The sequence below is a fragment of the Protopterus annectens genome, chromosome 3.part1 (genome assembly GCF_019279795.1).
Source record: "Protopterus annectens isolate FY-2018-M chromosome 3.part1, PAN1.0, whole genome shotgun sequence".
Classification (NCBI taxonomy): domain Eukaryota; kingdom Metazoa; phylum Chordata; order Ceratodontiformes; family Protopteridae; genus Protopterus; species Protopterus annectens.
This window is the reverse complement of record NC_056732.1, coordinates 1,619,943,130-1,620,015,218: the sequence shown is the minus strand read 5'-3', so window position 1 is coordinate 1,620,015,218 and position 72,089 is coordinate 1,619,943,130.

Sequence of the window (72,089 nt, the reverse complement as noted above, 5' to 3'; positions counted from 1 at the left end):
ACTGCAACGTTTGCAGGCTGAGCAGAATGAGAAAATACTATGCCTGGAGGCAGAGGAAAAGGAGAGGCAGCATTTGAAGGAGATGCTGACTCTTTGCCAGAGGCATGGAAATAATGGGGAAGGGAGTAACTGGACCCCAGAAGCACAACAGGTCGGTAAATTTTTTCCGCTGTTTAAAGAGGGGGATAATTTTGATATTTTCATTCATATGTTTGAGAGGGTATGCAAACAGTATAGTGTTGACCAAAGGCTCTGGGTATGGTTCCTGACCTCCTTACTCCATGGTAAAGCTGAAACTATGTTGTCAAAAATGTCTGACATTGACTGTTTCGATTATACTGCTGTTAAGAAATGTCTTTTAGAATTGTTTAAGCTAACACCTGAAACGTATAGGAAAAAGTTTAATTTGCATAGACACAAGGCAGATGAAAGTGTGTGTGAATATGTTGCTGAACTGGGCACTTATTTCCATAGTTGGGTGAGTGAATGGCAGGTCACCACTTTTGAAGGGTTGGAAGACCTTTTGATGAGGAAACAAGCCCTTAGCACTTTGCCTGAGGACATGAGGATCTGGTTAGCTGATAGACAATGTGCTACTACAGATGAGTTGGGGAGGAAGGGAGACCTATACCTAGCAAGCAGGTCAGACTTGCACAGGAAAGTGATCCCCAGTACTGCTCATGGGTCTAAAGTAACCCATGGTGGGCAGCATAGACTGCCCCAACAAATCTGCCAGTAGCAGGGGAAGCCACTAGTCCAGGTACATGTCCAGGAGGTAGGATTAAATATTTTAAATGCAACCAGTGGGGGCATGTGGCATACAGGTGTCCATGAAGGCAAGGTGAGGAACAAAAGGTGAGGGAGCCAGTAAGCGGGAAAGACAAAATGCCAATAGTAGGTTGCTTTGAGACAACAGGGGTACCGAACTACCATCCTGCAGATGTCCTGATAGGGAAGGATTTGGATGAGGCAGTACCATGTGCTTATGCAGTTACACGTGGGCAGGCTAGGAGACAAGCATGTGGGTCTGGTAGCTTGGGGGAGACCCAGACAGACTGCATACTTGCAGCAGGACTGGTGAGGTGGTTACTTCAGGGAGGGAGCTACTCTGTAGCAGTGAGACTGAAGGTGAGCCACAGCTGCTTGGGGGTACTGATGGTCCCTTGGACAGAGTGACTGCAAAGGTAGAGGTAAGTAGTAGTACCCAGGCTGACAGTGAGGCACCACTGTCAGAGGATGCCAGACTTCCTGTGGCAGGGGAGCTGGGAAGGGTTACAAGGAGAGAGTTGAGACAGGCTCAGCTCTCAGACTCTACATTGTAAGGCCTGAGACAGGTAATTAGGGAGGTACCTGATTCTCAAGGAAAGGAGGAATCTGTATACTGGGACAAAGGGTTGCTATCTGACCAGAGAGTGGACCCCTGTGGGAGGGCTAGAAGGTGAGAGAGTACAGCAGTTGGTAGTGCCTGGAGCCTACCATCTGGCACTTCTAGTCATAGCCCATGATATTCCCTTTGCAAGTCATATGGGCATAAAACATACAAAGAGGCATATTATGCAGAACTTCTATCGGTCTGGAATTTCCAGAGATGTAACAGGGTACTGCAGGACCTGTGACCAGTGCCAAAAGGTAGGCAAGGCAGGAACTGGTATTACTTCTTTATTACCTACCACCTTGTCTATGTCAATTCCTACAATTCTATTTTGTCTCAAAATCAGTTTATAAACTCCATTAAGTCTCTTTATTCTTACTTCCTCTATTAATTCATCTAAGAGCTCTAGGGGGGAACCCCTTTGAAGAAACATAGTTTTAAGGTTGATACATTCACCTATAAATTCTTGGTCAGCAGTCACCATACGAGCAGCTTGCACTAGCTGTCCTTTCACAACTGAGCGTTTTTGGTATCTAAAATGTGTGCTAGTATGGTGCAAAAAGGTATTGGAATCAGTAGATTTATGAAATATTTTTGCTTCCAAACTATTATTTGTGTAATTTTCGCTTTTAAGTTTATTGGGTGTGACATCCTTTTGGAATATATGGATACACTCCTTGTTGTTGTCTAGTAATTCCCCAATGCATCTGTAGTGCTGCATACTTGGGTAGTCATTCACCTTTCTGCTGATTGCAATATTAAGGGTATACCTTGTGTTTACTTTCCCTCCCAACGCATGTTCCATGCTACGGACCTTATTATACTACCAGCTGTCCTGTGAATACATATCAGACAAATAATCCTGGTGTCTCGTGTGTCAGTCCATGTCCATGTACTGCACGATTCCAAAGGGAAGTCATGCCATATGAACAACACCACAATCACACATGTGCATACATGGACACCCACACAAACACACACGCACACACACACACACACATCCTACATGCATCAACTCCCCTGCACTCCACGAAATTGCACTTACAAACAAAATAACCCCCCCAACACACACACACACACACACACACACACACACACACACACACACACACACACACACACACACACACACACACACACACACACACACACACACACCTACAGGTGAGGTTGCACAACAACAGTGCACACAGTTCTCCCATTACCCATCTGTCAACATGCATACCACATGGTACTCAACAGCATGCCGTATAGCTATAGGCAATCCATGATAACAACAGTATACATGTGTGTGATGCATGAGTTGTGTTAGCAGGTGATGCTCCTTCCCATGGAAAACACTGCACCCATGTACACAGTATTGCTGTGCACCTGTTCTGTACCCTGCCATGTACTGTGCACCAATCGACACAGGTGTACAAACCATTGCTAAATGTGTATTACTGTGTCAGTTATGTCTGCTCTAATGCTCACAGCACCTATGTGTTTGTGAGAAACATATCTGGGATGATATGTGGACAGTTGTCTTTTGTGAATGCCTGATATCTGGTTTACAGATCTCAACATCAGCGATGCATGTATGATCAGTACAATACTATTACACTAACAACCATCAAACCTTACTGTGGCTATGAGGAGTGTACACACCCATATTGATATGATGCACTCTTCTTTGATATGGCATGGGACCACATCACTGCATATATTAACATTACATTAGCCTGATATGTCACATGTGTCCTGTACATTCACATGCAGTGTCTAAGAAATGTGTTAGGTGTGCAGATGCTGACCATGATGCATACACTCCGTGGGTGCATATGTGTGCACGCCCTTATCATGACAGTTTGTTGCACCTATTGTTATGTGTACTGCAGCAGTCACTATTCCTGACATGGGTATACTAGCATGGGTCATCTGCATTTGCCAATATATGGTCAGTCTGCCCTACACATATCCCCCAACTCTGTATGATTGCAATGTCTAATCACGTACGCATCCCTTGGTGTTCACACATTGCCATCACTATCGCTGTGGAGTTAGGGTTGCATCTACCACAGTTCCTGAACCTGACTGTGTGCAGATACAGCCATTCTTAGCATCCTTAGGATCCCTACTGCAGTGGACTGGTGTGTTATGATGACACACCATCCCCACCTTCAGCCTTTTTGCAGATGCTTGACAACTATGGCCTACACATGTGTGTCAGTTTGCAGTGTCCCAAACACTGAACACCACATGTAACAGCCTAGTCCCAGCTAATGACTGGCAAACATACAGATGTACACTGGTACCGGCAGAGTACAGATGGGGATGTGGGCCTGAGGTGGGGTGAGGCATTGGTTGTACAGCACCTCTATCTTACATAATACTGTCTGTAGGTTTCCACCGTGGTCATGGTACACCAGTACACATTGCAATGCATGACTGTTAGGGACCTCTTCTGTTATGCATACACTACCTGTAGAGAGGCCTAGCTGATGTTTCCTGTGGTACAACTGTCACATATGTTTAGCCTAACCCATAGGCCATGCAGTGTCCAGACAATTGCTGACACAGGTACTGCACAGCCAGTACTTGGTGGACATTCCTGCTACCCCCTCAGTGTTGTGGCATGTTTGTGGCCAGCCTGCATGACCAGTTTGCTACATGTGACAGCATTTGTCTTGGGTGGCTATCTGTTATGTCCTACATCATTCCTGTCAAATACATACTTGCCACATACATGACTGTCTGCACCTTTTGCCATGGCATATGCAATGGTGAGGTATGGCTACATGTGTAGTTCATGGGTTCTACCTGTTGGTTATGGGGCCCATGCCATGTTATGTATGATGTGTGCAAGCCACACATGCCTCTGTTGCAGGTAAGTGTGCATATTTGATGGCCAGATGTTTCCCTTAGTAATGTGGCTTTGTGGGTAGATGTGAAGTTAGGGTTTTCTTATAAAAGAGGCAAGAATATTCAACATTTTTTGGTGAGCAGTAAATTTTCTTTGCCTTCTATGAATTTAGAATGGGGTATATTGTCTAGTGGAACTATTAAGTGTGGTAAATGTAAAGCATGTAATTTTATAGTTAGAAGTTTTTCTCATATAAATAATGTTATTTTTAATACATGTAATTATTTTACTTGTAATTCTGAATGTGTTATTTATGCACTTAAATGCCCATGCAATAAATTGTATATTGGTGAAACTAAAAGGGCATTTAAAATTAGATTAATGGAACATGCTAGAGATATTATTAACAAAAAAGAAGAAAGTTCTGTGGCCATGCATTTAAAAAAAAAATCATGATAGTAAAAATGAGGGGCTTCAAGGCACAGTTTTAGAAAAAATGAGTGTGTCTTGTTTTGATGCTCTTAATGTTAAACAACTTCTATTATTTAAAGAGGCTATTTATATTTTAAAATTTGGTACTTTGTACCCTCAGGGTTTAAATGAAGACTTGAACTGGAGGGCATTAATTTAGTTGCTTCAAGATTTTATTATTTGATTGCATTTAATTAATTGTTTAATTAGCTATTCCCTAGTATATATAATGTGTATGTTTTTTAAGTTTTTTACTCCTTGAAGGCTACGGCCGAGATGTCAGAGGAATAAAGTGTGTTCTTAGAAGATTTGTGGATCACTTTGTGGTTGCTTTTCCTTTTCTGTCTGGTGTTTGTTGTTATATTATGTATATCTGACTTGGCTTAGTAGCAAATCACTTTGGCTATGGTGTACAGTGTCCTGGGTTCGAGCCTTGCAGAGGCTGTTTATTTTGTTGCTGGGCAGAACAAGGGCCATTGGATGCAGAGTGATAAAGGCACTTTTAAGCAGTTGTAAGTGGGTTTGCATGGGTTTGCGCAGAGGTAAGCACTGCTAACTTCCAGTTGCAGTTTCTTATACTCATTTAGCTTCTCAACTGCTCAACCTGTGCCGGCATTGCTTAGCCTCATGCAAACAGACTTAAACCCGCTTACTGCTGCTTAAAAGTGCTTACTCCCACTTACCTCCATGCTGATTTCTTTAAAAGAAATGAAAAAGGGTTGATAGGAAAGTCGTGAAAAAGGGGCACAAAGAGGGAAAGACAGTAGTTAAAATAGCTAGGGATGTGCAGGAAGGATGTAGGGAAGGTCCATAGCTGCCCATTTCGTCTACAGCAACAGCTGTGCATGTACACTGACTTTGGAGATAGATTTGGACACTCATACCCCTGAGAGCGGGGTGAGGACAGCAATAATATGTTGTAAAGCCAATTAGACTAGATTACATGTGTCCAGTGGACATGTGTGTGAAATTGACAGCTATGTATGGGGCGAGATTTTTTTTTTTTTGGGAACAGATTGCCATTTTTTTTCAGGTGAGAGTGGGATGCTGGGGAAGGATAGTAGTTATATTTGTGGAGGTAGGTTGGGTAGATTAACAGACAAGATAAACAAGATGCATACAGGGGTGGTGTATGACACATGTGGGGGGTAATCATCTTGATGGGGAGGGGTGTTGGGAAATTGGAATCCCATAAGCCTCTTAGTGGAAACAGTGGGATTGAGGTCCTCACCCATGGGCAGTCACCACTGCAACTTCACAGCCCTGAAGATGGCTGTGTCGAGGGCTGAGTAGAAGGGTCAGACTGACCCTCCAGTTGTTACACATGGCCCTCAAGCTGGCATGCAGATCTCCGACCTCCCTGCAGAGCTTTCTATGCACCACAACCCGGACCTGGCAATGGGTGACAGGTTCCTGTCCATGCCTGCTCCCGGGGGAGGCGAGCTCCATCCCCTGAGGTAGTGCAGGACCAATGGACGAGGAGGTCATGGGTTTGCCCCCAGATGTGCTGGTGCCCGGTGCCATGGCCAGCTGAGGTGGGACAGGTGAGTCTGCCGGGACTGGCCTTCCCAAACATGCTATGGTGTTTAAATTTTATCAGCATATGTGGGTTTGTAATAGTCAACACATTCCAAGGTTAGGTATAACAGCATGCATAGATATTCCCATTAACCCAAACACCAGATATGGAACAGTTGCATAGCAAACAGAACACATGCATATATGGGACCACAGTAATCATTACAACAGTATGCAGGTACATTGATGGCAGCATGCCACCAATGTGGGTGTATTTCAACATAGCACATGCATAGAAACAAATATAAATAATTATCAAACAATAGGACATATGTCCCAACAGTAGAGTATATTCAGCAAATACCAATTGAGTTGCATATTTAGTTTATTTTTGCAGATATGGTGTGGGGGGGAGAACAATGTCACTTAACAACTAGTATATTCCTATAGTTTGCATTACTTTCCTAGTAAGTGCTGTGATCTGTACCTTACAGGTATTAGTACACTACCCTATTGCCTTAGTTTGGACAGTGGTATGGCTGTCCACAACTATATACATGAACTGAGCTTTACCTGCAATATACACCTCTTACCTGGTATACCTGTAGAGGTATTGTTTGTTAACATTACCTAACTGTTTCTGCACATACTCCCAGATTCCAGGTTGATATTATGCACATACCTGTCCATCTCTTTTTGCACACACTCTGTGCATGTCTTCACCACATGCATGTGAACCGGGACATATTTCGACTATTGCCCTCTTAAACTTTTAATGACATGTACAATGACAGGTATGTTTTATTTGACATTTTCCAAATATGCACAGGTCTGACAGTCAGTTATATGACATGAAATGCTGCCTACATGTCAGAAAGTAGCACACTGATATGTCAGGGGGACAGGGTAACAGCCAGCAGATGTGGGCCAAATAACTGGACATTCTGGACATTTCTGTATACTTGTGGGGTATGATTCTGCATACAGCTTACTACCACTCACAGGATTCGAACCATGGCTGTGTCTGCTAAAAATAAAACACTGACCTCGTAATTACAACACTCTTATACAGGATTTCCTAGACAGTTGTATTATGTAGTGTGGGTGACAGTGATGAGTAATACCTTATTATTCTGAGCAACCGCAACATTAACAATGCCATACAATACAAGAGTAAACAGTACCAGTACAGGATATCAGTCTTTTGTTTATAGGCACAGTGTTCATTTCTGACAGACCTGTGGGAGCAATGTCTGTTAACACTACCTGCATGTTTCCACACAAATTACCAGTTTCCACATTAGTATTATACACATAAGTCTCACACTGTTACTGTACACACTCTGGTCACAGCTTGACAACATGGGGGTGGAGATGGGACATACTTAGCTGCTTACTCTCATAACATTATGGGGGGTTGCTAGAGTGACAGATTTGTTGTTATAGATGTCTGCCAATCAGTTGTATGTTTTGTTTGCTGCCTAAATGTCTGGGATCATCCCACTGATTTGCCAGGGGGACAGGGTGACAGGCAGCAGCTATGGGCCGATTTACTGGACATTCTGGACATTTCTGTCAACTTGTGGGGTATGATTCTGCATACAGCCTACTACCACTCCCAGGATTCAAACCATGGCTGTGTGTGCAAAAAATACAACAGTTCACGTTGCAGTTGAGTGTGCTATTTGGATTTTGTTGTCTGCCTTTTCAGTGTTTTCTAAGTCTCTCTCAGTTGTACTATTTGACCTTGTGGGATTACAACAAGTCATATACAGACATTCCTACACATTTTATTTATGTAGCACAGTGTGGGTAACAGTGCTTACTACAACAGTACTAATAAATGATTGTAACTCTACATTACCATATGATACCAGACTGAACACATGCAGTCCAGCAGTTAGACCTTTATTGTCAGGCTACTATGCTTTTATATACATATAACCTATATGAGACTCTTCCTGCCCTATTCTCTGGTGTATGCAGTACATGCCTTAAATAATACAGGTTTTATACAGGCAATTAACTTACTACTACTTTTAGATTTATTTCCTATGACAGTACATGCAAGAGTATTACTAACCTGCCTCGCATTGCAGCCGCTGCAGTCTACAGCCATGGCCTTCCTGGTTCACAGCCTGCTCACTGGCCACTGTGATAGACATAAGAGGAATATTTAGCCATACATATCCATAATATACATGAGCTGGCAATTATTAAACAGGTAGTAGACTGATACTTACACACGGCTGGGACATCCCCTGTCCTCCTAGCCTCTTGGATCCACTGATCAAAGAGATCCCCCTTTCTCCACTTCAGGTCGGCATAGTGATGCCTGACCTGCTCACCAGTTTGGGGAATGCAGTGGCACTGGTGAGGTCATGGGCGAGATGGTCCCAGGCTTCTGCTTTGTATTGTGATCTTTCACAAGGAGTCATGCCATGACTCTGAACTCCTGGATGCCCCAGCGCTGCGCCCAAAAGTGCACACCCTCTCCCATTCCAGACATAGTGCCTACAAGGGGAAGATACAACTAGTTATGAGATGTATTCCCACCTGCTGGGTTTAAATAGGGCCAGTTTCCCTGCACTTTGAGTGATTGGACAGTTTTAAAAATGCTAAGCTATGGGCAAACCTGCTTACCTAAGGCTGGCATTGCTTAAAGGGGTATACCAATGGGCAGACTGAGTTAGTTGGCCTACACATTGCTTACACCTACTAAGCTGGTCTAGGCAATGCTTAACGTTGCTTAATATTTAATTTGCATTATATTTGCATTTTGGCATTGATTTATTATTCATTACATGTTATATATGTGTTTGGTATCCATGATTCATGTGTACGTACACTGTATGGGGTCCTTGTGCTTATTAGGGGATTTCAACACTCTATTACAATGACACCTCACATCTGGGCTTAATGCAGTATTCCAGTTCACATATTTATGTCCTGTCATAGGTTATACAGTATAAAACTGTATATAGATTCCTTTCACATGTTCAGTTTGTATTTCCTATAGTGAGGATCTGTTTGGTGATACCTCAGTCTTATACTGCTGTAATGGCTTAGTGGTCAACTACTATGACTATAGTATACATGGTCCTGGTTTCAAGACCTTCAAAGGTTGTTTATTTTGTTCCTGGCCAGAACAGCGGCTGATGCATACAGATTGAGTAAGGCACCTTTAAGCAATTGTAAATGGGTTTGCGCAGGTTTGTGTGGAGGTAATCATTGCTAACCTCTGGTTAAATGTGCTTATAGAGTGTTAGCTTCAATAGTGCTTATCCTGTGTGCGCATTGCTTACCCCCACACAAGCGAGCTTAAACTCACTTATTACTGCTTAAATATGCTTACTCCTGCTTCCTACTGTGTACTCCCGCTTACCACTGCACTAATTTAGACAGTAATGTCTAATGGTTCTTGGGAAGGTGGTGGATTTGGGAACTGTATGGCGTTATCATTCATTACACATTTTACCTTCCATTTGTATCCCTGATTCCTGTGTACATATACTGTATGGGCACTTGAGATTATCTGTGGACTTTACAACATTATGACAATGACACCTCACATCTGCATTTCATGCAGTACTCCAGTTCACAAATCTATGATATGTCGTAGGTTATGCAACAAAATAAATTGATCATAAAGTGATTTGACATGGAAGATGGATTGTATTGGAGTGGGACACGAAAAAGGAATGACTGCTCATAAGGTGAATGCTCTGCCCACTACACTATTGCTGTACTGCTTCATTTGCATATATCTTGCTTTTTATCCTCTTGTGCCATTTAAGCTGCATTAACTGTAGCTAAGCAATGGGCAAACCCGTGCACCTAAGGTTAAATTTAATCTGTTTTATAAAAACAAAACACTTCTTTATATTTAATGTTATAACTATTGATCTTGTAAACTTGGGGGGATGTTGCTGGGGGTATGCAAAAACCTATAAGCAGTCTCGCTCTTTCTTATTCATACACTGCTGTTCTTCATTGTAGGAGTATGTATATTCTGAGAGCTCTGCTCTCAGACACGCCCCCTGCACTCGTACATGCTCTGTGTCTGTTTAGGAGCTTAGGCAACACGCCTTCATTGATATGCATGGCGCGCTGCCATCATGCTCCTAAATGGCCGCATCCGTGCAGGACTAAGCTAGCCCTGCATGGAAGGATAGTGAATCCAGGGGACAATCTTTTGCGTATATGCCTTGGCTGTTTTTTTTTTCTTTTTTTCTCTTATCTTAATCACAGACACACACACACACACACACACACACACACACACACACACACACACACACACACACACACACACACACACACACACACACACACCTGCACCCCCCCTACTTAATTATTCTACCTCCAAGACCACACAACAGTGAAGAAAAGGGAATTTTCCCTTATCCACACTATAGTACGGCCTCGACAACATGTACTCTTATGGGAAAGTGCTTTTCGATGAAAAGCACTTTCACGTAAGTATGCCCGGCCGTTTTGTTTTCGGACTTTTGCTCGAACCCATATTATATATATATATATATATATATATATATATATATATATATATATATATATATTTAGACATATATATGTAGACATATAGGTATGAGTGTGTGTGTGTATATATATATATATATATATATATATATATATAGATATATATATATATATAGATATATAGATAGATATATATCTGCAGGTATGTACACACACACACACACACACACATATATATATATATATATATATATATATATTTTTATATATATATATATATATATATATATATATATATATATATATATATGTATATATATATATATAAATATATATATATATATTTATATCTATTTTGATAGAAATATATATACACATGTGCTACTGTAACCTGATAGTAACATTTTTGCACTGTAATGGGACTTTGTTACATTTTATTCACTGAAGAGCTTTCCCCCTGGGTCCCTGCTGAAAATAAGCCAAAAACTCAGTCATACTAACATGGTTAACACATGTAGAATAAATAAATACATAAATAAATATATACATCTACATGTTTAAATACATTTCTTGTACTGTTGAATAACTGTGCTGGATATGTTTGTGAAAACATCAGGGTTATGTATATCTGATTTAATTTTTTTGATACAGGATGGTGTGGCTTTGGTTGATAATTTTATTTTAGAATTACACAGAAATAGATTTTCATTAGAATTTGATGGCTTCAAAATGGGCACAAATATCTCTTTTCTGGATATTGCTTTGAATATTAAAGATGGTAATAGTTTGAAAACATCAGTTAGTAGAAAATTTGATGAAGGCACACAGTATGTATTTGGTGATAGTTGTCATCGTCCTCGTACATTAGAAGCTTTGCTTTGTGAAATACTGAGGATTTCTAGATTATGCAATAATGAGTATGCTTTTGAGAAAGAATTGGATATAACTATGGGGATGTTTAAACAAAGAGGGTATAGTAATGAATTGGTTCAAAGAAGTTATAAAAAGTTTTTTGATAATGGTTGTAGGAAAATAAGGAATACTACACATAGAATGTATACTACTGTGTCCAGTTTTGAAATTAATAAGCAATGTGATACTTTGTACTTTGTTACTACCTATGGATGTTTTAGTGCTGAAATGGTTAGATTGGTTAAATACTATTGGGAATATTTTGTTTCCCTTAGTAATGTGGCTTTGTGGGTAGATGTGAAGTTAGGGTTTTCTTATAAAAGAGGCAAGAATATTCAAAATTTTTTGGTGAGCAGTAAATTTTCTTTGCCTTCTATGAATTTAGAATGGGGTATATTGTCTAGTGGAACTATTAAGTGTGGTAAATGTAAAGCATGTAATTTTATAGTTAGAAGTTTTTCTCATATAAATAATGTTATTTTTAGTACATGTAATTATTTTACTTGTAATTCTGAATGTGTTATTTATGCACTTAAATGCCCATGCAATAAATTTTATATTGGTGAAACTAAAAGGGCATTTAAAGTTAGATTAATGGAACATGCTAGATAAATTATTTACAAAAAAGAAGAAAGTTCTGTGGCCATGCATTTTAAAAAAATTCATGATAGTAAAAATGAGGGGCTTCAACGCACAGTTTTAGAAAAAATGAGTGTGTCTTGTTTTGATGCTCTTAATGTTAAACAACTTCTATTATTTAAAGAGGCTATTTATATTTTAAAGTTTGGTACTTTGTACCCTCAGGGTTTAAATGAAGACTTGAACTGGAGGGCATTAATTTAATTGCTTCAAGAGTTTATCATTTGATTGCATTTAATTAATTGTTTAATTAGCTATTCACTAGTATATATAATGTGTATGTTTTTTAAGTTTTTTACTCCTTGAAGGCTACGGCCGAGACGTCAGAGGAATAAAGTGTGTTCTTAGAAGATTTGTGTATCACTTTGTGGTTGCTTTTCCTTTTCCATGTGGTGTCTGTTGTTATATTATGTATATCTGACTTGGCTTAGTAGCAAATCACTTTGGCTATGGTGTACAGTGTCCTGGGTTCGAGCCTTGCAGAGGCTGTTTATTTTGTTGCTGGGCAGAACAAGGGCCATTGGATGCAGAGTGATAAAGGCACTTTTAAGCAGTTGTAAGCGGGTTTGCACAGAGGTAAGCACTGCTAACTTCCAGTTGCAATTTCTTATACTCATTTAGCTTCTCAACTGCTTAACCTGTGTCGGCATTGCTTAGCCCCATGCAAACAGACTTAAACCCGCTTACTGCTGCTTAAATGTGCTTACTCCCAATTACCTCCATGCTAATTTCTTTAAAATAAATGAAAAAGGGTTGATAAGAAAGTAGTGAAAAAGGGGCACAAAGAGGGAAAGACAGTAGCTAAAATAGCTAGGGATGTGCAGGAAGGGTGTAGGGAAGGTCCATAGCTGCCCATTTTTTCTACAGCAACAGCTGTGCATGTACACTGACTTTGGAGATAGATTTGGACACTCATACCACTGAGAGCGGGGTGAGGACAGCAATAATATGTTGTAAAGCCTATTAGACCAGATTACATGTGTCCAGTGGACATGTGTGTGAAATTGACAGCTATGTATGGGGCGAGATTTTTTTTTTTTTGGGAACAGATTGCCATTTTTTTTTCAGGTGAGAGTGTGATGTTGGGGAAGGATAGTAGTTATATTTGGGGAGGTAGGTTGGGTAGATTAACAGACAAGATAATCACATGTGAGGGGTAATCACCTTGATGGGGAGGGGTGTTGTGAAATTGGAATCCCATGAGCCTCTTAGCGGAAACAGTGGGACTGAAGTCCTCACCCATGGGCAGACACCACTGCAACTTCACAGCCCTGAAGATGGCTGTGTCGAGGGCTGAGTAGGAGGGTCAGGCTGACCCTCTAGTTGTTACACATGGCCCTCAAGCTGGCGTAGCAGATCTCCGACCTCCCTGCAGAGCTTGCTATGCACCACAACCCGGACCTGGCAATGGGTGACAGGTTCCTGTCCACGCCTGCTCCTGGGTGAAGCGAGCTCTATCCCCTGAGGTGGTTCCACCCAAAGGTGGTGCAGGACCAATGGAAGAGGAGGTTGTGGGTTTGCCCCCAAACGTGCTGGTGCCCGGTGCCACAGCCAGCTGAGGTGGGACAGGTGGGTCCGCCGGGACTGGCCTTCCCAATCATGCTATGGTGTTTAAATTTTATCAGCATATGTGGGTTTGTAATAGTCAACACATTCCAAGGTTAGGTATAACAGCATGCATAGATATTCCCATTAACCCAAACACCAGATATGGAACAGTTGCATAGCAAACAGAACACATGCATATATGGGACCACAGTAATCATTACAACAGTATGCAAGTACATTGATGGCAGCATGCCACCAATGTGGGTGCATTTCAACATAGCACATGCATAGAAACAAATATAAATAATTATCAAACAATAGGACATATGTCCCAACAGTAGAATATATTCAGCACATACCAATTGAGTTGCGTATTTAGTTTATTTTTGCAGATATGGTGTGAGGGGGAGAACAATGTCACTTAACAACTAGTATATTTCTGTAGCATTACTTTCCTAGTCAGTGCTGTGATCTGTACCTTACAGGTATTAGTACACAACCCTATTGCCTTAGTTTGGACAGTGGTATGGCTGTCCACAACTATATACATGAACTGAACTTTACCTGCAATATACACTTCTTACCTGGTATACCTGTAGAGGTATTGTTTGTTAACATTACCTAACTGTTTCTGCACATACTCCCAGATTCCAGGTTGATATTATGCACATACCTGTCCATCTCTTTTGGCACACACTCTGGGCATGTCTTCACCACATGCAGGTGAACCGGGACATATTTCGACTATTGCCCTCTTAAACTTTTAATGACATGTACAATGACAGGTATGTTTTATTTGACATTTTCCAAATATGCACAGGTCTGACAGTCAGTTATATGACATGAAATGCTGCCTACATGTCAGAAAGTAGCACACTGATATGTCAGGGGGACAGAGTAACAGCCAGCAGATGTGGGCCAAATAACTGGATATTCTGGACATTTCTGTACACTTGTGGAGTATGTTTCTGCATACAGCTTACTACCACTCACAGGATTCGAACCATGGCTGTGTCTGCTAAAAATAAAACACTGACCGTCACAGTTGAGTGTGCTATATAGATATTGCTGTGTATTTCTTGTCTGAGTTCTGTCTATAATTCTCCTTTGGTTTTACATTTTGACCTTGTAATTACAACACTCTTATACAGGATTTCCTAGACAGTTGTATTATGTAGTGTGGGTGACAGTGATGAGTAATACCTTATTATTCTGACCAACTGCAACATTAACAATGCCATACAATACAAGAGTAAACAGTACCAGTACAGGATATCAATCTTTTATTTATAGGCACAGTGTTCGTATCTGACAGACTTGTGGGAGCAATGTTTGTTAGCACTACCTGAATGTTGCCACACAAATTACCAGTTTCCACATTAGTATTATACACATAAGTCTCACACTGTTACTGTACACACTCTGGTCACAGCTTGACAACATGGGGGTGGAGATGGGACATACTTAGCTGCTTACTCTTATAACATTATGGGGGGTTGCTAGAGTGACAGATTTGTTGTTATAGATGTCTGCCAATCAGTTGTATGTTTTGTTTGCTGCCTAAATGTCTGGAATCATCCCACTGATTTACCAGGGGGACAGGATGACAGGCAGCAGCTATGGGCCGATTTACTGGACATTCTGGACATTTCTGTCAACTTGTCGGGTATGATTCTGCATACAGCCTACTACCACTCCCAGGGTTCGAACCATGGCTGTGTGTGCAAAAAATACAACAGTTCACATTGCAGTTGAGTGTGCTATTTGGATTTTGTTGTCTGCCTTTTCAGTGTTTTCTAAGTCTCTCTCATTTGTACTATTTGACCTTGCGGGATTACAACAAGTCATATACAGACATTCCTACACATTTTATTTTTGTAGCACAGTGTGGGTAACAGCGCTTACTACAACAGTACTATTAAGTGATTGTAACTCTACATTACCATATGATACCAGACTGAACACATGCAGTCCAGCAGTTAGACCTTTATTGTCAGGCTATTATGCTTTTATATACATACAACCTATATGAGACTCTTCCTGCCCTATTCTCTGGTGTATGCAGTACATGCCTTAAACAATACAGGTTTTATACATGCAATTAACTTACTACTACTTTTAGATTTATTTCCTATGACAGTACATGCAAGAATATTACTAACCTGCCTCACATTGCAGCCGCTGCAGTCTACAGCCATGGCCTTCCTGGTTCACAGCCTGCTCACTGGCCACTGTGATAGACATAAGAGGAGTATTTAGCCATACATATCCATAATATACATGAGCTGGCAATTATTAAACGGGTAGTAGGCTGATACTTACACATGGCTGGGACATCCCCTGTCCTCCTAGCCTCTTGGATCCACTGATCCAAGAGATCCCCCTTTCTCCACTTCAGGTCGGCATAGTGATGCCTGACCTGCTCACCAGTTTGGGGAATGCAGTGGCACTGGTGAAGTCATGGGCGAGATGGTCCCAGGCTTCTGCTTTGTATTGTGATCTTTCACAAGGAGTCCTGCCATGACTCTGGACTCCTGGATGCCCCAGCGCTGTGCCCGAAAGTGCACACCCTCTCCCATTCCAGACATAGTGCCTACAAAGGGAAGATACAACCAGTTATGAGATGTATTCCCACCTGCTGGGTTTAAATAGGGCTAGTTTCCCACACTTTGCCATGATTAGACGGTTTTGAAAATGCTAAGCTATGGGCAAACCTGCTTACCTAAGGTTGGCTTTGCTTAAAGGGGTATACCAATGGGCAGACTGAGTTAGTTGGCCTACACATTGCTTACACCTACTAAGCAGGGATGTGCAATGCGTAGCATTGCTTAATATTTAATTTGCATTATATTTGCATTTTGGCATTGATTTATTATTCATTACATGTTATATATGTGTTTGGTATCCATGATTCATGTGTACATACACTGTATGGGGTCCTTGTGTTTATTAGGGGATTTCAACACTCTGTTACAATGTCACCTCACATCTGGGCTTAATGCAGTACTCCAGTTCACATATTTATGTCCTGACATAGGTTATACAGTATAAAACTGTATATAGATTCCTTTCGCATGTTCAGTTTGTATTTCCTATAGTGAGGATCTGTTTGGTGATACCTCAGTCTTATGTACTGCTGTAATGGCTTAGTGGTTAACTACTGTGACTATAGTATACAGGGTCCTGGGTTCAAGACCATCAAAGGTTGTTTATTTTGTTTCTGGCCAGAACAGCGGCTGATGCATACAGATTGAGTAAGGCACCTTTAAGCAATTGTAAATGGGTTTGCGCAGGTTTGTGTGGAGGTAATCATTGCTAACCTCTGGTTAAATGTGCTTATAGAGTGTTAGCTTCAATAGTGCTTATCCTGTGTGCGCATTGCTTACCCCCACACAAGCGAGCTTAAACTCACTTATTACTGCTTAAATATGCTTACTCCTGCTTCCTACTGTGTACTCCCGTTTACCACTGCACTAATTTAGACAGTAATGTCTAATGGTTCTTGGGAAGGTGGTGGATTTGGGAACTGTATGGCGTTATCATTTATTACACATTTTACCTTCCATTTGTATCCCTGATTCCTGTGTACATATACTGTATGAGCCACATGTGATTATCTGTGGACTTTAAAACATTATGACAATGACACCTCACATCTGCATTTCATGCAGTACTCCAGTTCACAAATCTATGATATGTCGTAGGTTATGCAACAAAATAAATTGATCATAAAGTGATTTGACATGGAAAATGGATTGTATTGGAGTGGGACATGAACAAGGAATGACTGCTCGTAAGGCGAATGCTCTGCCCACTACACTATTGCTGTACTGCTTCATTTGCATATATCTTGCTTTTTATCCTCTTGTGCCATTTAAGCTGCATTAACTGTAGCTAAGCAATGGGCAAGCCCGCGCACCTAAGGTTAAATTTAATCTGTTTTATAAAAAGAAAACACTTCTTTATATTTAATGTTAATAACTATTGATCTTGTAAACTTGGGATGATGTTGCTGGGGTTATGCGAAAACCTATAAGCAGTCTTGCTCTTTCTTATTCATACGCTGCTGTCCTTCATTGTAGGAGTATGTGTATTCTGAGAGCTCTGCTCTCAGACTCGTCCCCTGCACTCATACATGCTCTGTGTCTGTTTAGGATCTTAGGCAACACACCTTCATTGATATGCATGGCGCGCTGCCATCATGCTCCTAAACAGCCGCATCTGTGCAGGACTAAGCTAGTCCTGCATGGAAGGATAGTGAATCCAGGGGACAATCTTTTGCGTATATGCCTTGGCTGTTTTTTTTTCTTTTTTTCTCTTATCTTAATCACACACACACACACACACACACACACACACACACACACACACACACACACACAGCTGTACATTCTTGTTTGCAGCAATAAACAAAAGAAAAAGTTGACAGCACACCTCTCTTGTTTCCTAATTCTATGCCAGGAGACAAAAATCCTTTAAATGCTGATACAATAGCAGGTGAGTTGATCTTTGTAAGACCCTGAGCTCAGCTTGTTGTATACATGAGTGGTGCTATTTTTACTTTCACTTTACTGTTACCAGAACTCAAGACACAGAGCATCACTAATGTGTACATCAAGCATGTATTAGTAATGCTGCCACTTATCCCGTTTTGAGCAGGACAGTCACTGTTTACCCACTTATTTTCTAGCACCCTTATTATAAGTGAATAGGAGATAGCCTTGTTTTCAGATATTACTTAATCATCACAGTGAATATTCACTGCAGAAAAGATAGCAAATTTTGATGAAAAAAATGTGGCTAGATTACCCATGTGTGATCAAAATGTGTCATTCTAAACACAAATCATTCATCCTTTAATTCATAAAACATGAAATGAAAGAATTTTATTTTTTTATTTATTTTTATTTAACATTTGTTTACTGGGAAAGACCGACTAGAACACAGCCCATTTTCAGCATACTCCCAGGGAGAATGGTCCATCCTGGAGACTGGCTATAATAACTTTAAAAACTATAATGAATAATGTCTTTGGAATGAATGAACTCTGCTCTTATTCGCAGTTCTTCAGTATTTACTGGCTTTTATGTAAATAAAACCTCATCTGTTTGCATTGATTGATGAAATTAGCAGCTGTGTTTTAATAAAGTGTAATTACAACAGATAGGTGTTAGGCAACAGAATTATATCACTCATATGTCTGATTCTGACCCAAATGTATTATTTGTTCTTTAAAAAAAGCCACCAATCATATACGCTGATCATTCTTGCATGAAAGAATGAACAGTTCAGTTTCTTTTTCCTTTGTTATTTTTTAAAAGAAAAAAGTAAATAAATTCAGTCACAATAAAACATCCACTATGGCATACAGTCAGTAAAATAGCTGTAATGGGTGGACATGTCTGTTTGTAATACCTCTCAACTGTCCAGATTTTCTGTGATTTCCTGAATTAATATTAAAATTCTCTGTTACTTCCATTTTCCTGAATGCAGCACTTTTGTTCTGATTACTGTACAAGCACACTGGCAACTCCTTTTTAACCTGGATTTTTGCATACATATGTCAGTGGGGCCATACTTCCTCCCCTTCTATTCCATTGTTATGGTTCTTTTGTGCTCACTTGGAATGACCCATGTAGTCTGTGGCAATAGAGGGATGTATTTCTATTACACTTCCTTCTAACCTGAGACATATGCTGTAAGCATCCTACTACCACCTTCATTTTTGTTTCAACGTAGTATAACCCAAACATTGTGAGAAAAGCAGTTAATAAACTGAAGTTATCTCTGCTTTATCCTACCTTTGCAGTTATTGAGGATTGATGTCTGTACAACTAGGGCAGATCAGAACTTCATATTTCAGTGGAAGCCTTCTTTCCTGAATGTCTTTATCTTCAAAGAACCAACAGACTTTTTTTCTTCACAAATACACAATATGAGGAAATGATTTCAAAATGTCAATGCTTTTCTTGAATGAAGGGGATTATAGAAAATATTTAACCTCTCTGTAAAGTACTGGATGCAAGACAGCCATTTGTTTAAAGCAAGTTGCTACCTTTGTTAACAGTTTTCCAAACTTTCAAATTAAACTGTGTAACTGAGTAGTAAACAGTTAAATGTTTATAGCGGCTTGAGAAGTTTTGTGCAAGTACCTTGATTTTTTTCCTGCTGAATTAGCTAATTAAGATACAGAGGTTAAATGAGTAGCACAAGGGTAGTCATACACTACTGTTCTTCATTGCAGGGGTGTGTATATTCTGAGAGCTCTGCTCTCAGACACGCCCCCTGCACTCGTACATGCTCAATGTCCATTTAGGAGATTAGGCAGCACTCCTTCATTGATATGCATGGCACGCTGCCATCATGCTCCTAAACGTCCACATCCGTGCAGGACTAAGCTAGTCCTGCATGGAAGGACAGTGAATCCAGGGGACAATCTACCTAATAATCTGACTAAAAGACAAAATTAAGCACCTCCATCCCTATTATAGCTTTTAAAGTTATAATGGCCAGTCTCTGGGATTGATGGGTGTTAATCAATCACAGTTTACTTGCAGCATGTTACAGTAGTTTATGAGGCATACTGAAGGACACCAGTTTAATTTTATTTAAGTAAAATGGTTGGTAAAACATTAATTACTAATAAGATGCCACAGATGCAGTGTAAAACACAGGGATGGAGGTGCTTAATTTTGTCTTTTAGTCAGATTATTAGGAAGATAGATTGTACTATCTGTACAACTTTAGAGTTGCTGAATATTGAAATTAATGAAATTTGTATATCTCGGGTTAATTTTGTTTTGGTCAGATTTTGTCATGTATGTGTGTATGTATGCATGTATTTGTATGTTTGTATGTATGTGAGCCTGAATGAGTGTGTCTATGAATTATATTGAGTTGGGGGGCAGCTCCTAAATGCTTTATCCCATGCATGGCTCCCCTCAAATTATCTATGGTATGATCCCAGCTATTCTTATTGGGGTAATACATAATTATCAACCATGGGATGGATACGGCCAGTCTATAAACAAATGGAATAGGTTATTTTGTGCCCAAAAGGGAAACTGGCAAGGTTTAAAATGGCCCACAAGGGCAGCTAGCTGAGGGTGGGGGCACTGCCATACCTCTTAACTCTCCCCAGACTAATGAGCTGTGGATATAATGGGGAGGGACACTGGACACCATGGATTTTGTTTTCATATTAATCTCCAAAAAGGTGATATAACAACAGGCTTTGCATCAAGAAACATGTATTAGAGGTGTGTGAATAGTAGACACCATGTATTATTTCTACATAATACCCTAATCAAAATTTAACAGTTGTGGAAATCGCCGATTCTCTGGCATGCAAATTAGCAGATAATACATTTTCTTTTTCTTCTATGTGGCTAATGTTTGTCTGAATCCCGAAGAGGGGGCAATTGCACTGCAAGTGTCTTTTTGTTGCAACCTTATTGCTTACAGCCAGGCACTTTCTTCAATCCTGACCAAAATATTTATGTCTTTCCTAAGACAACTTTATGCCTACCATAACTCCTACACACTTCACCTCAGTTTTTAGTTACAAAAAACAACACTGACATGCACATATATTAGCAAGCATCAAAAAACACATTCATTGCACTAGGACACTTCCTGCGTCCATCATCCACCAGGGAAATCAAGACACAAACACTTCTGTGGCAGCCATGCACAAATCAAAACTTTGTGGCTCTCCTTTATTAGTTTTGTATGTGCCTGGTGTATGACATGTAACAAAAATGTCAAACACTATTCATCTTGCAAATGCATTAATTGCCAAAGTTTGTTATTTATGAAATAACTACATTATAAGGTAGAGCATTACATACCAGGCAAATGCATTGTACTGAAATGTTGGTACTGTAATGAACTTGACACTCACTATGTTTTATGTACTTTATTAAAGCCTAGCAAACAGTGCTATATGTTTGTCTTGCAGAAATGTTATGCAGTTGTGATTATTACTTAGTAATAAAATAAATGTAACATTTCTGCACCTGATGCCATCTCCCCTCTTGCTTAGAAACACTCAACAGTAACTTGCTTGGTGAGACAAACTTGCTTTGCATTTGTTTGCACACAAACACACCATAAACATGCTTATCTGTGCACATGCAGGGTTTGCATACCATACTGCCAGGGTTGTAAAAAGAAACTACAGATAACACTAGATGCAACACTGAGTAATAACATAAACAGATTTGGGACTGAAGACACACTTTGTACGCAAGCACTAGTTAACTGCCTTTTAGGGATATTTTAACCCTAGCCAATTTTCCAACAGTAAGAATCAAATCCTGTTCTTTGTATCTGTGAGGCAAACACTTTGGCCATTATGCCAACCCTTCTCCTTGACCAATTAAGAAAAGTGATTACTGTATTTAGCTGTATTCTCTTTTGATTTTTTTTTTTTTTTACATTTGATATGTTTGCATTGATACTGGGTTGATAAGTTTTAAAAGGGTTACAGACAAATGATTTTTGATGTTATGTTTTGAAATGGGGAAACTGTCATGAAATGTGGGGGAGAGCTTTAAATTCTGAATTGGTTCATAAAGAAGATGACATAATAAGATGGATGAAAAAATATACAAGATTTAAATATGAGGAAACTTAAGTATAGTATGAATATAAAGTAATATTTCAGATGCATTACTAAAGAGGGATAGAAAGATAAAAGAATAGGCGTGCAGAAGAATGTTATTAAAGGATAGAGGGGAGTACTTATTCTGAAGGAGTTAAATGTTAGTGGTAGCAAATAGGTGAGAGGGAAAAGCATGCGGAAAAGATTAATTTGGGTAGAAGTGGCAACTAAACTAATGAAGAGAAGAGCAAGCCCAGTTCTAATAAGGAGCCAAGTATGATAGAGGTGATGCAAATGACCACTGGATGAGGATGAGCATTTCTTTACAGAGAGACTGGTTGCACTCAGTGATGTACCATGTGACACTGTACTGTAATGCAGACAAGCACAAGAGCTTAGAAGTGAAAAGGACAAATGGATCATGGGAAGGAGTGGAAAAAAGAATGGGGCGACTACATAAGGGGTAGAAGTAACAACAGTATCGTAAAAGAAAGTGAATTCTGTTTAAAACCAGTGAAAGAGCTTAACAACTCCACACCAAGGTACGCGCACGCCGGACAACGTGCACGGCTCCAAAACCAGATAAGCATTCAAAAACCATGAGCCAGCACGTACGGTTCAGTCGAACCAACTTTATTAACAACAAGATTCCTTAAATAAAGGAATCTTAATGAACAAGCAGCATACCGGTTTCGGCCATATCATGGCCTTTATCAATGCAGTTATAAAAGAATAATAAGGAAACCCGACCCCTGGTGGACCAACCTTATATACTCCATGTTTAAAGGGGTACATAATCTTATATAATAAACAAATGCATTGGAGCAAAACAGCACATATACCACATCATATTACAATGTATTATTGTAATATGATGTGGTATATGTGCTGTTTTGCTCCAATGCATTTGTTTATTATATAAGATTATGTACCCCTTTAAACATGGAGTATATAAGGTTGGTCCACCAGGGGTCGGGTTTCCTTATTATTCTTTCATAACTGCATTGATAAAGGCCATGATATGGCCGAAACCGGTATGCTGCTTGTTCATTAAGATTCCTTTATTTAAGGAATCTTGTTGTTAATAAAGTTGGTTCGACTGAACCGTACGTGCTGGCTCATGGTTTTTGAATTTTTTAAAACCAGTGAAAGAACATTAAACAATAAAAATGCATGTTTATAATCTACTGGAAAAGCTTTTTGTCTTCAGTTATTTCTTGATCCATCTAAAAGTCTGTCTTTATGGTTTTTATTTGATGCTGCATAACATTAAATTAAATTTTCAGTTACAATCCTCTGTGAAATGCTACAGTGGTTGTATTTGTTTACTAAACTGAGTATTTCCTTCTTTGGATATTTTAATAACTGCCAGTTCCTTAACTTGTTGTGTTGCTTTCAATTTACTGAACTCCATTGTTTTCAGAGAAATCTGTATACACTTACAAAATTATTTATATTGTGGGGCATTGCCTTCAGTGGGACTTTGATAATTTATCACAATGTATATGTAAGCTGTGCCACAGAAAGACATTGTCAATTGGCATGGACAACCAAACATCTCCCTAGCATGCCTTGAAACAACTAGTGTTGTCTGTAAATGTGCTGTGTGCTGGACATGAATTATCAACCTCCTCTGCCACAGCCATACCACAGCAATATGCAACAGAATGCATACTGCTGTCTTTTCACGTGCTGTTAAGGTGATCTTTTCAAACCCCCCATCCCCTGTGTTCTACTTACCACCCCCACCCCGCTAGTTTACTTTCCAGACTGTGCCCCCCCCCCCCACACACACACACACTTCTGCAAATTCCTGGATCCACCACTGTATACTGTACTGCTAACCTAGGTTTGGAATGAGACAAGAAACACACTGCTGTAATACAGGTAGGGTTGCACTTTAACATTAACAGAAAAGGCAGAAAGTTACCAGGAAGTTACTTCCTTTGGGGATATATCAGAGTAAAAAAATCCATTGAATATTCAGACTTCTTACCTCAAGACTGACAGAGGTTTCATCAGAAAATTATTGACCAGATAATGTGCCCATGAAGGATAAAGGTGTCTTTGACATATTTGCCTAGAATTATTACGCTTGCAGAGAAGACACTTAGTGATAAAACTTAATGTAAAGGACTGATGGTGGTCAGTCTTGTTTTATTAGAAACTCTTTGAAAAGTACTGATGTTTGAAAGCATTGTTTTACAGCAACTCATGCACTTTTAAACTGTATTTTTGCTATATTGCTGATTTTTTAAAGGTGTCCTCGCTGATTTGTTGCACTTTTTGTCTGCTGTAACATATTTTAGATTTAGACCTGCTGAATCTGGTTCTGTTTGTTAAATTGAGCAGTAGACCAGAATATCTTTGTTGGAGGGGGCCCCCTCCACCCTTGTGGCAAGATAGTGCAATTAAGCTCATCTGAATGAAGGTTGCTGGCACGGGCTCAGGTTTGAGCTTTTTTATTGGTTAAATTGTTTAATTCAGTTTGCTCACTGTTTTAACACAGCTCCACAGAGTTGAGCGACCAGACACTGCTCTACTGTATTCTTCTGTGCAATCCAAGGAATCTGTTACATTCTGCTAACCATAAGTACAATTTTATACTGTATTTTGCACAATTAAATTGCATTTTTGCTATATTGCTGATTTTTTAAAACTGTTCTTGCTGATTTGTTGCCCTTTTTGTCTGCTGTAGCATAGACTAGATTCAGACATGCTAAATCTGGTTCTGTTTGTTAAATTCAGCACTAAACCAGGCTGATGCAGTGGTGCCATGGTTAGCATTGTTGCCTCACACCAAATGGTTCTCTAGTTTGATTCTTTGGTCGGGTGCCTTCTGTGTGGAGTCTGCATGTCTTCCCTGTGTTAGTGTAGGTTTCCCCTATGTCACAAAGATGTGTCTGGAATGTTTCTCCCTGGGCATCTGCTGAAATTAGCTTGTTCTAAGTTGGACTTTCCTGGTAAACAAATGCTAACATCCATGTGGCAGGAGACTGCAGTTAGGGCTCATCTGATTGAAGGTTGCTAGCACAGGGCTCAGTTTTGAGCTTTTTTATTGGTTAAATTGTTTAATTCAGTTTGCTCACTGTTGCTACATAAGCCCTGCATTTGCACGGGTTTGCACTTGTTTTAGCACAGTTCCACAGAGTTAGGTGACCAGCCACTGCTCTGCTGTATTCATCTATTTACGTACAGGGCACCTCCATGCACCATCACACACTACCACACAGTGGGGGTAACCATTGGCAGTTATAGATGCAAAAACTTCAGTGGATAAATTTTCCCTTAGTAGCTGCCTGTGATCCAGCCAAGAAGTCCTTAAATTGTACTTAGCTGCTCAGAGAGCACCTCAGCTATGCTTTTTCTGCTTAAACAGTCCCCAAATCCCCAAATCTACAATAGTCTCATACCATTTAGAAACCCCCACTAGTATAGACCCTTTATAGTGTACCAACTTATACCACACCTCCCCATTTTCTCTCCTCACTGTGAAAACAGGATTTAACCTAGCATTATGAATGGCCAGTTTCCTTCCATTTCTCCTACCCACCTGATTGACATGGGTATCCTGAAGCGTAATGTACACTGACAACCCTCTACTCTTAAATCATCCAAGTACAATTTCTGACAGATGCATCTAAACTAAGAATCTGGAATCCTTGTTCTCTCACACACAGAACAGTAACACTGAACAGGTCATCAGCTCATATAATAGACCTCCTACACAAACCATACACACAACACATAAACCATCATACGCGGAGGTACTCACCAGAAACCTACCTAAACACCAGAGACCCTCCAAACACAAACATGCTGCACTTAATACAGCACCTCCAGCAATTAATACACATAAAATCACAAGCACCAGTGTCTCAGAAAGTAAGCCACTAAGGAAAAGCGCATTAAACCAAAATATTTAGTCATAGGTGATTTCATTGTGAGACAATATGACAGACACCAAGGTTCTGCAAGGACGGCAACTGCAAAGGTCCAACCAGCTGAACAGCAAACTCAGAATCACCAGACTAGCACAGTTGGAGAAGGAAAAAAGACTTTTATTAAAAAAAGTCAAACACAGCCCACAGACTGGTTTCGTCCCTAAGTCTTTATCAATGTACATTGATCCTGTGTCTTTTTTTCTTCTCCAACTGTGCTGGTCTGGTGATTCTGAGTTAATTGTGAGACACACAGATATCCCACTCAACAGGCTGAACAAGGAGAAGGCTATGGTCAGCTGCCTATTTGGTAACAGGATGCATCAGATCAAACATGCACTCACGTCTCTCAACAAGTCCCATTATGACTCCGTCATAGTTCATGCTGGTGTGAATGACTTTAGATGTACCGCACTGGACTATATGAAGTGAAACATGATGAAGCTCTATGAATATGTGTCCCAAGCAGGTATGCCCCTAGCCTTGAGCACCATTCTACCCTCACCTAGGATTATACCACAATATAAACAGCCGCTCAGAGTTTAAATCAGAAACTACACTCTCTGGAAGCACTTATATCCCTGGAAGATGCTGATGTTTGTGTAGTCAGAGAAGCTTGGTTTAGGGCCACAGACAGTATTCTGGATTTGCAAGGCTACAATGCCTTTCACACTTTCAGACTGCTAAATGAATGTGTGAGAACCAAAGGAGGAGGAGTATCTGTCTTCATCAAAGATAAGTACACGTATAGACCGGTTAGACAGGAAAACTCCATGGAGTTACTCCAAGTTTAACTAACTGCAGGTAAGACCTCTCTTTAAGTCTTCATTAGCAATAGACCCCCTTCAATGAACCAAGATATCCACGCTGTTTATATGGACCTACCTGAGTCAATTAAATTACAACTAAACACTCTCATCATGGATAATTTTAACTATCCCTCCAATCACTGGGAAACATACAAATATCAACAGGCTCGCTCAAAGGTTCCTGGACTTTGTTAACACTAATACCCTGGAACAAATAGTATGCAACCCCACAAGGGACTCAAATATTCTCAACATGGTCCTCACCAACACTGGTGACCATTGCACCACCACAAGTATAGGACCTTCACTTGTTAAATCTGATCACAAATCAGTCACATTTGAAGTAGCTATAACATTGAACCCCCTTTTAGGTGAAATCAGGCTAAAAATTTTCACCAAAGCTAATTATACCCTCCTAAGGGATGGCATAAATAATTTCCAAGCTCCTGCTCCCACAGATGACATTGACAACTATACTAAGGTATACACAAATGCCCTGTACAAACACTTATACAAATGTATTGATACTGCTGTACCTGGTAGGATCAAAACAAGATCCTCAAGAACAAGCAGGCCTCCTTGGTGGACATCTAGCATGAATAAGTTATACAATAAGAGGAAGACGTTCCTATCTAAGAAAAATGCCCTCCTCTGCTTGAAAAAACAAATAAGACAACTTGTAAAATCTTCTAAGGACAACTTAAAAAAAAAAAATAGCAACCATATCTAAGGATAACCATAAAGCATTCTTCAGCTATATCAGTAACCTAAAAAGTAGGACCCAGACATGTGCTGAACTAGCTGCGGATGGCAATACTCACATTTTTCCTGTGAAAATAGCTAACCTATTAGCTGACAGGTTTGGCAAAAATTTCACCCCTTGTCCCCTCCAAACATTCCACAAAGCATTACCTCTGCATCTCTCCCACCTTGCATCTCCAAAGAGCAAGTCGTTAATGCTCTCTCCAGGGTCTAAATCACAGCCTTGTGGGATCAGATGGCATCCCAGGTTGCATTTTAAATGGTCTAACACATGAGTTGATAACTCCATTAGTTATTGTCTTCAACCACAGCCTGAGTACTGAATACCATATCAATCACAATACAGTGTTAGACCTATAGCATATGCTCAGGCTATAAACACATTTGCCGAATCCTCCTAGAACACAGTGTAAAAGATAGAACACTAAAGTAATAGCAGTCCACCTGATGATCGTCGCGAAACCACAAACATCAACTGGATGCCATCCAATAAAACACCCCAAACTTCAGTCTGAATGTTTATTAAACACTTTTGTCAAACCAGTAAAATACTTTTTTCAGAGTAATCATTACCCACAATAACAGAATACTGAAGTATCCATTACCTAGTCATTTGACACTTAACATACAAGATCATGTGACTAAAACTATGTACACAATACTGTTTTAAAGACCATTTTCACATATAAAAACATAACTATTTATAAACAAGTTTGTTTATGTAAATATCTGCAAAATAAAATAACAGTTTACCTGATATTCTCACCAAATATTCATAATTTTGTAACTCTCATATTTAACACACACCCCAGGCAATACTCTTACTCAATACTTGGGGCTAGTTACACTTAATTTAATTTGCCATAATACTTTCCTCAAAAAGCAGTGCATTTTCCCTCCAACTACCTCCTAATGTATTCACTTTCTTTAACACAAAAGAAAACATTTTTGAATCCCTACAATAAATAGAACGCATGAAAAGTGTGTTATTTCATCATAAATATATGTATACATTCTTATACCTTAAGCCTTTCTCAGTTTTGCCCACATAGGAAACTTCTCATTATTAGCATTTAGCTACATAAACCTTGTCCCTAGTCTTACGATCATTTATTGGATGGCATTTAGTTTGCATTTGTGTTTTTTACACTATAAAATATCCCGGCCTTCAGTACCCCAAGTGATACCTAATCCATTTTCACACATACATCTGATCCATACAGCTCATCCAAAAATCACCAGGAAAGCAGGCTGTAATCTATAAGGCCCGGTGAATCTTTATTCCTAGGTGATTCTATACTTAGAATATATTCATACAGGCTCCACACTTGCAAGACTGGACAAGAACACTCTGTAAACTGCTTCTCCAGTGCCCGGATCTATGATGGCTCATTGCCACAAAGGTCCCTTAAATCAGACAAATCTGACTATGACCGAGTGGTGTTTCATAAAGGAGTAAATGACCTGAGGTACTCCTTCCAGGGGTGCACACAGACAGACATAATGGAAATTACAATGTATGTGTTTGAGGCATGAAAGATACTGGTCTTGAGAATATCTTGCTTTCACAGAGAATGATGCCTAGATACCTAGAAAAGGTAATTGGCTTTAATAATTGTTTAAGTAATTGGTGTCATTCTACTGAAACTCTGTATATGCCAGCTTGGAATGAGATGGTAGATAAGAATTCCTGTTTCACCAGAAAGACAAGTACTGACTTTTCCATTCCTAGTTCACCAGGGGCAGCTTACTCGTCTCATACCATGGTTTTCACATGCTTGCAAAATCCTTTGCTGCCCTCATAATGCCTTTTTAGGCAGAGTACCTCTACCAAAAATTCCTACATAGCAAATTCAAACTCAAATTTGAACAAAATCATGGTGGAACTACTCATTGCTAGGAGCCTATATAGAAAGATACCTGAACTTGGGGCCCTCCTCATCTTGAAAACATTCAAATTTGTAGAACTGAGTCATGAATACAATGCAGTAACAGTACTCTCATTCTATACCAACATTTAGCACCTATCATTCCTTTAGGTCCTTGCATAATTGTGTAGCCAAATATCTTAGTGCTTGGGGACTTCAATTACTCAAACATTAATTGGCATATTTACACGTCTAAAGATAGATATGCTCCATTAATACCAACATACTGAAACAAATTGTAAAGCTACCCTCTGAGGACTCTAATGTCCTGGATCTAGTCATTACTAACCTAATGTCCACCTGTACTCAGTCCTGCATCTCTTCAGCATGGTTAATCTGAATACAAATCAGTCATATTCTGTCTCAGGCCTAGTGGTGTCACCACACCACTAACTGAGACCATATTTACAGACTTCTGCTGAGCAAACATAAAATTTGTAGAAGACCAATAAAACAATCACACCAATCCTCTCACAAACGGATTTGAGTTTTACCAGCATCTAAACAGCTGCATAGAAAGGTTAGTACCTCCCTGTATGAAATATAGTGGTAAATTCAGGGAAAAATCTTTGATGGAACTTTTGTATTAATAAAATGTATAACAGAAGAAGAAATATAATGAAAAAATGTAAGAAATTTCCACCACCCCATGTCTCAGAATCACACTAAATCATCCCAGCATGAATTTTAAGAACTCTTCTAGAAATTGTAAAGCAGAGTATGTGCTTAAGGTCACTACAGACACCAAAGTAAACTTGAAATCTTTCCTCAGTTATGTCAGAAAATTAAGGAACAATGTCCAGTAATACAATGAGATGATCAAAAATAATATCAAACATTTAAATCCCAAGGATATAATCAATATATTAGCAGACCAATTGAATGTTGACTTTACACCCACATTGCTTCCCCCAGTATCCTTGAAAATGTAGTTTCCCTGAAATAACCTTGGAACAAGCCTTAGAAACTCTTTAAAGGCTAAAATGAACGCTTACATGGGATCAGACAACATACCGAGATGTATTCTTAGTATCAAATATGCATTAACCAAGCTTCCTCTTAAATTGTTCCACCTTGAGTTAACCACAGGGTTTATGCCTGATGCCAGGAGAACAGCCACTGCGACTTTCCTATACAAGGGTTATCACTATGAAAATCTAAATAATGATAGGCCCATCAGCCTTACTGCTGACTCCCCTGTGCAAGGGTGACACCTGTACATATCTGGGTATTTATAAGTCCACCAACCTCACCTGCCTTATATGCAAAGCTATGGAACATATCATAGTAGAATTCATTTATGCAGGCATAAGCAACTTAACTGACTTAGTCATGGGATCATAGGAAGTTACTAGGCTAACAGCCCTAAAGTATTTTTAAGTCTAACAATTCATGTCCCAGTTGTACCAATTATCAATGCCCAAAGAATAGAATAGTTTTGGTACATACCTGTGTCTTAGGGGATCTACAAGCTCCTGCTATTCATAAAGGACACAGGCAACAAGCCAGGGATGAATTTGTGATTTTCCATCCATCGGTCCAAAATGCGTTTGAATAGTCTTAAGAAAGAGCTCTGCTTCACGTGAATAGGAAGTCTGTTCCAGAGAAGGAGTAATCACTGAGACACATACCTGTCCCTCCATCATGTTTTGCTTATGTCACAGGCAAAGTTTATATCTTTAGATTGCATAATTCTAGTGCTGTTTGTTTTGTGAATGTGTAGCAGACCCATCAGGACTGGATTGGAGAATGTCTTCTAGGATAGGCATAAATCACCCCTCAATAGTTTGTAGCAGACTGTACAGGGACAAGGCTTTCAGGAGATCTACATAGAACATCTTATTTACATCCTGTATTCTTTTAGTGAGGAACCTCTGAGGTTGCTCCAGCTGTTGTAAATGCCTGGTCAGCTACATGCTGAAGTGTACATTGTACTCGATTATTGGTCGAATGAGGGCTGAGTATAGTGGGACTATGATCTCCTTAGAAATGGATGCCATGCCTTTACTTATATGTTGTGCCTCACAGAAGTATTTTCTCACCACCATGGACACATGGTGATCAGAGTTCAGGTTACTATCAATCAGAGTTCCCAAGTCCCTTATCACTGGGTCTACTCTTTGGGAAATGTTATCAATGATGCAATTTGCAGGCATGGTTGTCTTCCCAAAGGGTATACTTACACATTATTTTGCATTACATTTTAGGCCATGGCTCTGTTAACAGTTATTTATCTGTGTCAAACCCTCCTAGAGGATATCAACATCTTTGGGGGATTTATTGATTGCACTTGGCTAGTAGTTATCAGCAGATTTGGTCAGCCAAAGACCCTTTACATTTGCCTTGACTTCAGAGGAGCATATTCTAAGCTGGAGACGTCCTAGTACCAAACCCTGTGGGACACCACCAGTAACATGCCTCTTGGTGGAGGTGGAGGTGGATTCCCCCACCCTAACTTCATGTGTTCTATCCATGAGCCATTTGGCTTTCCATTGGGTGACATAGGGCTTTATGCCTATATTTGTGAGTTTGTCTAGAAAACCCGAGTGGAATATTGTGTCAAATGCCTTTGACAGGTCAAGGTAAGAGGTATGCACCATTTTGTCTTCATCCTTGGCTCTAGTGACCTCCTCAAAGAAGTCCATCAGGTTTAATAGACATTACCTGCCCATGATGAAACTGAAGATGGGTCCAGGGTTTAAAGATTTTCCTATGCCTTTGTTTATCAGGTCCATGATCATTATTTCCATAGCCTTGTACATAAGACTAGTCAAACTTCTGCGTCTAGTGTTCCTTGGGTCTGTTGACAGTCCCACTTAGAGGGATGACAGTTGCAGTCCTGTATTCCCTAGGGACAAAGCCTATCTGGAGGTTGTGGTTGAATAAAGATTCTAGTGGCCTGAAGGGTCATATTTCAAGCTATACAGGAGGAAAAAATGTGCCCTCAGTTTAGAAGAAAATGAGTTAAGAGGAGAGTTGTTTGGCTTAATAGTGATAGATATACATATTAAGATCAATGAAAGAAATAGACTGCAGAAGGTCAATAAAACCCAAAAAGTTAGACGTTTGATAAAACAAATGAACACAGTAATAAGGACTGTCCATAGAGATCCATGTGATATAAAAGAAGGAAGCAGGATATATTACTGTGTAGCTAAATTAATAATAGATACAATTCTACCACAATAACACAGGGTAGTGAGGGAAAGGAAGGGGAGAAATTGAATACCATCATGGAAGTATCAAATAGAGAAAATTATAAAGCAATTAAGACAAGTGTCACTGCTAGAACAGTATAGAAGAGGGAACAGATCAACAAAAATACTCAGAAAGATAGAGATGATAAAAGCAATGTGCAGTATTATAACAGATAAGGATTTATCTTGCACTATTGCAAATAATAAACTAAAAATCTCAGCACAGGCAGAAAAATATAAAAGAAAAGCACAAAATATGCAATTTCTTGATGAACCCAAAATAGTTCTGTAGAAAATTGGGAAACAAGGCAAAATGAATTGAAATGCTACACAAAAAAAAAGAAATAGATACATTTTGGAGAAGTATCTATGAAGATTCTGTGCAACATAACAAAGATGCTAAATGGATAGAAGAAGTAAAAGAAAGAACAAAAAGTTCAAAGGTACAGGATATGAAATGGGATGAAATAATGGCCAGAGAGACTAAGATAAAGTTAAGAAAAGCCTCCAATTGAAAACCCCAGGCCCAGACACAGTACCTAACTTCTGGCTAAAAGTATTAACATCTTTGCATGAAGATTTAGCCATGAGTAAAAAGTATTTATATGCACACCCCAAACAAACACCAACCTGGTTAACAGGAAAAACAATGCTCCTACTTAAGAGTGAACCTGCAAGTTATCCCAAAAATTATAGACCAATAACCTGCCTTCTGACAACATATAAACTCTACACCGGAATTGATGCTGACAGAGTTTATAGTCATTTAGAGGAAAATTCAATCATGGCAATAGAACATAAGGGTAATAAAAGAAAGTCATATGGAACAAAGGATCATCTGTTTCTAAATAAAGTTGTAATGGAGAACTGTAAAAAGGAGAAGAATCTAAGTAAGGCATAGACTGACTACAAACAAACATTTGATAGTATCCCACATTCAGGTTCCTATTATAACCTCGAACTTGTAAAAGTTTGAATGTCACATGGTCGACACCATATGATCAAACTTTTACAAGTTCGAAAGTTAAAACAAATGGCTCTGTACAGCACAGAATGGGAAGATTTCCCATTTCTGGACTGAAGTGCGATCTCAGAGTTGATATATTTAAGTAGCGGGGGTGTGGGGGCTGCAGGGGGGCTTGCCCCACTGCTCAGAGTGTTTAGGTACGTTTTTTTTTTTATTATTTTCTATTATATATTCCATGTTTCAAACTTCACTCATATGGTGTCGATCACATGAAGTTTGAAGTTTTGAAACTTCGGGTATATAATATAGACCTCCGCATTCATGGATAAAACAGTGTTTAAAAATGTATAAGATACACCCTACACTGATAAACTACATTACAGTGACCATGAAACAGTGGCAGACCACTATGCAATTAAGCCATGATAAAGGACAATTTATTATTCCAGGGATGAAAATTTAAAGGGGGGTATTCCAGGGTGGCTCCCTGTCACCACTGCTATTCTGTCTTGCCCTTAAACCATTAAGCTGTCTTCTTAACAGATTAGGCCATGCCTAAAGTTTGGCTCCTAAATAACAACAAAGTGTAAAAGACTTCTCATCTTCTCTTTGTTGATGATTTAAAACTGTAGCTCAGATGAGGAACTGAAAGCACAAATGCAAGTAGTCAAAACTTTTTCATATCATAGAATGCCATTTAGTCTTGATAAATGTGCAAAAGCAACCTTTAAAACAGAAAAACTGCAGTACCAAGAAAACATTAGTTTGGGATAAAAATGTGATATAAAAGAACTTGAGTGAGAGGGAGTGCATATATATTTGGGACTTGATGAAGGATCAACAATAAAACATGAACAAATGTGAATAAAACTTAGTAAGGAATATTTTAGAAGACAAATTAATCCTGAAAACAACACTGAGCTCTAGGAACAAAGTTCAAGCTATAAACCAATTTGCTCTTCCTGTCCTAACTTACAGTTTTGGAGTGATTGACTGGACCCAAAAGGTGTTGGGTAGATTAGATAGGAAAACAGAGATGCTTCTTGTTCAAGTGATTTATAAAAATCAGTGCATACCAAAATCATACATTCCCCATTCCGAAGGAGGTATGGGCTTCCTTGAAACTGACTACATGTATAGATCTGCCATCGTGGGACTGCATACATATCTGCTGACCTCACAAGACCCAAACATAGTGAAAGTTTTGAAACACAAGGAGAATACATCTAAGATGACTTCCCTGCTTAGTCTAGCAGAAGCATATCAGAGTCAAGCGGGAATGGAAATTAAACCTAGAAGTAGAAACAAATCAGGCAGCAACTGAATATACCAAGAAACAAAAGAATATAAGGTGAAGGATTAGATGAGAAGGCACAAAATGTGGAAAATGCTTAAATATAGTTGCAAGTATAGAAAACTCCTGGAACAACCTCATGCTGATCAGGATCAAATGCAGAAATGGTTAAGGAGAAGTGAATTCAAACCAAAAGATGAAAGGTTAATACTGGTGGCCTAAGATAGTGGACTATGTACATGTTGGTTTACAAAGTCCATTGAACATGTGGGAGAAACAGAATAATGTAGGTTTTGGTAAAACAGAATTAGAAACATTTGCACACCTTGTTGCTGGTTGTGACATACTAATGGCAGAAGGACTGTATACTGAAAGGCATAATAATGTGGCAAGACTGTTGCACTGGGGATTGTGCAAACATTATAATGCTGAAGTAGCTGAAAAACACTGGAAACATGAGTCACCAAGCGTCATAGAAATGATGAATTCTACATCACATGGGATCACCCATTACCAACAGTTGAAAAGATAGATGTAAGAAAACCAGATACAGTGGTCCATGAAGACAAGACAAAAGTAGCATTGATCATTGAAATCCCTACACCTAGTTGCTAAAGTCTTGTGCACAGACACACACAAAGTCATAAAATATCAGGATTTGCAGGCAGAAAAGAGTGCAATGTGGAAGAAAGATACCCAGACAATTCCAATAGTAGCAGGAGCAACGGGTCTTATGAAAAATAATCTACAATCATATTTAGATATGTTACCGATACATGTAACTCTGGATACACTCAATTGGATCATGCCTTTTAAACTTGGTTGACTTCTTGAAACAGTCACCAAAGCCATTTGAGGGGAGGGGCAGTCATACAGCTCGCCTACTCGATCTGGCTGCCTTCGATACATAATACCCCACTCGGGTATCATTGAAAAACTCATCAGCTTAAATGTTAACCCATACATCACAGATGGGTTGCAAACTGGCTGAGTGACAGAACCACAGGGGTCAGAGTGCTGGCGCCATGTCAGACTCAAAACCTGTCACAAGTGGTGTCCCACAGGGCTCCAGTCTGGGCCCACTGCTGGCATTCATCTACTTTTCGGTACAAGCACACACAGAGGTTATAGCTGACAAAGGATTTGCAGACAGCAGCAAACTGAAACCATAGTAATCATGCCATGACACACAGATATCATTCAGATGGGGTCTCACAAAGGAGGAGGATAACTGGTGCCACCACCCACCTGAAGTTAAATAATTAAAAATTGTCATTCGACACCCATGTAGCTAAAGTAGTTAGGAAGACTTTCTACATTTCATCTAGATCAAGGGAGGTCATAGTCTCTCTTTTCTCATCATCACATGAGACCAATGATTGCCCAATGCCCCCCCCATTGTATCTGTACCGACACCTGCAGCAGCTGGAGAGGCCACAAAGTTCCTCACCAAAAGGATAAAGGGTCTCAAAAATCTGTCTATGCCTGCCGACTGAAAGAACTCAGCCTCTATTCAGTCGCTTACCTTGCTCAGAGGTGGTGACCTTTGCTAAACATACAAGGCCATGTCAAACCCAGATTTGATGAATATGCTTCACCTCAAAAATCTAGATCCATCAGAGCCACAAGGGCTGGAGACTTAAACCCTCTACAAGGCGTATTTGAGATTTGATAGATTCATTACCCAAAGACTCCTATGCTGTGAACACAAAATCCACACCATGTGGAGGCAGAGCACTGGCCCTGTTCCAAGAGAAATCTTGACCAATGGATGGGAGATCGCAGATATACCCAGGATTACCTCAGTGTCACTGCTCGACAGAGGCACAGCAAAATACATACTAAAGGGGTGGCGAAGCCAAAAACTACGGGCTAGGCTTGTAATGAACCTATGAACCTAAAAGGAGTCATTACTGGGCACATTGCGGGTTCTGCGAAGAGCACTTCTTGCTGACATCAAAAATTTAAACAATACTAATTTCATGAACTTTAATTATACCTTGGCTTAGTAATGGGGTCCATTCCCATCATGGTATTAGAAACCCAAAAGATATGCCCCGGGATTCATGAAAGCTCAGTGCAAGAATAAGTCTATTCTTGCACGCAGTGGATCATGGCCATGCAGCACAGCAGTGAACCTTGCATATTCATAAAGGTGCGCTGCTGTATAACCTGCATGGACACGATCTGTGAATCAGTGTGGCGGGCATGTCACAGCAGTGCCTGCACATGTTACACATACCCTGCACTTAGAAAGTGCCATTACGGCACTGTTAAATGTAAACAGTTGTTTGTGGACATACCGCACAACTGTTGAGATATTCGCAGAATGTCCTGAGTTCTGCCCACAAATCTGGCCATTGAAGGCCAAAGTAAAGGTATATATTTACAAACATTCGAGTGCCAGACATCATACAAGTGAGACAACTCATGCAATGCAAAACCAGTTATTCTATCAAAATGTAAGGTTTGTAAGAGAAAATTTTAAAATCGCCTTTATGTTTGTGCCTTTTTGTCTCCACATTACTTAGAACTTTGTCCAGATATCTTGCTGAAAGAGGTTGGAGGTATGTGCACACCCCTAAAGTGTGCAAAATTTAAAATCCATTTTATCTTCTTTTTTTTATTATCATCCCAAGAAAAGTTTAAGCATAGCCGAGCGGGTATGAGCATCGGGCAGCTGTGCTTAGCATAGCTTAAATATATGAAATATATGAAGGAGCTAACTAGAAATATACAGGTAAAAACTGTCAAATTGAAATAGTGTAGTGGTTAGAGCTTTTGCTTTGCATGTCGTCATTTACAGTTTGAGCCCCAATGAAGTCTGTTCACTTTTACATGTAAAAGCAGTATTAAAAGTCTGATGTTTTATTAAATGAGGTGGTAAGTAATATTTATCAATCAGGGTAGTATAGCAAGTCCAAAACTGAGGCGTAAGTCCTGAAAAGATGTGACACCCCCATATAAATGCAAGTGCCCCATACAGTATAGTTATACAAGAATAAATGTAAATGAAAACACATAGGGGGTGTCATGGAAGGTAAACATAAATTATAATATGTCAGTAATGATGAATGAATCCCAGACACCTGATAGTCTATAAAATGAAATTTGAGCAATGCTAACTAGTGGTCAGCTCTGCTTAGCTGATGTAAGCATTGCTTAAATATAAATGCTAAGCACTGAGTAGCCTAGCTAATCAGATTTGTGCATTGGTAAGCAGTGCTCAACATCTGAACCTGTAAGCACTGCCAACCTTAGCGGGTTTGCCCATTGCTTAGCTTAGCTCAGCATATTCAAAAATGGTCAAATGATGGCAAAAGATGGGAAATCAGCCATATTTAAACCTCACAGGTGGGAATACAGCCCATAACCAGTTGTAGCTCATCACTGCAGGCACTATGGCTGGAGTTGGTGAGGGATCACACTTTTGGGTGCAGTGCTGGGGCATTCAAGAGTCCAGCATCATGGTTGGACTCTTAGTGAAAGACCATGAAGGGAGACTGCTGCAGGGCCAGTACCAGGGCTCCCAGTACAAAGCAGAGGCCTGGGATCATCTCGCACATGATCTCACCAGTGCCACTGGCATCCCTCAGACTGGTGAGCAGGTCTGGCACCATTTCGCTGACCTGAAGCATAGGAAGAGGGAGCTCTTGGACCAGTGGGTCCATGATGCACAGACAGGGAATGTCCCAGATGTGTGTAAGTATCAGTATCAATTAGTGTTTGTCAAAGTCTAACCTGTGTATGGAATGGATAGGTATGCATAAATGTTTTTCTATCTCCTTTACAGCTGCAGATGACAGGGCCACAAATGTGGACACCCACACCAGCAGGCTGCTAAGGCTGCATTGCGAGGCTGGTGAGTACTAATCTAGCTTGTAGCATTCAGGGCATATAAGTAGAAAGGAGTAGAATGTCACCTATCAGTATTTAAAAATGTGTATTGTTTGTACTGAATAAATGAGACATTAGCAGTGTAATAGTGACGTACAGGGTATATATCAATAAAAAATGTCAGTACCTGTCAATAAAACTCAAAACCCCATACTGGTTGTGTTTACTTTGGTATGTGGTGGTATGAATATAAATATGTAAAGGTTCTGCACAGCAACTATGGCTCTGAAAGCATTAAATAATTGAGGCTCATCTGACAAAGACTGTGGAGTTGTAAAACAGGAGATTTAACCATATGAAATGTTCCATGCATCAAGATCCGATACCTGAATAGTAATGTGTTAACCAATGTTTCCCAGACTGCACTCTGTCAAAGTATGAATACACAGTATAAGAACTATCTGCCATGCATGAATGTCAGAATTACAAGGTCAGATTGTACAACCAAGAGAGTATTAGGCAGAAAATAGTCAAACAAAAAACAGCAGTTCATCAATAGCTCTTTCTGATGAAACACAAATGTGTTGTATTTTTTTTTGCACAAACAGGGTCAGTTCGAATCCCAGGAGTGGTAGTAAGCTGTATGCATAATTTCACCCAAGAATATGTGAATGTGTGTAAAAACCATCAGGTAATGTTAACAGTAATTTCCTCCACAGTTCTGTCAGGTAAGAAAAGGTATATATTAGCTGTAAGAAGGCTGTACTTATACACTGTGTACAAAACCCACCGTCCAACCCCAAGGCTGCAAACGACAGCAAGATAAGTACATACACCAAGTAGTTGCCTCCGATAAATGTCCCTCAAGTATCATGCTGTCATGGCTAGTGGTCACTGCTGGCAACACCCAGGGTGACTGATAGAAATCAAGCCAGAGTATGGCAGTAGAACACACACACACACACACACACACACACACACACACACACACACACACACACACACACACACACACACACACACACACACACACACACACAAACACACACACACACACGCACACAGTATGAGTGCACATATGTAACCTTGGCTATGTGAATATGGGTAGAAACAGTCAGGTAGTATTAACAGACATTTCCTCCACAGGTCTGCCAGGTAAGGGAATGTTCATATCAGCCTTAGAAAGACATTATTAATACACTATGTACAAACATATCACTGCCCAACCCAAGGCCATAGGTAGATGTAAAGTGAGGTCATACCTGGAGAGTAATGAGTAGAGTAATGATCATTATAGTTGTGAGCAATTGAAGCCTATACAGTTGTTAACTGACATATATCTCTCTCTCCAACCCTATCTGCACCAATAATCTATACGCATATATCAACGGGTATGTTTTTCATGAAACCAACCATTGGGACATGTGTCCTATTGTTTTACAAATATTTAAACATTAGATTATTAATGTTCCCTGTTCAAATACTATCATTGGTGGCCTGTTGTTATCAATGTAGCCTGCACTCCATTATAATGCTCACTGTGGATCCTTATATGCATGTGTTCTGTTTGCTATGCAACTGTTTCAGATCCATCTTATGGGGTCAATTGGAAGACCCATGCATGCTGTTATAACTAATCCTGGAATGTGTTGTTCACGAGTAACCAACATATGTTGCAAAACCTCAATACCATAGCATGTCTGGTAAGGCCAATCCCAGCGGATCTGCCTGTCCCACCTAATCTGGCCATGGCACCAGGCCCCAGCACTTCTGGGATCCAACCAGGACCTCCTCGTCTGCTGGTCCTGCACCACTTTTGGATGGAACCGCCTCAGATGATGAGGCCCATCCCCCCTAGGAGCATGTGCGGACAGGACACCATCACCCATAGTTAGGTCCAGGGTTTGGTGGATAGCAAGCTCTGAAAAGAGTTTGGAGATCAGCTATGCCAGCATGAGGGCCATGTGGCACATCTTGAGGGTCAACCTGCCTCTCCTGCTCAGCCCCAGCACAGCCACCTTTGGGGCATTAAGGTGCAGTGGTGACTGCCCATGTGTGCGGACCTCAGTCCCACTGTCTCTATTTGGGGGGGTCTTGGGTGGATGATTCCCAACCACCCTCCCCATCCAAGGTGTTTACCCCCCATGTGTCATATACCACCCCTGTCTGCTGTCTTGTCTTTCATGTCTGTCTTCCTATCCAACTTACCTCCCCAATTATACCTTCTATTCTTCCCCGACATCCCACTCTCACCTTAAAAAAAGGGTCAATCTGTTCTCCCCAAAAAATTATGCCCCATACATATCTGTCCATTTCGCTCACATGTCCACTGGATATGTGTAATCCATTCCAATTGGCTTGACAACACATTATTGTTATCCTCACCCCTCTCTTAGGGGTTTGAGTGTCCAAATTTACCTACAAATTTTGTAGAAGTGCACAGCTGTTGCTGTAGAAGAAATGGACAACTACGGTCCTTCCCTACTCCCGACCTGCACATCCCTAGCTATCTCTCATATTGTTTTTTCCTCTGTGTGCCCCTTTCTTCACCACTGTCCTATTACCCCTTTTTCTTTTCTTTTAAAGAAATTAGCAAGGGGGCAAGCAGGAGGAAGTGGCAGTAAGCAGCAGTAAGCGGCCGTAATTGAGTCTGTGTGATGCCTAAACAGTTTAAGCATCTGTACAGTTAACAGTGTGTTGGCATAGCTTACCATCACTCAACCTGCACAAACCCGCTTAGAACTGCTTAAAACTGCCTTAATCACCCTGTTTCCATCAGCCATTGTTCTGCCCAGCAACAAAATAATCAGTGCTGTTTAGTCTCGAACCCAGGACACTATACATACAAGTCACAGTAATGCACCACTACACCATCTAAGCTGTAAGCAGCTATGTTGCTTTTTCAAATATATCATTCAGTACATGTATTGCATAGTAGTGAAAAATACTGTGGAATCAGTCATGTTTCTATATATAAGTATACACATATAAGATATGTAGGGTGAGATAACTATGATAAAGTATATACAACAATTTATAGAAATATACATATAAAATATATACATGTAAATATATACATATATATATATGTATATATATATATATATATATATATATATATATATATATATGTGTGTGTGTGTGTGCGTGTAATGTGTGCGTGCGTGTGTGTGTAAATATATATATATATATATATATATATATATATATATATATATATATATATAAAAATGATATATATATGTATATATATATATATATATATATATATATATATATATATATATATATATATATATATATATATATATGTATATATCTATATATATATATATATATACATATATATATGTATGGATTCACTTCAGAAGCTTGAAATTCTGAAATCTCGAATTTCAGTATCTCGAGCCCAAGAAGTGGAATCCACAAAACAGCGAAAACTAAAAACCGCAAAATTCAAAACCTCAAAATTCAAAAACAAAAAAAAAAAAAAAAAACTCGAATACCGGAAGTTTTGAATTTTGTGGTTTTACACACACACACACACACACACACACACACACACACACACACACACACACACACACACACACACACACACACATACACCACCCACCACACAAACACACACACACACTCTATTATATGAAAGCAGGGGGGCAAGACCCCCTGCACCCCCATGTGGGGGGCTGTGCCCCCCACATCCCTCCACTTAAATATTTTCACTCTGAGGTCACACTACATGCAATCACACACAAAACACCACCACACAAGCTACTTTCTTTTCGCACACACACATCACAGTAACAAACATACTGACACACACCATAGCCCCTACCCAAACCCCTTAACACACACACACACTTACCTGAATACATGACCATAGGGGAACTTTGGAAGCACGAAATTCAAAACCTCCGGTATTCAAGGTTTTAAATTTCGCGCTTCTAAGCTTTCACTATTATGTGGATTCGTTTGGGCTCAAATACTGAAATTAGATTTCAGTATTTCAAGCTTCTGAATGGAACCCATATATATATATTTATATATATATATATATATATATATATATATATATATATATATATATATATATATATATATATATATATATATATGTGTGTGTGTGTGTGTGTGTATATATATATATATATATATATATATGTATATATATATATATATATATATATATATATATATATATATATATATATATATATATATATATATATATATATACATACATATATATATATATATATATATATATATATATATATATATATATATATATATATATATATATGCATGCTCATAACATGTAGTGGAGTCATACCTCAGCACCATACCTCTCAACCTCTAACTGTAAGACTTCCGGCCAATGGCTGTGAAAATAGGGGCAATTTGCCAAAACTAGGGACATAATGTAAATACTGCTCTTATAAATGTGGAATGTTGCTAAAGTAACAGGGTAAGTTTCAGCATACATGTTCTGAAGGATGTAAGTTCAGAAAATGAAATGTATGTCAACACTTACTGAGAGGAATCTTGACATCACATTGATGTACCAGAGAAATACAGTTATGAATGTGTGGAACAGACCAGAAATATGAGCAATAAACCTGGACATTCTGACACAATCTGGCCAGTTGAGAGGTATGCTCAGAACCCCTTGGTGCAATGAGTCTTGACCAAGCCTTTCAAAGTGGAGGGTGGAAGCCATGAAAATAGGGACATATTTCAAATACTGGATTAGATAAACTGACACAGTTGCTGCAGTAACACCCTCCTTTCTGTTCTAACATATATTGACTGATATAGCACAAGTCCAAAACCCAATTACTTCCCACTAGTTACTAACTTAAATCCTCACATCATCCCACTAATGTGTCAGAAATATAAAACACGTACGGGGACCAGGCAACAGTACATCCCACAAATATCTGCACATAACTTCACAGTTGATAAACTACACTGAACTACTCCGGTCTCACCCATCACACACGCAACTAGCAGAGCATATGCACTAACAACTGTCATCATTACACCATCAATACCCAGCCTCATAAACATCACTATACCCAACACTTTTATCACCTCCAAAAACACCCTTGGCATAATGTTCCTTCATGTTAACCCCTACACCATGTCCACCCTCATACACACCAAGATGGACCTTTCTGTACCTGACTCTGTTACACACAGCCATACCCCCTTCCAGCTGGTCTCTGGCACACACAATATATCCACCTTTCCTCTGTCCATCATGTCAGTTAGATCGGTCCCCATACCCGTCATACTTGCAACATTAAAAGGTCCTACCCTCACTACCACACTCCTAGCCTTTCTCCTCTCTGCCTGCCATATCAGTGGTGAACATTCTCCAGGGTATGTCTGTGAATGCAAAGGCTACTGTACTATCAAATGATGTACATGTGTTCCATCAATATGAAGAAAGTGTCACTAATCTTGGCCATAGCCCGCCATGTATGTGCAGCATCCTCCTGATGACCTGCCCCAGCAGGTTGACAGGAATGACTGGGCAGCAAGAGTGTAATTACAGTGTGCCATACTGACATAGAACAGAAATGTATAGCAGGTATTACCTGTGCATATGTATGTATGGGTAGGTGTACCTGGCTGCCTTATAACAACTGAAATGGGATGCAAAATGTCAGGTAAATAAGTTGTACATGTTGTACGCATGTGTAATCTTAGTTTCTGTACATCCAACAGAGTTACACTTCTACAGCTACTGGTTGCGGCATTGCCCTGACACAGACATGGATACTAGAATAAGCATGAGTATCACATTGAAATTGTAGAGGTGGCCAACTGTGTTATGACCTTGTGTTCATGCCTACTACAAACAGATATATGACCAGTCACATAGCTGTATAGCCTCAGCAATACCTTACTGGTAAAACCTGTCTCCACCAAAGTAGAGTAAACCCCTTTACTAGACAGCAGCAATGTACAAAGCACATAATGTGATGCTATATTGGCTGTACAGGGCAAAGTAGGAACAGGCACCAAATGGGCAGCATGTCACCCTTTGTCTGAACAAGCATATTAGGTCACAGGTGGATTACTGTAAGGCTAACTATGAGTACAAATTGGACACATCCACTAAGGGCAATCACAGGGCTATCTTCACATATGTCTGCAATCTCAGAAGCAACAACCCAACGCAGCCTGTAATGGTGGTCAATCACAGCACATATACACACACACCATAGCTACAGCCAATTTGCTGCAGATAGGCTTAGGGCAGACATTACCCCCCTGGCTCATCATCAGTATAGGTGGATATGCACAGCACACACACCCCTCCCCTCATCATCATGGATCAAGTGCAAACTGCCTAAGCAAAGTTAACAAAAGCAAGTCTCCTTGGGGCCTGATAACATTCCTGTCTGCATCCTACGTGAACCCTGGCATATGCTTCCAGCTCCGTTACACACTGTGTGCAACCAAAGCCAGAGCACCGTTGACATCCCATTTGCAAGGAACACAGCCACTGTGATCTCTCTACACAAATGTGAATGATGAATGGTGGTTTATGCAATGTACTGGCTCTCATTGGAGGGAGCATGACACATCAGGACCAGGAGTACAATGCATGTTCATACAGTGCTGCTAGGTACAGGAGTATGATGTGTTTGTAAATGGTGGCTAATGATAGTCAATATTCATGTGCTGGCTCTGTAAAGAACTCTGGGCAATGTCTGAAGTCCTGTTATGTGTTTCCCTGTTTATGTCTTTCAGGTGCCATGCAGTGGCATCCACCTTACACCGATGGGGAGACAGCAGCCATCATAGAAGCTGTAATCTTAAACTATGCCATCCTTTTTGGCCGTAGCAAAATCTGCAGGAGAAGACTGTCCTATAGGATGAGATTATCCACAGAGTAAACATCTTGGGCCAACATGGACGCACATATGATCAGGTCAGGCATAGAGCAACTGACCTGATATGTCATGCCTGACAAAGGGCTGCTGCTGTAGCGAGGGACCGTACTGCTACCAGTGGGAGGCCAGCCACACAGGCCCCACATACAGCAACAGAGGAGCTCCTTGCCAACCTTGGAATAGCCCGCATGCAAGCTCAAACACAGGAAACAGCAGTCGTGGAGGTGGGCGGCACCCAGGCAACAGGCGAGGAACATCCAGGTAAGGTCAAAGTGTGCATCATGTAATGAGGTAGCATTTAAACTGTCTTCTATAGAGTCTCTTGATGCATATCTCAGTGCAAAATGGATTAGTGGGTGAGGTTTAGTAATGCACACAAGTGGACATCTATGGTGAAGGACAGCAAATTGTGTAATATCATAGCGTGTATTGTACCTGTGCAGAAATGTAGCATTCATCTTGTACCAATGCCTAATGTGAATCTGCTGACAATACCTCTCCCTCACAAATACATAGGTCCCTCTGGTCTGCACATGGGACAACAGCCTGAAGCTGGTACGTATGGGATTTTTCTGTTGTGGCTCTCCAGTACCCCAAGCATGCTAAAGGTAATGCATGTGACCATGCACACAACTGTTACACTCAGCCATTTGGCAATATCTGCATGTTCACTTGTGGTGGCGTTTACTGCATTGCATCACAGTGGTCATCACATGGGGCCTATTTGCAGGAGATGTCACATATCTGTAGCATACCTCACAACCTGTCATTTCAGGACATCTGGATAAAGACTGACAAAATGGGGGAACAAAGGCCCAATACTAGGGTCATATTGTATAAATTAGTGGTATACAGTGCATATAAATGGTGTACACACCTGTTAGAATGTCAGGTGTTTGTGATATACAAAAATGAGAACACAATTGACAATTTCAAAATACTGCCAACCTTTCATGTGACCTATAACCTGTACAATTCAATTGTAAAGCAAACAAATCTGTTAGGGGAACAATAATCACACATAACAATAGTACAACAACCTAGATGCGTACAACAATCTAGATGCTTATGTGTGCACAGGCCGAAGCTACTATTGTGTTGAGGCAGCTTTCGATATAACTACAGCAGTACATCTGACTGGGTAAACACCTGCCATCAATTACAGAGACTCTTTGATTAACAGCAAATAATGGTCAGCTGTCCTACTAGGATTATCCTAACATATACCCAGTTGCCTGCTACAGCAACAGCCACGGTTTGCATAGAGCCGGCAACTCTGCTAAGGAACCACATGTTTGAGATGTATCTGCCTGGAGAAGGGTATAAAACATTTCCAAACATTGCACATAACATGGAACACAGTGCAGACAGTAATCAAAAGGTGGAGAAAATATGGGGCTACAGTGAAATTGTGAAGGAGTGGACATCCCGTTAAATTCTATGAGAATACAAGACCATAACTGGCCAGCAAGGATGCCAGGAGCCTACAGCAACAGTGAAGGAGTAGCAGAAATCTCTGGCAAGCACTGGGTGTGTACTACATGTCAGAACAATCTTCCATGATCTCCATATGTCTTGCCTATAGGGTAGGGTTGGAAGATGGCAGCAGTTCCTAACACCAAACAATATCCAGGCCTGGAGAAAGTCTAAAATCAATTCATCAGGTCTCCAAAAAGCAAGTGGGAAAATGTGCTATGGTAATATGGGACCACGATTGAACTCTTTGGCCACGATTCTGAGAGGTGTGTTTGGTGCAATAACACCACTTCACATCACCAGAACAACACCACCCCATGGTGAAGCATGGTGATGGCAGTGTCCTGCTTTGGGGTTGCTGTTCACAAGCTGTAACTGGGGCTGTAGCCAAGTTGGAGCGGGATTATGAACAGTTCCAAACACTGGTCCCTTGTGGCTCCAGTCCTTCTGGTGTCTGCCACATAGCTGTGGATGGTGAGAAATTGCACCTTTCCACACAACAATGGTCCAAACCATACATACAAATCAACAAAAGGATGGCTTCACCAGAACACATGCAACATTCTGCACTGGCCCAGCCAGAGCTCACACCTACATTCAATAGGATATATGCAGGATGACCTGAAGAGAGCAGTGCACAGGGGATGGCCTTGCAGTCTGACATAGTTGGAGGTGTATTGCAAGGGAGAGTGTACAAACACTGGCAAGTCAAGATGTGCCATGCTGATAGACACCTTCCCAAGAGGACTGAATACTGTGATTAAACCAAAAGGTGCTTTAGCAGAGTATTACTTTAAGGGTGTGCACACTCATGCAACCAGCCTTTTGTATCTATTTCATTTAACATATGTTACCTGTAACTGATGTATATGTTCTTCAGTTGGCTTGCACAGGTTATATGTCATATGAAATGATGGCAATGTTATGACCTGATTTCTGAGGTCTCATGTGATATATCACAAAAACCTGGCATGTTAACAGGTGTGTGTACACTTAATATATCCGCTGTAGCTTGGGAAGTTGTTTGAATAACCGGCTTTGTTTTAACATATATGTACTGCAGGTTATGCAGTCTGCACCTCAAAGTAGGACATTAATTAGTGGCACCAATCCACAGGTTAACCCAGTAATGTATAAGACAAAATGAGTTATGAGGAACAGACTCAACATATGAGCCACACATCTAGACATTCAACGAAACCCTGTTCAGTTGGGAGGTATGTTCTGTAGGAGTTGCCACAGTGCTATACAGGTGAACATCAATAATTTACATGGGTGCAGTGTGTGCAAGGTGAAGGGCCATCACCTACTAACACCACTCACATATCCCAGAGGTGTATATTATTAGTAACAGTAATTGGAAAGGGCTGCACTGCATGATGCTGAGGGTCTGTCCATAATGTGTATGTTATTGTCTGACTGTATGTTGTGAATGTCCTCAGTCGGCTAATGTGAGGTCTGAGTAATGCCTTTGAGGCACCTCACCTGTGTGTGTGTGTGTGTGTGTGTGTGTGTGTGTGTGTGTGTGTGTGTGTGTGTGTGTGTGTGTGTGTGTGTATACCAGCTAACCTTATAGTGCAGGTAGTAATTTACATAAGTTGTTTTTTCCTCACAGGTGGACATGGTGGCCATGGTCCCTCCCACTCTGATACTGATGTCAGTGTCTCTGCAGACTCTGGACCATGACAATACTCATATTGAGACACATGTAGGGTTGTCAGGGGCTGAATCTGTGCCATTGGTTGGCATAGCACTATTGTCGACCCCATCCACACACAGTCACAATGCCCTCACATAACCCATCACCAGTGGCTACAGACAATGGACAGTTGGTTGGTGGTGGCATGGAACAGGCTACTGTGGTGACTATGGCAAGTGAGGGTGCAGGCACTAGCCATAGACAGAGTGCTGGTGAGGTCCCACACAGGCAGATGGGCAGGGGTACTCAGAGGAGGATTGCAGCCCATCATGCGCCTGTTGCAAGTACCACAGCAGCAATCATCAGATGCATGTTTTGGGCCATCATGAAGGCACAGGCATATAATGAATGTAACACCAGACATATACACAGGGTCGTGGATGAGCACATCCCTGGTGTCCATGGCAATATTCTTGAACTCACTGTGGCCATCCATGAGCATACTGAGATCATGGATAGATGGTGGGGGAAGATCTTGGCACTCCTCGACTGTGGAATATCTGTGCTTAAGCAATTGGCGGATGATGGCCAGCAGCCACATGGACGTAGGGCAGCAGCATGATCAGCTGAGGGTCTACGTGGCCATGAACCATCACGGTCCCATACTGGCAGTACCACCAACACTACTGAAGGTGGTGTGCTGTCCATGCCATGATGCAGCAGGCAATGGGCACGTGGTTCTGGTCAGTACCAACAGGGACACAGATCCAGCAGGCAGCAGTCACCATCGAGGAGTAGTACTGCATCTGAACTCAGTCCCAGTGGTGCCAGTGATACCCCTGGCAGGCTCAGTTCACGTGTTCATGGCCAGAGATGGTGAACTTTACACCCTGCCATGTACGGCCCACAGCTGTCCAAAATACCCCTGTGTAGGGTGACCATATGGCGTGACTGTGTGCATACAAACACACACATATCACCATCAGACAAGTCATCTCCACACACACACACACACACACACACACACACACACACACACACACACACACACCATCCCTGCACAGCCCATTTAATGACCCCCCCCAAAACACATACACATGATGTCAACCGTATGGCTCAGCCTAGGCTTCTGGCAAACCCTCAAAATACCCTGTGCATATGATGATACCTGTGCCTCATCCCTGCCATCCATACCATCAATGCAGGGACATGCTAATATGGGTCTGATGCACAGGGTGACTTTAGTAGTGTGTAGCTATTTAATGTTGTGTAAGGTGCTATCATCTGGCATTTGTAATGGGTACACATCAGAGTGTGTGTGTATCTTTTCAGCCATGATGCATTATTGTTGTTAGTAAAACTAAATTAATGTGTTCTCACATACTGTATTCTGTTTGTGTTCCAGGTGTCTGTGTGTCAGCAGGATGTAACCCTGCAGACATTACCAACAAGGGGTATGGCAGTGTTGTAACACATCGACCATGTCATAGCCGAGGTACAGTTGTATCTGCACAGATTTCATAGGTCTAACAGTTCTTGCATCTGCCTCACAGCTTATAGGGCTGAGGGGTTGTATAGAAGTCTATGGTGGCTGACATCTGCTCTTGTAGAGTGGACAGTGGTAAGTGTGTTGGGTGGAACACACCTCAGACTGCTAACGCCCTCAAACCCAGAGGATATTGTGTCAACCAAACACACAGAGAATACTGTTCAGACAGACACACACACACACACACACACACACACACACACACACACACACACACACACACACACACACACACACACACACACACACACACACACACACACACACACACACACACACTTGTCAGGACTGAGATTAGAACCCCTACCTATCTATTTATTGTTACTACAGTGCTACACGTTTATCGCACATGCCATGGAACTTATAGGATAAAGGTTGTCCAAAGGTACTTCTAAGGTGAGGAACATCACTAGTATGGCAATGGGTGATCTACTGGGTGAGAGAGGCCACAAAATACTTTAAACTACACTTACACACACATTTACCAGAACTGGGATTAGAACTCCTACCTAACTAGTTACTTATAATTTATTTATTTTTTATTTATTTTACATTTGTTGACCGGGCTAGTTTAACTGGATATATGCCCATTTTCAGTAGAGGCCCGGGGAGAAAAGCTCCAGGGAAAAACATACAATTTAATAGAAAATAACATAAAAACAGTTTTATACAGCAATAATTATACCATTAAGGCAGTTTTATACAGCAATAATTTTAGCCTAAACATGTTAGCAAAGGAAATTGTTAAAAGAATATAAAAATAGAAGTATTTATTTTTTTTAAGCTACTTCTACTGGAAACAAGTCTTAGAAGGGTATACTAGTAACAATTTATTTCTATGTGAGAGAAAAGGATATAGAAGTATTTTAATAAGGTTGTAATAGGAGAAAGGTAAAAGATCAGAGTCAAGAAAATGTTAGTCAGGGTTAGAACAGGAGCATAACCAGTGGTTATTGAAGTATAGCTTTAGATTTCTTTTAAAAAGTGGGAGAGAGGTCAGAGATGTAAGGTCAGGTGGTAATTGATTCCATACTTTTCCGACAGGGTTAGAGACAAGGAATCACCTGCTAAGTTTTTAGATTTAGTAATATACATAAGCATTTTGTTTGAGGAGCATAAATTTTTGAGATTGCTATATGGTATAATGAAGCTAGAGTGTATGGGAGTATTATGGGGTTGATAAAGGGCCTTGTATGTTATTGTAAGTTGCTGAAATTGCATCTGATTCAGAAAGTCTAACCAGCCTAGTTGTTTCAGATTAAGACAGTGATGAGTTCTAAAAGGGGAGCTTGTAGCGAACCTGGCAATGTTATTATAGGATATAGCTAGTTTGTGAAGGTTCTTTTAAGAGAGGTTAGTGTAAATGGGAGAGGCATAAAGAAGGGTTGAGAGTAAATGAGTTCTAGCTATAGCGGACCTAGCTAGTGGTGTAACAAAAGGTTTTATTCTGTAGAGGGATCCTAATTTTCTGTTAACTGATTTTACTGTGGCATTTATGTGGGTATCAAATTTGAGATTATTGTCAATTGTGATTCCTAAGAGTTTAGTGGTTAGATCAGGAGAAATAAGGGTGCCATTATTAGATGTGATAGTGAAGTGTACAGGGGTAGTCTTTTGGGTTGGTGTAAAGAGTAAAACTTTAGTTTTTGGGGGGCTTAGTAGGAGGCAGCAGTTAGAGAACCAATGTTCTACTGTATTAAAAGCTTTTTGTGTATGAGACTGAAGTTCAGCTTTAGAGGTGGCTGCACAGACTATAGTAGAGTCGTCTGCATATTGAATACATGTGGAGAGTGGAATGGCTAAGTGGAGGTCATTGATGTAAATGGAAAACAAGAGAGGGCCTAATATGGAGCCTTGTGGAACACCTAATGTGATAGGCAGATGGTTCGATAGTGTATTTTGCCAGAGTGCAGCCTGCTGACTGTTATCTAGATAGGATGTGAACCAGTTCATGGATAGTGGATTTAGTGAGTAGGACTTTAGGATGTGAAGAAGGATTTAGTGATTAACCATGTCGAAAGCTTTTGATAAATCGACAAAGACTGCTGAGGAGAGGATATTTTTGTTGCGGTTTTCATTGATACAGTTTGTGAAGGAAAGCAAGGCAGAAGAGGTACTGTGGAAAGGTCTAAATCCATGTTGACAGTTTGCTAGCAGGTTGTGATGGAAAAGATGGTTCATTAGCTGTTTGTGGACACACTTTTCCATTATTTTTGCAAGTGGGGAGAGCAGTGCTATGGGACGAAAGTTGGACATGTCGTTGGAGCTACCACCTTTGTGTAGTGGGATAATATGAGAAATTTTCCAGATGGATGGAATAATACCTTCATTTATGGTTCTATTTATCAATATGGAGATGGGATAAGCTATGGCTTTAGATGCTATTTGCAGGAATTCAGCTGGGAGTTTGTCACCTAAGGGGGTAGTTGCTTTTAGCTTTTGGAGAAGGGAGCGAATATATGATCTGGTTCTAACTTGAATACTGGGGGTGCCTTGGAGTTGGGAGTTTGTAGTTTTGAGATATCAGGGGATAGATGGCTAGCCAGAGTTTGGATAGTATTGGTGAAGAAAGAATTAAAGGCATTAGCTGTTTCAGTTGAATTTTCAGGATTAACGCCTGAGGGAATGGGGTAATAGTTACACCTGGATAAAGAAGTTTATTAATAGTAGACCAAAACTTCTGAGGTTCCTTGAGGGAGGATTGTTGTAGGTGGAGATAGTAGTTCATTTTGTCAAGTAGGATGGCTTTTTTTGTATTATTTCTTTGCTGTCTGAAGGTTAGATGATCTGCAGAGTTCTTAGTAGTTCGCCATTTAGCCCAAGATTTGTTTCTTTGAATGATTAGTTGCCTGGTTTTGTTTGAGAGCCAAGGAGCAGGTTTAGCTTTATTTCTTGTACAGCGTATTGGGGCGTGATGATCAAGGATTGTTAGGAAGTATTCAACTGCTTTGTTAATTGGGAGGGATTTTAATGGTGACCAATTACATTGTTTAAGTTCTATTTTGAAAAGCTCAGGGATAAAATGCTTTTTGGAGTGAACTGTTCTGATAGTGTTAGGGAAGGTTGGGTTGGTTTTATGTCTGATTATGTATGTTAGCAGGTGGTCACTAAGATCATCTGGGAGTGTTTCTGCTATGTAAGTTTGGTGAGGACTATTAGTCAGAATCCAATCCAAGGTGCTTTCTTTATTGTTTAGTTTGTTAATTCTGGTGGGGGAGTTAATAGCTTGTGAGAAACCATAAAGGTTAATGTGGTTGGTAGGGTTTGTACTGCTACATGAATTCCAATCAATGTTAAAGTCTCCTAGGACTATGGTTTCTTGTGGGAGATGAGAAGAAAGCCAGTAAAGTATGTGTTCTAGTGTACCGATGTTATTGCCTGGGGGAAGATAGATGCAGATAATGTTTATGGCTTTATGTCTGTTAAGCTGGAATTTTGAGATAGCTATTTCAGCGCTCGTGTCTAAAGATAGGTTAAGATTTACAGTGCTAAGTTGTATGTGTGCTTTATAGAGAATTGCTACTCCTCCTCCTTTTTTGGATGTGCGATCTAACCGAATAATACTATAGCCTGGAGGGGTGATTTCATTGTCTTTTATTGAGGGTTTTAGCCATGTTTCTGATAAGCAAAGGATATCAAATTGGTGGACATCAAGAAGGGCATGAACATGAGGGATTTTATTGCACATGCTACGTATGTTAAGATGAGCAATGGACAGTGAATTAGGTGGGTTGATTAGAGGTAAAGTGGGAAGTTTGGCTTGGGGGCTATTTGCAGTGACAGGGATATGTGTTGGCCCAGGATTAGGATGAATGTCCCCATCTGTTAAGGAGTGGAGAAATATAAAGTACTTAGGTTGGAGAAGTTTACAGTAAAAGTTAACTGTTTAGTTTTTAGATTACTGTATTTGATATGTTGTAGTCTGTGAAATTTAGCAATTAGGTAACTGAGTTTAGAAATGCTAGTTTGGAAGTTAGGGAGTTTTGCTATAGTAGGTGTTAAAGTATGTCTGGAAGGGATGTGGAGTTTATATTGAAGGGGTTGTTCATAGTAAGTGAGGAGATAAGTAGTAGATAGAGCTGTTAAGAGTGAGATAAGTATTGGTATTTGTAATTGGTAGGGCATGATAAGGTAGGAGTTAATATAGTTATAGATGTGAGAGATTAAAGTTGGAAGGAGGTTTTGAAGGGTATGTTAGGTGGAGCACTAGTAGGAGGTTTTAATTAGTACGGTATGAGAGAGATGAGGTATTAGTGGGTTAGTTGTAAGAAGTTGTGAATGGGTGTGGTGATGAAGGGAGGGTTGTGATTGGTGTAATTTAAAGTGGGGGTGTGTCTTGAGGAGGAATAACTGTAGGACCACTGGGGGCGGGTGGGAATTGGGGGCAGGGTAGGGGAGCGAAGTGAGCCCGCAGGGCGAACGGAGTGGGTAGAGACAAAAGAGTGGACTTTCAAGGAAGACAATCTGTTAAGTAGGTGAGTTCAGCAGGTAAGTCACAAGTGAGAAAGTATAGGAGTGAGTTAAAAGAGTAGCAGGAGGTAAGTAAGGGTAGCAATTGAGTAGAAGTGTTAAAGAGAGCCCAGGACAGTAAGAGAAGGTAAAAGAGTGACTTAAGGAGAGGTAATAACTAAGAAAACGAGATGGGGAGGTATGGTACAGCACATAGGTATAGGAGTAGATGTGCAGAGAGTTTGTGGAGAGGTGCCACTTAGTGCCTAGTCACTAAACAGCATCAAAGATACACTTGCAAGGGTGGCAGGCTAATGGAGAGAGGGGGTATGCTACTACTAATAAGGGAGTGCAAGGTTGGATGTAAGGGTTTATTTAAGAGACCAGAGAATAAGTGGGGTGGTTGACTGGCTGCTGGCTGTCCTGCTTAGGAAACTTGTCTAACTTAGCAGTGTCATTACACATTAAGATAAGCTCAAAGTTCTAGAATCTATTGCAGCACATACTTTCACTATCTTGTAGTGGGCTGGTTTTTCTGGGAGCTGATCGGTGAAGTCCTAGTTCAGACAATTTTGTTGAGGCTTCCAGTGGGGTGAGGTTCTGGAGATTTAGTACTGGGATGTACTGGGTCACAGGCTGGTAAATGAAGAAGAAGAAAAGGTAGTGAGGTAAACAGTTTAGCAATGAAGAGCAAGGAAAGAAAACATCAACTACACACAGTTATATGAGCAAGACACATTAAGTACCAGAGACCATTTGTGTAAATAGAAACATCTAAAAAGTACAAGCATTCAGGAACCCCAGGATTCTGAGAACAATAGTAAAATGCAAACAGGTAGTAAGGATGTAAAGAACTGCAGTCAATGTCTATTCAAATGTAACCAACAGTAGAAGTTAATTTAAAATTGTAACATCAAACAATCTATCATGAATAATGCAATCATGTAGCTAGGAAGGAAAGAGCTACATACACAATATCTATACAAATGTATACAAGAGCTACATACACAATATCTATACAAATGTATACCAGAACAGTAGTTGTTAAGTAACAATTGTATCAACAACAATCTAACAGGACTTCGACACAATGTTGTTATAACAGTTAATATATGTTGATATTCAGACCGCAAATCAGGTAAGCACTATACTTGTCTCCACAGATCATTTTGAAAGGAGAACAAGGCAGACCTGTAGCTTTGCAGATAGCTATTAAAGGGAAAAGTAATGAGCTGTATAGAAGCAGGCAAGACTATACTATTATAATCCGTTGTTTACTGAACATCTATCCAGTAAAACACCATTGTTATCTCAGGAGAGCTAATTTATGTTGTTAAACAAACTTCTAAATGGCAAAGTCCAGGCAAAAGAATGCATTTAGCCTGACCTTTAATAACACAATCATATACAACACTATATTCCAAAGGCGAAAGGCAAGTAAATATATTTCTGCACAGGCCTTTAAGTAGAGAATGAATACCGGTCTATTAGCCTAACTTTAGTAAACATAGACGTTATTCACGCTGTATACCTAAGGCAGAAAGCTAGTGGAAATGTATCTACCCAAGTTAAAGCTGAAGTAACAAATTGCATTCACAATGCAGTATGATAATGAGCTAATGTTGCGAAAGCTGCAACCTGGTCAAATATAAAAAAGCAGCAGGCAGTCAGAGAAGGAAACAAGTAGATGTAGAATGACTAAGTAATCAAAATGGGGAGTTTGATGCGAGTTCTATAAACGTGCTTAAAGGTTGACTAGGTAGGCAGTATAATCTACGACTAGTACAATAATGTCTAGGCGAGCAGTTATAGAATCGCTAGATAAGCACCCATGTGCAGAACGCTAACGAGAAACGGGTGGGTGCAGCAATGGTGGCAGACTCAGGAAAACAACTGTTAGCAGCAGTCAGAACTAGGTAAAAGGCAGAATAATGCGCATTAGATTAAGAACCACCAGGCATAAGGAGATAAAGACTAGTGAAAGTATATGTAAGTCTAGAAAGACTAAATGCAGTAAAAGTATTTCTAAGCGAGCAGGGATAGAGTCGCTAGATAAACACCCACGTGCAGAATTCCAATAAGTAGCGATGGGGTACAGCAAGGGCGGCTAACTGATTGCTGCAGTTAGAAATAGGTAGAAAGCAAGTAATGCATCTTAACAAATAAACAGTCAGGCATTTAGGAATCAAAGACTAGTAGAACTACATCTGAGTTTAGTAAATTATATATATATACTAAAAATTTCTTCTAAGCAAGCAGTGAATGGAGTCTTCAGGTAAGAGCCCACAAGTAAAACGCTAACAAGTAGCAAGTGGGTGCAGCAAGGATGGCGGACACAGTAAAAAAAGCCATTTAGCAGCAGTCAGCAATATGTGAAAGGCAAGTAATACTCATTAAGAAATAAACAGACATTTACAATACATCATGTAAGAAAACAAAATGTTAAACTCATTAAAGCCGTTTAGCAGCAGTCGGCAATATGTGAAAGGCAATTAATACACATTAAGAAATAAACAGACATTTACAATACATCATGTAAGAAAACAAAATGTTAAACTCACAGTTGGACAAGCACGCGAGCAGGGTGCACAGCAGCCGGATAGAGGGCAGGAGAGAAAGAATGGCCTCCCCGAGTGTGGGGTATATTTATAAGTTATAAGAGAACATGGGGGAGGGGTGTAACCTTCAAAAAACAAGTGAGAGGAAAGAGACACGAGATAAGCAGAGTGAGGTTAGTGGACAGGTTAGAAGGGTAGGTGAAAGTGGAGGAGATTAGAAGCCAAGATACAGGAGTAAGTGGGAGAATAGAGAAAGCAGCTAGAGTATTGGCAAAGATGAGGAGAGGCTACAGATAAGTAAAAGCTGCCAAAAGAAAGGAAAGATACTAAGGGTTCTTGGAGCAGAAGGGGTAAGAACAACCAAGTAGAGACAAAAGAGTGGACTTTCAAGGAAGACAATCTGTTAAGTAGGTGAGTTCAGCAGATAAGTCACAAGTGAGAAAGTATAGGAGTGAGTTAAAAGAGTAGCAGGAGGTAAGTAAGGGTAGCAATTGAGTAGAAGTGTTAAAGAGAGCCCAGGATAGTAAGAGAAGGTAAAAGAGTGACTTAAGGAGAGGTAATAACTAAGAAAACGAGATGGGGAGGTATGGTACAGCACATAGGTATAGGAGTAGATGTGCAGAGAGTTTGTGGAGAGGCGCCACTTAGTGCCTAGTCACTAAACAGCATCAAAGACACACTTGCAAGGGTGGCAGGCTAATGGAGAGAGGGGGTATGCTACTACTAATAAGGGAGTGCAAGGTTGGATGTAAGGGTTTATTTAAGAGACCAGAGAATAAGTGGGGTGGTTGATTGGCTGCTGGCTGTCCTGCTTAAGAAACTTGTCTAACTTAGCAGTGTCATTACACATTAAGATAAGCTCAAAGTTCTAGAATCTATTGCAGCACATACTTTCACTATCTTGTAGTGGGCTGGTTTTTCTGGGAGCTGATAGGTGAAGTCCTAGTTCGGACAATTTTGTTGAGGCTTCCAGTGGGGAGAGGTTCTGGAGATTTAGTACAGGGATGTACTGGGTCACAGGTTTCACTATCTTGTAGTGGGCTCTTTTTTCTGGGAGCTGATAGGTGAAGTCCTAGTTCGGGCAATTTTGTTGAGGCTTCCAGTGGGGTGAGGTTCTGGAGATTTAGTACAGGGATGTACTGGGTCACAGGAGTTGGACAAGCACGTGAGCAGGGTGCACAGCAGCCGGATAGAGGGCAGGAGAGAAAACCCAAAATATAACTATAGTGTTATGCAGTTATCGCACACACCACAAAGCATTTATCGCTGAGGTCTGATGAAAGGGACTCCTAAGGTGACTGATATCTGCAGGACTGCTAAAGTAGAGCAATGGGGAGTGTACTGGGTTTGAATGGACCCAAAATTTTTAACTTATAAACACACACACAAACTTTTATATTTGCCAGGACTGAGAGTAGAACTACTACTTAACTAGTTATTTGTACTATAGTGTTACACAGTTATCACACACACCACAGAGCCTTTAGGACTGAGGCTTAACAAAAGATACTTCTGTGGTGACAGCACTTGGTGAGAAAGGCCTGTTAATTCCTAGATCCTACTGACAATTCTCTAAATGTATGAGCATGCCCAATGTGACCTTCTATAGTAAATGTGGGACTCTATTCCAGGGATTGTTGTACTCCAGTCTGGTTTGGTTTGTGCTACAGTCATACCTCTCAACCTGTTGGTGCAGGATATCTGGAGATAGCCTATCAAAACGGGGAGACAATGGGCCATACGGTGATTGTGACTATTTTTCTTAGTAATGTAAGTAATGCTAGGTTTACAGAGTTTGTTTTAGCAGGCATCTGACATACATGACATTTGACACTGTCATGTATTGTTTTAGTACCTCATGATATACCTCCTCAGATTATCACAGTGATTTACCAGAGGAATACAGGATGGACAATTCACATACCAATATTATGGGCCAAATGCCTGCACAATCCAGCCATTTGAGAGGTGTGTCTACAACCAGCTGACTGTTTGAACTTTGAAAATGGTCCAGCACCTTGGTGACATATTACAGTGGTGGAATCTCTGTGCATTTCTGTTCTGCCATGGTTGAATTCCAGTCCACTGTTGGGTAATATAAGTCAGACAGGATCAGAGTGGCAGGCAGACTCCAGATGGATTTGTAGGGGATAAGATATGTGGGGGGGTGTCCTAGGTCAGATATGTTGTTCTATAGCTACCAGTATTTACTTAGGGTTCTTCTCAAAGGTTGACTGCACTTGGAGGGTCTTGTGTGTATCAGACTGTTTGACCAGCCTGGAGGTGTGTGTGTCTCACATATATGTATGGCCCACCTCATTTGGCTTGACTGGCCACATGTTGGGGTCAGGATGTTGCATAGGATGAGTGATCAGGGAAGGGTGTGTTACTCACCATGGCTGTGGGCAAGGGTTCTGTGAGTGCAGACATGTCACCATCTTCCAGGGTTAGGAATGCCTGTAATGAGTGCATTCCCATGTTTAGTCTCCTAGCCCTGCCTGTCGACTGAACAGAGTTTCACAGAATGTCCAGATTCATGACTCATATATCAGGTTGGTTACCCAAATGAGTGAGGTTTTCAAAACAAAGTGTTTTGCAAGTCACTCAGGGTTGAAGTCAGATATTACTGACAGTTGACATTGCAGTTTCAGACTTCATACCTTTCAGACATTCTATGTTAATACAATCATTCCATCAACTTTCTAACATTATTAGAGCAATATTTCAAAGGTGTCCTTCTCTTTGGACCTTTATCGCCCTATTATTCATGGCTTTATCCAGATCTCTGGCTCTCTGAGCCTGCCAGGTTTGCTCCTAGCAGTTAGCAACATGGCCTTTCTTTGCATTTTGTAGACTGTGTTATGTTGGTGTTATGGACCCCATGACACTCCCTAACAGGGCACTTTGGATGAAGCATGTGCATTTGCCAGAGGCCTTTAAGCCAAGTGTGACAGATGCAGGCCATCTGCAGCAAGGCAGTGCATTCTGATGATCATATGTTCCCAGGCTGCCAGGCAGTGGACACCCCTGGGATGGCACCAGTAAGTTGGCTGGGTGTTACTGACAATTGCTTTCTGTTCATGTTCAGCCATCACTCTAGTTGACAGCTGGATGCTGCTTAAGGCCAGGGACATGTTACTGCATTTCTATGGGACTATGGGTGGGGGGTGACAGCTGTACACAATGCACATTTGTACAGATTGTGCTGATATTTGCTTAACATTTTGGTCCCATTTAGCATAGTGGTGTACCCTATCTTTGAGACTACAGGCATAACAGTATCAAACACAAGTCTGATTGTTCTGGCATAAACATTTGCAGTTTCAGACTTCTTACCTTTCAGAGCCATACTGCCACCGCCAGACCTGCTGTGATATCACTGTCTAAGTCTGTAGGTGAGAATTTCATGGATGCCGCCATGTGGGGCCTTTGCCAGACATATCTGCATGGTTTTATACAGCTGATCTGCTGGGTGAGGCTGGGAGTGAGTATGGGACCCCCACTTTGACATCCATGCATGTGACCTATGACCCCCAGTTATATGGCTCATCACATATACTGCAGTGGTATTTGTCAATTAGGGTGGTACTTTATAGTGTGGGTAAGCCAGTACTGGACATACACTTCCTACTGTCCCACATAGTTGTCAATTGTCTGCTGCTATTCCAGTAAGCCACCCCATTCCCTTGCATGCTTGCATCAGTACCATAGATATGCTATCAGTACATTCTACTCCATTCATTTATTGTTAAGAAGACTGACTTACCTTGTGCCTGAGGCAGTTGTGAGGATGATGCTTGAGGGCTGACTATGTCGAATGCACACAGTACCCTGCCTATACATGGTAAGGTATAGAGGGTGTGATGTTTGGCATCCAATTTACTGTGTGTGTGTGATTCAGAGAGAGATATCAAGTGTCAGTGTACGTGCTATGCTTTGCCTCTTTGCCAAGGCCAAGGCATACTGGGCATGTCTCCATCTGCCTATAGGGGCAGGCTCAGGATGTTCCTCCTCCGAGTCCCTCTGTGCCTGTGGAGACCTTGGCAATGGTGGGGGGGTCGTGTGGCCCTTTCCTGTTTTGTTCCTGCTAGAGCTGTTTCTGCAGGATCATATTGTGTAGCATGGCACATACTATGAACATGTGTGCACATGTGGCTGGACATTACTGCAAGGCTCCACTGGATATGTAAAGGCAGCAGAACCATGACTTCAGCATCCAAGACACATGCTCTATAATGATCCTGGTTTATGTGTGTGCCTCATTATGGCATCCTTGTGTGGGTGTGTGTGCATTTCTGATGGGTGTCATCAGCCACAGCTCCAGTGCATAGCCAGCATCTCCCACCAGATGGCCATATGGGATGTCCCCACTGGCAAATGCCTGGTACAGCAGTGATGAATGCCAGATGTGGGAGTCGTGATAGCTACCAGGGTTGCCAGCACACACATTCATGATAATGCCCTGGGCATCGCACATGACCTGGCAGTTCATGGAGTGTAACCACTTGCAGTTTAGGTAGACCCTAGCCTGGTCACCGGGTGGTGCTTTGATGCGGATGTGCATGCAGTCAATGACACCCAGTACCTCCGGGTATTCTGCTACATGGTGGAAGAGGCACATATTTCTGGTCCTCTCCTCATGGGTGCTGGGGAAGTAAATGTGCTCAGCAGCATGTGGTTGCATGGCATCCAGGAACTGGTGGAGTATCCTGAACGCAGATGCCTGTGAGACCCCCATGATATCCGCAGTTGTTCTTTGGAAAGTACCTGTAGCTAGTATTCTTAAGGCTACACATATGTTGGTAACCACTGGGATGGGTTTCCCCTCTGTTGGTTCTGGGTCTAAGGTGAGGCCAGCACTGCTCAATGAGTTGCTGAAGTATGTCCCTGTCCACCCTGTAGTGCTCTACGATCTTAGGTTCATAGGTTCATAGGTTCATACTAGGCTATCTGCCCAAGGGCATTTAGAAGCCTAGCCCATAGTTATTTGGCTTTCGCCACCCCTTTAGTTTGAATAAAACTATGCCTATTATTTTGCTGTGCCTCTGTCAAGCAGTGACACTGAAGTAATCCCTGGGGTATATCTGCGATCCCCCATCCATTGGTCAAGATTCCTCTTGAACAAGGCCAGCGAGGTGCTCTGCCTCACATGTACCGGGATTTTGTTCCACAGCATAGGGAGTCTCTGGGTGATGAATCTGTCCCACCAGCACGTTCTATTAATAACCGTGTCAAGGTTTAAGTCTCCCGCCCTTGTGGTTCTGAGGGATCTAGATTTTTTGAGGTGAAGCATATTCATCAAATCAGGGTTTGACATGGCCTTATATGTCAGGCACAGGTCACCTCTGAGCAAGCGGTATGAGACTGAATAGAGCTGGAGTTCTTTCAGTCGGGCTGCATAAGACATATTTTTGAGACCCTTTATCCTTTTGGTGAGGAACTTTTGGGGCCTTTCCAGCTGCTGCAGGTGTCGGGTCAGATACATTCCGAATGGGGCATTGTACTCAATCATAGGTCTAATGAGTGATGAGTACAGAGGGACGATGACCTCCCTTGATCTAGATGTGAATCCCTTCATGATCAGGTGGGCAATGTAGAAGGTTTTACAAACCACTTTAGCAACATGAGTGTCAAACGAAAGGCTACTGTCAACCTGGGTCCCCAGATCCCTGATGACTTCTTCTGTGCTCAGTGGATTGCCACCTATATGGTAGCTAGGGGTAACCTTGTTTTTCCCGAAGGGTATGACTATGCATTTCTTGGCATTTAACTTTAGGCCATGGCTCTGGCACCAGTTATCCATTTCTGTGAGGCCCTTCTGAAGGATATCTGTGTCAGATGTGTTTTCGACTATGGCGCCCAGTTTGCAGTCATCTGCAAACTTTGTCAGCCATAACCCTCCTGTGTTTGCTTGTACTTCAGAAAAGTAGATGCCGAACAAGAGTGGACCCAGGACTGAGCCCTGTGGGACACCAATTGTGACAGGCTTTGAGTCTGACATGGCTCCAGCAACTCTGACCCTGTGGGTTCTGTCACTTAGCCAGTTTGCAACCCATCTTGTGATGTATGGGTTTACATTCAAGCTGATGAGTTTTTCGATGATACCTGAGTGGGGTATTGTGTCGAAGGCCTTTGCCAGGTCAAGGTAGGCTGTATGGACTGCCTTTCCTCATCAATGGCCTTGGTGACTGTCTCGAAAAAGTCAACCAAGTTTAAAAGGCATGATCTGCCTTTGACAAAGCCAAACTGGGTTGGATCCAAAGTCTGCAAGTTCCCTGTGTCTTTATTTATGAGTTCCATTATGATCCTCTCCATGGCTTTGCAGATAAGGCTTGTCAAGCTAATGGGACGGTAATTTCCAGGGTCGGTGGAGGCACCGCCCTTGTGAAGTGGGACCACAGTCGCCGGCGCCACTCCTTGGGTACGTATCCTGAGGTGAGGCTAAGATTAAACAGCTGTCCTAACTGTGGGTTTAATTCCTCATTGAGTTCGTGGAGCACACAGCCGGGGACACCATCCGGTCCCATGGATGCTGTGTTTTTTGCTTTGAGAGAGCAGTTCTCACCTGAGCGTTGGAGATGTTTGGGGGCTACAATCCTCTGGTATAGATATCTCTCCTTTTGGGGAGGGGAGAAGTTTGCACTGAACCTGTCAGCCAGTATGTTGGCAATGTGTGTAGGTTCAGTAATCCTCACATCATTTTGAACTAATTCTGAGCATATCTGGGAGTTTCCTCCTAGGTTTCTAACATAGCTAAAGAAGGCCTTATGATTGTCTTTTGAGTCCTTGGCGATTTTTCTCTCAAAATTTGCCTTGGATGATTTTATGAGAGCTCTTAGTTTTTACTTATAATGATCAAAGGTGTCTTACCTTTCAAGGATTTTGCTCTATCTTGTAGTAGCTTCCTCCTTTTGTTGTAGAGCTTGTTTATGGCTGGGGTCCACCAGACTGGACGCTTGCCTTTGGTACAAAGAGTCTTAGTTTTGTTTGGGATTGCCTGATCCATGCAGTCCTGTAGGTGCTGGTAGAAGGCATTTGTAAGTGATTCAGCAGTTTGAGTAATGTTTACCACTGGCTCAGGGGCCTTAAAGGAGACCACACTAGTTTTAGAGGTGTGAAGTCGGCTTTTGAGAAGTTTTTCACTGTGGTCTTTTTATTTCAGGTGGGGGCGGGATGAGGACCTCCAGCGAGATTAGTTTATGATCTGATCTCACCAGTGAGGGGTATACTTCCGGTGTTGAACATTGTGATCCCATGTTCGTGAAGATGAGATCAAGTATGTTTTCTCCTCTTGTGGGGATGGTGACTAGTTGTTCCATGGCATTTGAGTTTATGAACTCCAGGAACCTTTGGGCTAGAGTGTTTGGGCTTGAGTAGTGTTCCCAGTCTATATTAGGGTAGTTGAAGTCACCTAGTATGATGGTGTTTGGAGATACATTTATCCTCTCCATTGTTTTCAGGAAGGCCATGTGAGGTTCCTGAGTTTGAGAGGGTGGCCTGTAACATGCTACAAATTGCAGAGCAGTCTTGCCTATGGTTAATTGCACCTGGATGGTCTCCGATGCATCGTGGGTTGCCACCAACCTTGAGGTGTGGGTGTCCTTTATGAATATGGACACCCCCCTCCTTTCTTGGTGTTGTCCGGATTTTGGGGCCGGAACGCATGATATGAGGTGAAACCTGCTAGTGCTGGGGTACTCTCAGGAGCCTTGAACCAGGTTTCTGTCACAGCACAGACATCGATGTTCTCCATACTGAGAAGGGCCTCGAGTGCGTGCATCTTGAGATTGAGACTTCTGGCATTGAGCAGCATTACCCTTAGTTTTTACTTTTTGTGTTCTAGGGTGGTAGGTTTAGAATTTGAGCCTTGCCTAAAAAAGGCACTATGGGGGTGGCAAGAGCCTTTGCCAATATCCGGAAGCCTAGGGGTGACAGGTGCAAGCCGTCCCTTGTGAAGCAGCATGGCTTGTCCAGCATGTCATCCCAGGCAGACAGACATTGGATCCCCTTTGAATGACACCAGAATTTAAGCCAATTATTAAAGCTGATCATCTTATCACTGTATTGTGGCATCATTCTAGGTGAAGGTAGGATACTGCTCAAGGTCAGGGTCATACCTGCATGGGCTACATAATCAGAGAGCTCCTCAATGTCTCTTTTCATGTAGTCCAAGGAGGTACATCTCAGGTCGTTGACACCAGCGTGGACAATGACTGAGTCGTACTTGTACCTGCTGTTGAGAGACCTGAGTGCTTGTGTTATGTGGCGGATTCTAGCGCCCGACAGGCAGCTTACTGTGACCTTCTCCTTACTCAGTCTGGTGAGCGGGACGTCAGTGTGTCTGACTATGGAGTCACCTATGAGAAGTATGTTTGGTGTTGTATTTGGCCTTAAGGGCAGTGACTGCTTTGCACACTGATTTTGTTGTTTATTTGTTGTTTGTGTGGTGTATTGAGTTTGCAGTTGCTTGGGTGTCTGCTTTGGAGGCCTCTGCTGTTTATGTAAATTTTTACTCAGAGCCTCCGAGTATGTCTTAGTGTGTTTATGTGTTTGATTCAGTGGTGTGGTTGAGTTATGTGAGACTGGTATTGTGGTGTGTGTAGTTGCCTTCTCCTCTTGCCTGGTCTTGCCAGTCCTGAGTTGAGAGAGCTCAGCCTCCATTCTGGCTAAATAGCTGCATCTCTCACAAGTGTTAGTGTTACGTGGGAGGAGGAGAGGGTTGTCCGTGTACATGAGGCAATTGTAACATTGTGTCAGAATTCCCAGATTCACCAACTGGGCAGGAGAGGATGCCAGCATCTGACCCTTCGACATGCTAGAAAGAATTATGAGTTGGTATGAGACAGAAAAGTAGTGGGCTTAGCAGGGAAGTGGGCACTTCTGGGGGGTTTTGCTAGTGAGAGATTTGTATAATATAGGAGTGCTTGACCTGCAAAGAGAATGCTTATAAGACAAGGGATATGCTTATAAGACAAGTGCTGAGCTTTTTGAGAAGAAAAAGCTATTTGGAACAAGTGCTGCACTTTTTAGTGTAGGTGTAAACTGTTTAGGTTCCTAACAGAGCAGTTCTAAGGGAAAAATTGAAGAATAGACTTTCTGGAGCCAGAAAGAGTTTAACCTTGTTTAACCAGCGCTGCCCGATGCTGCTCTAGTGGCAACTCTGTGCTAAATCGCGCTAAAGCACGTTAAAGCGTGCTTGATAGCAGGGGCTGGAAAGAAGCAGAAATAGAACCCAAAAGGGAAAATAAAACTACAGTTTCAAGTCAGTAACCACCTCTACGGGGGGCAGGGAAGCTGCTCAATGTTAGTCACTGCCACTGATCAACAGAGAGACCCTCCTCCAGACCAAGCAAAAATGGCCTCACAGAAACTTTCAAGCAGTTCAGGAACAGCAAGCCTGTAACTGAACATTTTTAACTCTCAGAAAAGTGGGAAAAAAGCAAGATTTTTTTTTGTTTTTGTTTTTTACAGAGATAGCAGAGGTTCACAAGTAATATCAAGTTATAACAGTGCAGTAAATGACCCCACACAAGAGTGCTAGGTCAAGGACAGAAAATATGCAAGTTTTAAGAAAAAACGATTTAAAATTAAGTGCAAACAGGAAATTCAGCAAACAGCTTTTGGTTGTGCTCTAAATACAGCTACTAATACAGAAATCAAGTTTAACAAGCCAGAAAATGCTCAAGCTAGGCAGCTATGCAGAAAAACTTAGCAAATAAACAGAGAAAAATACTTAAAATCTCAAAAGTGGCTTCCTTCTTCTCTCAGCGTTTTTTCCTCTTGGAGGGTACTTCACCAACAGCCAACAAGCCTGAAAAGATGCCCAAACCACGAGGCAACTAGGTTTTAAGAGAGGAAGATGAAGGAGTTATGGAAATGACCCCTAGTGGCCAATAAGACTACAGTTTCAAGTCAGTAACCACCTCTACGGGGGCAGGGAAGCTGCTCAATGTTAGTCACTGCCACTGATCAACAGAGAGACCCTCCTTCAGCCCAAGCAAAAATGGCCTCACAGAAACTTTCAAACAGTTCAGGAACAGCAAGCCTGTAACTGAACTTTTTTAACTCTCAGAAAAGTGGGAAAAAAGCAAGATTTTTGTTTTTGTTTTTTACAGAGATAGCAGAGGTTCACAAGTAATATCAAGTTATAACAGTGCAGTAAATGACCCCACACAAGAGTGCTAGGTCAAGGACAGAAAATATGCAAGTTTTAAGAAAAAAACGATTTAAAATTAAGTGCAAACAGGAAATTCAGCAGATCTGCAGATCATGTAGCCCCTAGTAGGTAATCCTGGGTCTGAATACTCTGAATACTCTTCTCTTCCTCCTTGGTCTGAGTCGGTTGTCAGCATTACCCTCCTCAACGCCCTGGCCTCTTGCACATACAGATAGATCAAAGTGACAGCAGCCTCCAACATTTTTTGCTAGTTTTGTCAGTTAAAATTTCCCCATATGTGTACACCTATGATGCAGAGTTTGCGGGAAAAAACAGACTGGAAGGTGTTTGCATAGTTTATTGTGGCGTGCTGCAGATGCTGCCTGTGTGATTGGCTGACTTTGAGGCATTCCACCTGCCAGCTATTTTACTTGTATTTGAGTGCTTGTATTTTGCTATTTCACTTTTTTTTCTTTTCCTCCTTCCCATTTCCACCCCTTTTAAGCCTCGATGCGTAGCCCGCAAACCCGCTGCCTAAATGTAAACAGTACTGCAATTTCTGTTTTTTTCTTTTGTTTAAGTCCCAGTGTGTGCCATGCACACCTTTTTAGCTAAGTTAAACACAGTTTAGCAGAAATGGCCCTGCCCTGGACGCGAACACAGTCATTTCATGGAGTAAGACATTAGAGCCTCAGACACACCCCCTTGCTTAGCTGTGCTTAGCTAAGCGCAGACCCGGGCAACAGAGCTGCAATGTGCTTACCACAAGCATAACACACACCCTTTTCATTTTAGCTGCTCCTCCTGCCTACACTATCCTGTTCTAGCACCTACACGGATAGGTGCAGTGTGTGGACTTAGAATATTTTGTGATTCAGCAAATTTCACCTAATTTGCATACCCCACTACCTTAGTCCATAGTTACTGCTCTGACACAGAGCCTTTTCAATTGACAACCAGTGTTCCCTGGTAATGTTTTGCTTCTGCGTGCTATTGACTATAATGGCACAATGCAGATTTCCCCTAAGATTGAGTATGAATATTTTTTTTTTTTTATTTTCAGCATGATCCCGTTTGCTGCCCTATGCTTAAACGGCTGTGATCGGCAAACAAATTATTTGATTTTTTTATTAAATTAAACACTTTCCCATGCCAATGGCCATATATTTGGCTATTAGCATGCCTAAAGTTTATAATACATGCTTTTATTTGAGCTGTCATGCCTCCATTTTGTTATTTTCAGAAATGTGTTCAATTAGTAACAGAACACATTTCTGCAACTAGCACTGTTCCTGCATGGATGCCTGCCTGCCTGCTTCCTGAATCACTAATTCACCTCATTTGCATAGTTTTCTCCAACAAATGGGGAAATTAGCATTCTGCATGGCTTTCCTTGCAGGAACAGTGTTGGCAGGCTCGTGCACATCAGATCAACTGTTTCCTGAATCGCTCGGCAGCCATATTCTGTACAGGAGTGGCTAAACTGTTCCTGCACGGAGATTTTTGTTTACTGAATCCCCCGGAATGAGAAATTAAAAAATAGAGAGACATGCAATTTTACTTAGATATTTTACCTATACATGTAACTTCATAGGAATTGCAGAAGGAGTCATTACTGGGCACATTGCGTGTGCTGGGAAGAGCACTTTTGTATAACAACAAAGATTGAAACAATACTAATTTCATGAACTTTAATCATCCTTTGACTAAAGAATGGGGTGCATTCTCATCATGGTATTAGGAAACCCAGAAGACTTGGAGAAATTAAAAAAGAAGCATCCTGGGGTATTATCAGGACCCTTCAATGCAGTGTTTTTAGCTTTAGAGAGTGTAGTAAGAAGCTGTCCTTTGTTGCTAGTTAGAGGAGAAATAGTACAGGGTATTAAGTGGGGGATAACTTAGGGTGATAGGGGATAAAATTCATAGCTAAGATTCATAGATACGTACTAGGCTAGCTGCCCTTTTTGGCCATTTTTAAGCCTAGCCAATTTCCCTTCTAAAGGTGAGAATTTAACCCTGTACCTTGTGTCTTTGAGGTTAACACCATAGCCATTATATGAACTCACAGCCCTCCCAGCTGGAGCTAAATTTATTGGCAAGCTAATTTGCTATATCCTTCAGTTCTGTATAGTGAGCTCCATTTACTATTAGTTCAGCATACTGTTGGGTGTACGCCTTATGGTTGCATTTATAACTGAAAAATGCATTATGGTTATCCTTAGCATGGGAAGCTACTTTTGACTTGAAGCTGGTTTTGGTGGACTTGGTTAGTCCCCTGACTTACTTGTTGGGACTGATAAATGAGTTTTTTGCCTTTTGGGCTTAACTCTTCCTATTTTTTGTACAGGATCTTTAGTCATATGTTGTACAACTATTTTTAATGGGGATCTACCAAAGGGTCTTGTTTTTACTGTTCATCATTGGTTTGTTTCAGTTTGGTACGGCTGTTTCCATGTGGTTATTTACATGCTCACCCAGAGATTCCATAAATGCTTCTGCATAGGCCTCAGTATTTTCTGAGTTTCAGGGGGCATGGAATTTGGCTATGCCATCATTAATAGGAGGTAGCCAGCCTTGGAAAAGTTCTGAATGGCTCTGGGGTTTGTGGGGAGTTCAGGCTTTATATTTACTTCAAGGAAGACTGCTTTGTGATCTGATTTGCCCAGTGAGGATATTACACTGGGTTGGGGGGTGCAACATTCCCATATATTTGTGAGTACCAGATCCAGGATATTTACACCCCCTAGTAGTTTTGCAGACTAGCTGTTTCAGGGTGTTTGTATTTACAAAATCCATGAATCTTTGACCCTGCATGTTAGTGATAGTGTATGTATCCCAGTTCAGGGAGGAATAGTTGAAATTACCCATGCATTTGTTGTTGGGCTGAATGGAGAGTGACACCAGTACATTTAGTACATGGTATGGTTATTCTGGATCATATACAGGGACGTGTAGCTGGGATGTGGTATAAGACTTTACCTAAGGTTAGCTGTACAGAGCAGCTTAAACATGTCAAATATCTTGAACAATCTTGAGGTGTGCTTACATTAATTTATTTAGGTTCATAGGTTCATAGGTAGGTACTAGGCTATTGGCCCTAGGGCCTATATAAGCCTAGCCAAAAAGGTACCCTGGCTTTCACCACCCAAGAAAATTATTTTCTTGTGCCCCTGTCAAGTAGAGCCACAGAAGTGATCCCTGGGGTGAATTTCCTATCTCAGATCCAATCATATATACCTCTGCCTCTTGTCCCATCTTGTCTGGTAGATGGTCTAAATGTGTAAAAGGCATTGTTACCTTGCATTGCTGGAATGTGTTCCATGCCTTTAAACCATGTCTCAGTAACTGTACAAATGTCAGCACTCTCTAGGATGAGGAACATTTCCAGTAGTGGAGCTTCTTGTTGAGACCCCCTAGCATTAAGCAGTTACACCTTTAGTTTATCTTGATTAGAATTTATTATGTTGGAAGGCTTATCAGGTTGGTGTTACCTAAAAAAAAAAAAAAAACACTATAGGGGTGAATAATGCTTTTGCCAAAATCTGAAATCCTAGTGGAGACATGTACAGACCATCCCTGGCAAAGCAGCGTAGTCTTGTTGCTCATGTTCTAAGTTGACAAATAAAGGACTGCCATAGAATGACTAAGCCAAATCTTAAAGTCAATCATCTTTTCTTTATATTGTTGTATAATTATTGGAGAAGGTAGAATTCTGCTCAGTGCTAGGTTCATACATGCCTGGAACACATAATCCTAAAGGTCTCATGTCTATCTTCAAATACTGTACTTCAGGAAGGTAGATTTCAAGTCATTAAAACCAACATGGACTCTGACAAAGTTATGCTAATAGTTTGCATTTAAGAGGCTCAGCATATATGAGTTTATGTGCCTGATCCATGCTAGGTGTAATGTTTGAGTTACTGGCAGATATGTTTAAATTAAAAATAATAAGTCTTCCTTCCTACCTTTTATTTTCGTTCTGGTTCTCAAAAATTAGATCTGAGGAAGTCTGAAATAATTTATAGAAAAAAAAATAATCTCACTCGACTTACTGGGTTGTTTTCCACACCTTTAGCATGTTGGATAAGGCAGTTACACTTTATTACACCTTTTGGCACTGAGCTGACAATGTCAGAAATGCCACTCAACTTTCAAGGGTCTCAGCAGGCTACACTGTAATTACATTACTGAAAGTTCAAATCCGTGAAA